At 34.7% G+C, this 61,244-nt stretch overlaps 1 protein-coding gene across 1 annotated transcript; it reads left to right on the forward strand.

Moving 5' to 3' along the window:
• Positions 1-15,119: 15,119 nt before the first annotated feature.
• On the forward strand, positions 15,120-43,721 carry LOC131928781 (uncharacterized). The gene is made up of 15 exons (XM_059284909.1): positions 15,120-18,990; positions 19,546-19,639; positions 25,264-25,312; positions 26,703-26,886; positions 27,391-27,521; positions 27,674-27,739; positions 27,972-28,076; positions 30,988-31,090; positions 35,432-35,544; positions 35,757-36,009; positions 36,172-36,341; positions 37,398-37,517; positions 38,329-38,458; positions 42,203-42,383; positions 42,710-43,721. Exons 1-15 carry the CDS (start codon positions 15,120-15,122, stop codon positions 42,945-42,947), a joined length of 5,808 nt encoding a protein of 1,935 aa, XP_059140892.1. The 3' UTR covers positions 42,948-43,721.
• Positions 43,722-61,244: the final 17,523 nt, after the last annotated feature.

Consider the following 61,244-nt stretch of genomic DNA (forward strand, 5'->3'; position numbering starts at 1 on the left):
GAAAATGCCTCAATACCTTTAATAGATGCTGATATAAATACTCATACATTTGAAAGGTACATTCCGTCCTTATCTGTCCACACATCATAGAACTATGGCAACATATCAAGCGTGACGTTGGTTTTTACTCAGGAAGTCAAATATTTACGGCCCGTTACAGTCGTTGTCCCAGTCTAACGTGTTCTGTTACATTGATATCATTGATGATGTCCTGTACACAGAGAAACTGCAGTTATGGCGGTCTTTTTTGTTACTGGTTAATTGTAGAAAGCAGTTTTCCATGGATCAGCCAGCTTATATCACGTGAGCGGGTTACATAATCTTTTGATTTGCTTCTATGCTAAAACATATCCGATTAGCTCCAGTGACCGATATTTCTATTCAAAAGCTGTCTGCGAACATATTCTTCATACTTTAATCTAGCGTTCAACTTCCTCGTCCTTTATTATGTTGCTGAAATCTTTAAAGTGGAGAGATTCTAGGTTATATTTCAAGTATAAAACGTTACTTGCTGGAAGAAAAGGTTAAATACATTAAAAAATGTGTAATTAATATTAACACAGTATTAAACACAGGTAAAAAAGTGTTAGCTTAAAAAAGAAAAGAATTATTAAAATACATGAAGTTTTCTTATTAACAAATCTTCTTTTAGTACTCGCAATAGTTACTAAATGTTAAATGATGTTAAGTAAGCTCCCCTCAAGGTTCTCGTATAATCCTTATATCAGTACATTTTCCACGAAAATTTCAGTGGAATCGTGATATAAAAATATAGTGTAAGCTGGTGGCAAAAGGTCTTATCATTCGAGGAAACAGATTAAGGCAAAACATTTTTAGAATATGCTACCTTTATGTAACAAAAGTCGATTTGTTACGACTTTCTGCGATCTAGTTCTAAAAATAAAAATGACACTTTATTATATGAGAGTTTCATCAGTGCGTTGTCGATCGGTGTGTTAGACGTGTAAACCTTTTTCATGGTATGGAGTTTTTAAATGTATGCAGCCTCCGACTTTGTCCACACTACCGACTAGAGCGTGCTGAATAAATGTCTTCATTGTACGTTGATCAGCCTCTGTGATATTGAAGCACAGCAATCCTAATAACCACCTAGATATAGGAAGCCGCAGGTTACACTACGGCTGGGACGTGCGGTCGCGGAGTCTTCTTGTCCTGCACTTCCCACTGCCTGACATTTCGTTGCGCTTTCCCGGGCCCGACACATTCTAGGCCAAAGGAGCGCTGGGCTCTATGCGATGAGTGGGGCGTCTCTCATCGCATCTCACCAGGACGAACCTGACAGCACTTTAGTCTCGTTGTCCTTTTTTGTTCCGGGTCAACAGCAGCGCAACCAACTCCCCTGTCACAGGTCAAGCCGCTCTACCATTCACGTTTTTGTATAAAGTTAATGAAAATTCTTGGTTTTGGCCTCCGCACGAGTTTGCAATTTTCAAAGTGTAGCATTGGGTATGTGCGTAGACTAGGGTAACGTAGTTCACCCGAGCCAGGTTCACTGGAAATAAATCAAAAGCATCAACCCGTCACTAGCCGTGTACTCGCGGCTATGCCTGGCTCGCCAAATGTGTGTATGTCGATCAAAATCAACAGAAACCTGCCTTTCCAAGCTTTAATAATGTGTCTGACAAAAGTCAGTGTTACCTATATGTGTATGCGTATGCTATTATGAGTGGAGTGGCTTCGAGCGTTGCCTTGCACCTTAAGACTTTACCCCGTTAGTGCTTAAGATCGACTATCCCAAAAGGAAGGAAGGACATGGCATATGGACACCTGGTACCTTGTCCCGAGAGACTGGGTGCGGCCTTGCCAGCTTGGCTTTACTGGCTTGTCAGCTCGCTTCCCTGAGAGCAAGAATGGATTCGGGCTTCGGCTAAGGGAACAGGCGGCCACCACAAGCCCGAATAGGTCCGTCTATTGCGTGCCCTTACTACTGCACAATAAAGCGTCACCCAGCTATCGACTGCTGTCCGCGAGGCTGTTGCTCCTAACCGTTCGGGAAATAAAGCCTTCGCCCCGGGGCACGCTTCCGTGGCCGCGTGGAGGCCGTAGCATCAGGCCTAAACATCAGCCGTTGGACGCGAGCTGTCCTTTTTAGTTCCCGATGCCCTTTTACACCTCAGTATTTCAGGGTTGAACAATATGGGTTCCATGACACCAGGCAGCACGGAAGCTTACAATGTAAGTCGTATGTAAGCTTACGTATGTAGCACGTATGTAAGTCACCCCAGTAAATGGTGTCACCCGGTGCGTTCCGCACCACCCTCCCCCGCCATGAGACGCATCTGATGAAACATCCAGTATTGTTATATTTAGTACAAACATGATTTGACTTACATACGTGTTAACGCAAACGACTTAACTGATTTTTAAAAAAATTATGGAAATTATCACAAGGTGTAACCATGAGGATCATTTCAGAACTGCTGAAAAGTCTGACGAAAATTTTACTCCAAGCTGAAATATTGGCAAGGAAAATAAAACATATAATCTTTTACAATAACAATCTTTTAAGTAGGCCCTACACTGAAAATAAGACAACAAATATATTTTGCTTTCTTTAAGGTTTAGGGCTGATTGATTCCGTAAATATACTTTTTCTAATTTTGCTCTTAAAAACTCTTGAGTTAATCATTTTAAAATTATTATCAGTTTTAGAATATCATTCTTTTGTTAGTAACCCATAACAACCCCACACTACATTATTGGGAAATAAACGTATTTTAAAAAGTCAAATAACAAATCGTAAATACAGTTTCAAAAAAGCAGAATGGCGATTTAAAATATATTCATTATAAATAAATAATCTAAATGTTCGTATGTATAAAAATAACTTACGAATACCTGCCCTTCTATCTTGTCCCAATGCGAACGTTTACCATTACACATACACGGGTTTTGCAGGCAGAGAAATGTAGGTCACCTAGGTTTTAAAAATTCTGTTAAGGGGAAATATTTTTTTCGTGACCTAAATAAAACGGCGCGCGACACACGATAGGGCCTGGGGAATGTGTACTATATCAATTGGCATTATGTTTCTAGTGGGCGGAACCATTCACTAAATCACGTTGGGAAAGTTTAAGTTCTACCTGGAAGAGGTTTATGTTAGACAGAGTTAACCTTGCTATTAGCTTGATCCTCATCTAATCCAGCCTTATCTAGTTCTATTTTTGTTTGTTTCCTAGCCTAAACTTTAACCTTCTCTACTTCCTATTTTGAAACGTCCTAATTTGGTAGGACATGCAGACAAGTCCTTCATCAATTTTAATTGTTATCTTACACATATAACTTAACGGGACGGCGCTAGACTGCTAACCCGATAGATCGAGTTCGAATCTGGGTTCAAGTTACAAGAACGTCCCTGAGTCCACTCAACTCACGTTAGGGAAGGTAAAGACGGCTGGGCATAGTGCTGAACACATTATCCCTTTACATGCCGAGGACAAGAAACATAGGAGCTCCATTTCATCTGCCCAAAGGATCATTAGGTCTAAAGAGGAATGTTTACTTTACACACATATACTCATAACCCTCATCATCCAGATATTGTCCCGAGTCATACCGCCTCCTTTTCTACTTATCAATCTATTATTTCATTTTAAAAAAGTAGTTTCAGCTAGATTAACTACAATCCTGTCAAGTACGACTGATGAGATCGGTACTCCGCTGACATACCACGTGTTAATATTGTGAAGGGAACGATCTCAACAGTCATACGTCAATATTCATAATTACTTTGGTTTCGAGGTTATTCACACTTATTTTTGCTGTTGTAGTGTTTCATTGTGTACATGTTGGCGTGGTACACTTGTATAAAATTGTTTGAAAAATAATTATTTGAAAAAGGTAACTTCCTAGTAAATTGAACGGATGACGTAGTATTTGTTTACTTTTTTCACAAAAAGTTGCTATGCTTACTTAAGAAAATACGGAAGCTGGAAAATGTCAACGACCTTATTGGTTTTTTTTCCGACGGGAATAAAGTTTTTTTGTTGGTATCCAGGGTCGGTCTACGACCGTACAAAATATCAGGGGATCGTTCGGCTAGTTTTTTTTTATTTATAGCTCATGTAAGGAGAATTTCACTTTTTAGCCCACAACGTGCGGGCAGAGGCTAACCGATAGTTTATCTATAAGGCCGATTCATTTACTCAGGTATGTGGAATAAATTAGTCAGATGTACAGAGCCAAAGTTCCAAAAAGTTTTTTAAAAAATAGTCAACGTTTTTTTTTAAATTAACAATGTTTATATATGGAATTCGGACAGGTCAGCTCTAAAGCCCATCCAAAGTTTTCCCGAAGATAACGCCTTGTTGTGACCCACGAGGGTATTTCTACGAACTCAGACGTTTTAAATGGTATTTCTTTTTTTTTCGTACAAAAACAGTACTATTTTTATATCAGGAAATATGGCCTCTGGTCAGTTGAAACAATGTTCCGGGGTTTTCCAGAGGGTAGCACTATTTATTTCCTGGGACTGATGTAGGTCTCCAAGAGTTTTCAAAGGGTTTTGTTTTCGATATATACCTCATATAAGGAGAATTTTACTCGTGGTAACTTTTAAGCCCTCGCCTTGCGAACAGAGGCTGACCAATAGTTTATCCATAAGGCCGATTCATTTACCCAGGTTTATGAAAAGAAATGAGCGAGATGTACAGAGCCAAAGTTTCAAACTTTCGTTTTGAAAAGAGTCATTGTTTTCCAGAAAATTAACTATATTTATATAGAGAAAATTCGGACCAGTCAGTTCTAAAGGTCTTTCAGAGTTTTCCTGAATATGTCATAGTGTTTTTAAGCCACCTCCAAGGGTCGGTCTACGGCTTATAAAGAGTTATAAAGAGGTTCATACGTTGGAATGTTTTTTTCGATATATAGCTCATATAAAGCGCCAGTCATTCGAGGTCGGTTTTGACCCCCTCATCGTGGACTTTTCGGCCAACCGGAACCGGCCCCCGTGTTCAGTTGCCCTAAATCAGGATCCTGCCAAATTTGAAGCTACCCGACAACTTTGCTTTTTGTATATAGATTTTCGTTTGTATTTAATTCTTAATGTGCCATCCTATGAAATATTGTATTAAAATTAAACGTGTCATGTGCATCATGGACAACACAAGACTGACATTTTGACATACTACTGACTCCGTGTACGGTTAAACCTATCAAATGCTACTTGATGCTATTTTGTTCTACAACAGATGTTTAGACAGCTATTAGACTAATGAAGCTATAATATAGTTCAATAACGTGTTGCATAAATGCAAAAATAAAAATTTTCCAAAAATAATAAAAACAACGTGTGTATATATAATTCGCATAACAAAATGTCAGCGTAACTAAATGACTTATATCCCCAAGCACTTGTATCATACAACATTTCATATAAACCATGGAGTCTGCAGCCCACTTCTCTATACACCTACACACAAGTTAATTAAGTGTCGTAGTCGTCTTGTAAACCTGTGTGCAGTCAACTGTGTTGGGTTTTCCCCTCTGCCCTAGTCCTAGGTCACCATCTGCTATGGTGTATTATCATTTTTATTGATTTAAAATTTAAATTATACCAACTTATTTATTGGTGAAGTAGAATTTTACTAATAGTGTTTGAAACGGGAAAGGAGGGGGGTATATGTTGGGTGTACTATATTAATTTTCTAACAATGTATATATAATTTCTTACTTAGCTGTATTCAAATTGATTTCTCTATTGTGTGTATTTCCTAATAATACGTTAAGGCAGTTATTTGTAGTCGTTCATTTAGAACGAATTAAGAAAAAGGGGAAAATAAAATAAATATAATAACCTTTATAACAACAAGCTTTTAATTGAACTAAAAATAAGAAAATTAACAAACATATATTTCAATAAAAGCTTTGATCGCCCATGAGATTTTTTATATTTGGCGACCAAAGCGTTTTTTTTTCTACAACTAATTATATGCGACGCTAAATCAACCAACCGTTTCAACTAACCCAGTACACGTCTATCTAACACAAGGACGACAGCTAAAGTGACGAACAGCCTTGAATAAGTTTAAGCCGGATGCAACATTTTCAACCAGCGACCTTAGCGACACTCCTCCATGAGGCAGGCAGTTGTCAACTAGGTACAAGTTGTATGCGCCTGTGTGCAGTCAAAGTAAGTGTGATAAAACATGCATGTATCTTACATCTAAATCTTTATTGAATAAAAGTATTCGGTGTAGGTAAACACAGCTGAACACAATTAAAATGCAATTAGGTAGAAATGTATGTCGAATAAATCATGTTTTTATTTGTAGCAATCCTTCCCCCTACTCTTTTATAAGAAATATATTAGAACGTGTAGAGGAGATCACTCCTGCGTAATTTCACTGCGCTTTGTTTTGGTTTGCACTTTTACTTTTCTGTTAAATAATTGCACCAAACGTTGTTTTTTTTAAAGTTCACTAACTAAACACAATTTTTTTATAGTTTATTTATAGTTAACCCAATTAATAGCGTCACTCCATGTACAAGCTAGACAGTAACCTAGATTTGGTTCAAGTACCGCCCCGTTTCCCTTACTGTTAGTAACAGTAGATAGGGAGACGCGGGGAAATAGGGTCAAGGTGAAACTTGGCAAAGTGTTGTATCAGAGTAAAAACTTTGTGTTTTGTTAGCTAGTATACGTTTGTGTGTGTGAAGTGGGGTTGGGTTTTTGGTGCTTTTCGATTGTTCTATGGTGCTGTACTATGAACACACTCGTAAAATGTGTGTTTAACTAATATATCTTTTATTAATAAGATTTGGTTCCCGCACCGTCTACTTGGAGAATTTAATCAACCACTGTTATATTAATAATTTCCAGCTTTGGTTTATTACATTTCAGACAGCGTACTTACATCTTTTTTTTTAAATTTTAAATAGACCTAATGGCCTAATAATATGTAACTAGGGTAAGTTACGACAACAGTGTCCCTGCTGTTTTAGGGGTGGGGACAGCGCGACGCGACGTATCACCTATACCCACGTGTCAACCCGGGCGTGGCCAGAGTGACCATAATTGCTGTGGCCCCCAGAAAGACGATCGCTGACAGCATTGTACTGGACAAGCTGTTAAATTGAACACAAAGGCATGCTCGCGGACTACAGGACGGCTGACAGTTTACGACATGATAAACTCTCCGAAACTGACCGGGGCGTGACAATAGGCCGGGAATAGCAGGAACAGGTAACCTACGGGGAAGACGAACTGACACTTTTACAGCTAAGACCTTCAGGAACATTCTTAGATTCTAGTGGTAGCGTATATATACGGACTCATCGACACAAGACCGGACCTTATAACCAGAAGCTACACGAGAGACGGGAGACTAGACTTTGGTCGTGGTACGAGTTGTAAATCCAGACCAAGATAGAAGACACCAGTACCGACTTGTTTACGGTTTACCGGACTTAGGGGCTTTGGAGGTTTGTTGGGTTTTCGTTTTAGTTTGATGTTATTTGTCAATAAAAGATCGAACCTACCATTGAGTAGAAGACAAAAGTGTTAACTTCATTGGTTACATTTGGCGCTGCGAGCAGTAAAACCCAACAAGACTAGCCGTTAACGGCATCCATTGTTCGCTGAGTCACCTGACGAGGGCACCCTAAGCCTACCTGACGAGGGCACCCTAGGCCTACCGGAGGAGCGGACAAGACCGACGGCGAGGTTGTGTTAGGACCCGTGCATGTTGGACGTGCACAAAGTTCACTGTCATCAATCGTGGTGTATCAACACAGGCATACATTGGTGACTGAACTGTACTAGTGGATTGTTTTATTTCCCCAAGATTTAGAAGTTTGAACTTTGTGTGATGACATTCTTGATCCCTGGGACCCAGAGCGAGTTTTTCAATTAATTAACGGTGCCAAATCTAGAACAATTTCGTGGAGTATTAGGACTGTAGCAGAGGTGATTGCATTATTTCTTGGAGTATTTGAACGTTAGACGTGTATTGGTTTACTTTTTCAGGAACAGGAACTTTCAACAGTTATAAGTGACATTTCAGGAGGCAAATGCAAGCAAGTAATTAGTTAATTAGTAATACCAATGTGTGTTATTGTTAGACTGATTTAGTACATAGATGTTATTTTTAGCTGCTATGTTAGATTGAAAAAATGGCATATACATATGTTATGGTTGGAGCTGGAGAATACGAAGTAGACACATTTTATGGGGACAGGGACCGCTGTTTAGATTTTTGTGAAGAAATAAAACAAGTATGGGCGTGTCGACCGATGACAAAAGAGGAGAAACTTCGACTAATACTTAGAAGTGTCGGAGAATTGGTTAGGGCTGAAATTCGATGTCATGATATACAGGTACAGAAAGATCCAGAGGCGGTACTTGAGTTGATCGCCGCGACGTTTGGGGACAATAGGTCGGGTGCACAGTTAATGCAGATATTTTGTGCATGTAAACAAAATCCCGGTGAAGGGGTGAGGGAGTTTTCACATCGGCTAAAGAAAGCATTCGATGCTGTTCAGTTAAAGCTACCGTCAGTGGATGCTACTTTATTAAGGGATCAGTTTATAGAGGGCCTAGCTAACCGTACGTTGACGCGGCAGCTTAGAGAAGATGTACATAGAAACCCTCTTCTACGATTCATTGATATACGAAACATGGCCTTGCGGTGGTATGATGACGTCATGACTACCGAGTTGATAGATTCACCGAGGCCTTCAGATAACCAGCAACATGAGACAAATGCCGATGTCCGTAGTCCTGTAGAGTCCATGTTGCCCAAGCTTTTCAATACATGGCAGTAATTAGAGCACAGGATAACACGTATAGAAGCAGGTGTAGAAAGAGTGAACGCTACTGATACGGGGGTCAATCGCCTGGAACGGCCTGTGGTGACCAGGGTACCACCGCTAGTGGGCGGAGATGGCAGACCACATTGTTTGATTTGTTCAGTACCTGGACACACCACTAGACAATGCCGACACAACTGGAGGAACCAGGGTTATGACCGGCAGGTTGATGCTCGGGTCAGGTATCAGGGCGTGTCACGATGGCAGAGGAAGCTAAACGACAGAAATGATAGGATGGCTCGCGCAGGTAGCGACCTAAAACTGAACAATCATGAAAGTAGGGATAGGTCTAGAAGTAGGAAGGAGGGAAAAGCCAGTTGGGATACTAGGGATAGGATCTCTAATCAGGTGGTGAATAGCGCCCCTCACGTTCAAGACACTATTAGAATAGTTGTAGATAAGGTAGAGTGTGTTGTGAGAAAACGTCCACTCAAGGCAGTACATTCAGGGGACAATAGAGCTTGGAATAAAAAGGCTTTACAAAAACCATGGTTAAGGGAAAAGATGAGAAGGAATACAAACCGTTCACACGGGTGGAAAATAAATGCCGGTAAAGAAAAGGGCGGTCAGGTTGAGGATGTAGTAGAACAGCTAGGTAAAATAGTTGATCTATTAGCTAACACGTTAGAAAAATTGAGGGGAGGAATGGGACAGGTCAAATACAAAATCTAACTGGTTTAAAGGGTTAAGCGGTGTTCGAAACGTCAAGGAATTTCGTCTGTGTGTGTTAGACGAGGATATGTGTGAAGGAAGGATGAAAGTAAGAGACTAATATGGTAGGAAATTGTCCAAGGTTTTCTTTATTATGTTGTATGTCATGAGATATGAAAGGATGTAATTGATAATTGTTTTTGTAGATAATTTTGATGTGATGTTTGGGCTTCGGTGTGGTCACCGAAGAAAGTGGGAGGGGGAGGATGTAACTAGGGTAAGTTACGACAACAGTGTCCCTGCTGTTTTAGGGGTGGGGACAGCGCGACGCGACGTATCACCTATACCCACGCGTCAACCCGGGCGTGGCCAGAGTGACCATAATTGCTGTGGCCCCCAGAAAGACGATCGCTGACAGCATTGTACTGGACAAGCTGTTAAATTGAACACAAAGGCATGCTCGCGGACTACAGGACGGCTGACAGTTTACGACATGATAAACTCTCCGAAACTGACCGGGGCGTGACAATAGGCCGGGAATAGCAGGAACAGGTAACCTACGGGGAAGACGAACTGACACTTTTACAGCTAAGACCTTCAGGAACATTCTTAGATTCTAGTGGTAGCGTATATATACGGACTCATCGACACAAGACCGGACCTTATAACCAGAAGCTACACGAGAGACGGGAGACTAGACTTTGGTCGTGGTACGAGTTGTAAATCCAGACCAAGATAGAAGACACCAGTACCGACTTGTTTACGGTTTACCGGACTTAGGGGCTTTGGAGGTTTGTTTGGTTTTCGTTTTAGTTTGATGTTATTTGTCAATAAAAGATCGAACCTACCATTGAGTAGAAGACAAAAGTGTTAACTTCATTGGTTACAAATATAATACACATATAACGGAATACGAACGTGGAGAAAGGTAGTATCGATATCGCTAATACTTAGGCCTACGGTATCTATTTTGTTAGTCGTGTTTTACAGCTTGTGGGCGTCTGAAGAAGAAAGTAAAAACATTTGTGAAAATAGCAGTAAATATGTACCCACTCACACTAAATTCATATTAAGTCTAACCGTTTTCTTATTTTAATTGATCTAAATACCAACGGATAGAGAGACAAAGCATTAGAGATACCGCTTTTCTCGATTTTTAGATTTAAGACTCTATTATAGTGCATTAAGAAAAAGATTATTTTCGTAGTTAAAATATTAAAGTGAAAAGTATATAGTCTTACTCAAATCGGACGTATTGTCATTATTTTTAGTTTTAAATAATTCTATTTATAACTTAATTTCAACTGTGTGTTGAGTTATCGTATACCTAATTCAATCATTAGTAGCACGTAATACAGGCCACATCGTATTAGCTCAATTTATATAATTTTAAAAAGGTTAATTTACTATCTTTGAATCTACTCATTTAGTAGTTTAACTATTAAAATTCTTTCAGAAAAAAGGTATTAAATTGGTGACATAATTCCTTTAAAACGAACGAACATGAAAATGCGGTATCGATACCACTAATAGGGTACCTAGATTGTGAGACATTTTGCAGTCTTCTACGGATAAACATAAAAAAAATGCTAGTTAGAAAGTTTAAAAAATAATAAAGATAATCCCATTAAAAACAGAGTTAGTCTCAATGTTTTACTATTTTAAGTAAATTTTTGAAAACCCACCTTTTAAACTCAATATGAGATTAACAAAAACTAATAAAAAGTTAAAATAATAATTTAATGGCGGATACGGTCAATAACCGCTGCTAATAAGGTAGGTATATATAATCATAATCGCGCCCTATCGTTTTTAAACGGTTAACAAAGATAAACGGTTAACATTTGTTATTCACGAAAGGTTTAGAGCCTGTGACGTCATATTTTATTTACTTGTGCAACTAGCTACTGTAAATGCATAAGTTGCTTCATTTTAAAATAATAGATGACGAGCAATTACTCTATATCAGGGGTCTCCAAACTACGGCCCGCTGTCCGGATGCGGCCCGCAAGGTCCTCTCATCCGGTCCGCAGAGATCTTTTTGTTACGGAAAAAAATGTTTGTTAGAAGTGGCTGAGGTAGGCCTACTTTACTCAAAAAATTTAAAACAATTTGAAAATCTGGCTTTGGGTATAAATACCTTTGCCCTCCGTGTTGCAAACATTGATGAAAATATTGTCACTCAGATAGTGGAAACTGCTAACAAGTTTCGCAATTTTTCAATTGCAATGGGTGAGTCGCTGGACAGCTGTTTCATGTTTTTGGAACAAGTACAGGGCAACAACTTGACGCAATTTCAGCAGTGCAAGCTCTTCATGGCTGAAGCAACAGCTGAGTTCCCCACATCATTTGCATGAATTATCGTCTAAGACCTAAAGCTGCAGTTTCAGTAACGGTTTTCTGACTAGGATTCATAGGCAGAAGAAGTGTGACTGCTTTAAAACCCATTTGAAGCAAATGTAACCAGTTGCCCAGATGAACTGCAGATGGAGGTCATTGAATTGCAAATGACCTCCTAAGAGACAAGTTCAAAAAATGGCGGGTGGGTTTTTGTGTTTGCCCGAGGAGAACAAACTTGGACATTGAGTGTGTTGTCGGCTGCACAGTGTTTCTTACAGACTTTTTCTCCTAGAAGGAAGGGGGTGCATTTAAAATGTGTTTATATTTCTATATAATTTTTTTTTTTTTGTTTAAGGGGGGCGGCACGGGGGACACCGCCATCTCAATGGATGCATGGAAGTAACTCTACTCTGGCCCTTGAACTGATATTAGATAGTTAATGCGGCCCTCGGGCTTAAAAGTTTGGAGACCCCTGCTCTATATCATTAAACCCCTTGTCATTTGTATGCGATCAACTAACCCCAGTGATATTTCTCAATTAACTTCCTCAAAGCAAATTTTCTACTTATAAACACTTTTACTACCATTTTGGTTGTTTCAATCAGAGTTTCTTAAATTGCACGATGTGTATGCCGTTGGTCAAATATAGAGTGTCAAATGCAATGGCGAAAACAAAATTGCAAATCAAATAGTCTCAAACTCAAGTATCATTTAGAGGCCTGGTCATATTATGTCAAATGGTTTAATGGACTCTTATAAACACGTGCCGCTACTCTCTTCTAAAAAATTAAAACCGGTATGAAAAGTCTACAAGAATACTTTAACTTCAACAATATAATAATGAACAAAAGAAATGTGTGTAAACAAAACAGAACAACATGTGTTGTGTTTTCAGGCATTATTCCATTTTGTCACGTTGTTACTTTTCGTGTGTCATTTATCAGTTATTATTAAACTACACACATGAAAGTTACAACAAAACATGATTTCACATTACCATAATGTGTGTGATGTTATTGAACACGAGTAGAAATATTAATTTCAGAAACTGTATTGCCAGTAAAAAAAAATAGTCATATTTTTGACAGGCAAAGCATTCTGTCTAAGAGATTAACATCAGAATTCTTACAGTCCTTAAAGTGTTAATACGTAGCAACTATACTATTGTTCATGTATTTTTGGGCCTATTAAGTGGGTATAACCAGCTTGAACTTTACAAGTGACAAGTTCTCCTTGCAGTTATGTGCTCATCGCTAGGCCTGTAGTTGTAGGCCAGTCGTGATACTTTTATATCCTGCTAAACACACACTCAAGCCTAATTCACGTTGTATTCATCTACTCGTGTATCTAAAAATAGAAATTGAAAACCCAGCACTTAACACATCATACGCGCACGACTGTAGATTCTTGTGTTCTTTCGTATTATTAACACTGACAAAGGTTCTGAATTAAAATACGTGTACAAAGGTAGGCTAAATATGTATTTTTAATTACGTTTATCCTATATGTATAACTACATTTTTTTCCACGCAAGTCTGGAAACTAAACCATTATTTTTTTACCAAGTTTATTTAAACCTTATTTTATTACAATGTATAAAATATACGTATGTTATGCAAACACATCACTTATACTTTATGTTGTAATGATTGCTTCGGATTTTTGTGTCGTATTTGTTGTACGGTATTTTCCGTGTTATATAGTTGTATTTGGTGTGCCGTGTTTGGATGAATTGTATTTGCTATAAAATGGTATATATCTAATATACATACACACATATATATATATATATATATATATATATATATATATATATATATATATAAATATATATATATATATATATATATATATATATATATATATACATATATATAAAGCAATATATGTGTGTGTGTGTGTCTGTGTGTCTTTTATGCATTACTACACCTCTCATCACATCACCTTGAAACCTTGGGAAATTGTTCAGAAAAATTTTGGGGAGGTTTGTGCGAAAAAAAAAAAAACAGGGCGCAACTTCTTTTTCTCTATATACGGTATATAACAATAAAAGTCGATTTTCGTTTGACAGCGTTCATCCGATTGCCATCAAACTATGGTGAGTTCATTAGAACACTCTGTGGAAAGGTTCTGTAAAAAATCATTTTTAATTTCGCAAGGGCGGCGCCACAGCAGGGTGCGATTTTTCTCCATATACGGTATATAAAAATAAACGTCGATTGCGGTTTGACACCGTTTATCCAATCGCCATCAAACTTTGGGGAGTTAATTAGAACACTTCAGTTGAGGTTTCTGTAAAAAAGAATGTTTTCAATTGCACAAGGGCGGCGCCACGGGATGGTCCGCTATTTCTATATTTTCGGTTTATAAAAATAAAAGACGATTGCAATTCGACACAGAGTGCCATAAAACTTTAGGGAGTTGATAATTACTGACGAGAACATTTATGGAGGGGAGGGGCTGTTTTCGCCACTTTGCGAATAATATATATAATATATATAATATATATATATATATATATATATATATATATATATATATATATATATATATATATATATATATATATATATATATATATATATAAACTTTGACCCTTGTTCAGAAAAACCGTGCAAAATTATGTGGCGCACAGAAAAAAAAAATGTATGGTTACATGTTAATAGCACTCATGTAGAAAATGTCAACTCAGTGTTGTACTTATAGGGAAGGGTGAAAAGCGCAACTTTATATCTTTACAGAATTTGGGGTAACGTTTTTCAGTCGTTTCAGATAAATTTATAAAGAGTCTCGTTTTAAAAATGACTATCAAGAAACTTCGTTAACAAGATATAAAACGGCTCCCTGTCATAACTCACTTGGATATAAACCATCAACATGGGGGTATTTGTTCAGGGGGCTTTTGTAGGTTGATTTTGTTGAAGTGGGAGGGGTTAAGTCCAGGGAATTCATGTTAGCCAATTTTTTTTCAGAATTCTGAGCTACGTAATTATATCTTTTACAGACAATTAGTTCCTGAAATGCTGTACACAATCAATAACATAAATTGGCAGTTGTATTGAGCTTCATGCAAAAATTATATCGTCCGTGCTCACACGATGGCGTCTAGACCAATCTTACAAAATACAAACTTGGTAAACGAAGATGGACGGAATGAATTATTGTTTGCATCTGAAAATGGAAACGACCATACCGTAGATACTCTAATTAAAAGTGGAGCAGACGTACTTCATGTAGACGAGAATGGTTGGAGTGCTTTAATGTTTGCTTCTAAAAATGGGCACGATAATATCGTAAATATGCTAATTGAAGGTGGAGCAAACATACACTGTGTTAATAATGAAGGACTCAATGCACTAATGATAGCGTCTAAAAATGGGCGATACAAAGTAGTTGATATTTTAATAAGCCTTGGAGCCGACGTACTCTTAGTAAACGGAAGTGGTTTCAACGCATTAATTTTAGCATCTGTAAATGGACACGAGAAGGTCGTAGATGTTCTAATCAAAGGTGGAGCAGATGTTGGTCATTTAGATGTAAATGGACTAAGTGCTTTAACGTACGCATCAATAAATGGACACGACAAGGTCGTAGATATCTTAATTAAAGCTGGAGCAGACGTTCGTCATGTAAAAAATGGTTTCAGTGAATTAATGATGGCATCGCAAAATGGACACGATAAGATCGTAGAGATTCTGATCACAGGTGGAGCGGACGTTAAGTATGTAGATGAAAATGGACTGAGTGCATTAATGTGCGCAGCTCTTAATGGACATGACAAGGTCGTAGATATTCTAATAAAAGGCGGAGCAGACATACATGTAGGGGTTAATGGAATGGATGCTTTAAAGCTTGCAGCAGTACATGGACACGACAAGGTCGTAGATGTTTTGATTAATGGTGGAGCAGACGTTAATAACTTTAATCTAATGAGTACATTAATGATTGCATCCCAAAATGGGAAAGACAATGTCGTAGATGTTTTAATAAAACATGGGGCAGACGTACTTCTTGTTACTGAGGATGGTTGGAGTGCATTAATGTTTGCATCTGGTAATGGACACGAGAATGTCGTTGGTATTCTAATTAAAGGTGGAGCAAAGATAGACCATGTTAACGACAAAGGACAAAGTGCGTTAGTGCTAGCATCTCTTAATGGACACGACAAGGTGGTAGATACTCTTATACAAGGTGGAGCAGACATACACCACGTCAGTGTAGATGGATGGAATGCATTAACGATTGCAGCTTCTAAAGGGCATGACAAGGTTGCGGAGATTTTATTAAATGGTGGTGCAGACGTACGCCATGTAAACAAAAAAGGTTGGAATGCTGCAATGCTTGCATCACGTAATGGACACACCAAGGTCCTAGAAAGTCTAATTAAATGTGGAGCAGACATACACCACGTCCTTAATGAAGGATTGAATGCATTAATCATAGCATCACTCAAAGGGCACAATAAGGTCGTGGATATTCTAATTAAAGCTGGAGCAGACATAGATTATGTAAACAAAAACGGGATGAATGCAGTAATGCTTGCATTATTAAATGGACACTACAAAATCGTAGATATTCTAATGCAAGGCGAAGAAGACATACACAATGTACACGAAAATGGACTGACTGAATTAATGATCGAATCACTTAATGGACACGACGAGGTTGTAGATACTCTTATACAAGGTGGAGCAGATATAAACTATGTCATATTTGATGGATGGAATGCATTAATGATTGCAGCTGCCAATGGACATGACAAGGTCGTGGACATTTTATTAAAAGGCGGTGCAGACGTACTGCATGTAAACAAAAATCGTTGGAATGCATTAATGTTTGCATCACGTAATGGACACGAAAAAGTCGTAGAACTTCTATTTAAATACAAAGCTGACACAAAACATGTTATAGAAAACGGATTGAATGCATTAATCATCGCATCACTCAATGGGCACGAACAGGTCGTGGATATACTAATTAAAAGTGGCGCAGACATAGACCATGCAAACAAGAATGGGATGACTGCACTAATGGTTGCATCACTAAATGGACACGACAAGGTCGTATATATTTTAATTAAAGGTGGAGCAGACGTTCGCCCTGCACACCCATTTGGACTGAGTGCGTTAACGCTTGCATCACACAACGGACATGACAACGTTGTAGATGTTTTAATTAAATATGGAATAGAAAACTTGCGTGACATTGAAGTTAGAATGAATGGATTAGTGCTTTCATCGCGATATGGACACCATAACGTTGTAGATTTTCTAATTGAATATGGCGCAGACGGACAGTATGTAAACACACATTTGAATGACGCTATAATGTATGCATCTGAAAACGGACACGATAAGGTCGTAGATACTCTAATCAAACACTCAGTAGGCATAATCAATGAAGATAGATGGGGGGATTCATTAATGATTGCATCTCAAAACGGACACGATAAGGTCGTAGATATTCTAATTAAAGGTGGAGCAAGTTTTCAATATAAAAACGAAGATGGATGGGATGCATTAATGGTGGCATCTCTATATGGCTATGACAAGATCGTAGATATTTTAATTACAGGTGGAGCAGAAGTATGTAATGTAAACAATGATAAATTTAGTGCATTAATGATTGCAGCTGAATATGGACACGACAAGGTGGTAGATATTCTAATACAAAATAGAGCAAATATACATCTTGTTAAAGAAGATGGGTATGATGCATTAATGATTGCATCTCAAAACGGACACGATAAGGTCGTAGATATTCTAATTAAAGGTGGAGCAAGTTTTCAATATAAAAACGAAGATGGATGGGATGCATTAATGGTGGCATCTCTATATGGCTATGACAAGATCGTAGATATTTTAATTACATGTGGAGCAGAAGTATGTAATGTAAACAATGATAAATTTAGTGCATTAATGATTGCAGCTGAATATGGACACGACAAGGTGGTAGATATTCTAATACAAAATAGAGCAAATATACATCTTGTTAAAGAAGATGGGTATGATGCATTAATGATTGCATCCCAAAATGGGCACGATAAGGTCGTACATGTTTTAATACAATGTGGGGCAACTATAAACTATGTAAATGAAGACGGGTGGAATGCATTAATGATTGCATCCCAAAGTGGATACGAAAAGGTCGTAAACCTTCTTATTAACTGTGGAGCTGGCATACACCATGCGAAAGCAGATGGATGGAATGCATTAATGATTGCATCTCGAAATGGACACGACAGTGTCGTAAATCTTTTAATTAAAGGTGGGGCATGTATTAACACTGTGAAAGAAGATGGATGGGATGCATTAATGATTGCATCTTTATTTGGACACGTCAAGATTGTAGAAAGTCTTATCAGTAGTGGAGCAGATACACGCTATGTCACAAAAGATGGATACAATGCATTATTGTTTTCCTGTACCAAGGGACACGATCAAGTCGTAGAAACTCATATTAAACGTGGAGCAGACATACATCATGTCGACAAATATGGATTGAATGCATTAATGTTTGCCTGTAACTATGGACATGACAAAGTCGTGGATATTCTAATCAAAAGTGGAGCAGACGTAAACTACATGAACAAAAATAAAATTAACGCGTTATTGGTTGCAACTGAAAATGGACACGACAAAATCGTAGATATTCTAATACATGGTGGAGTAGATATCCATGTTGAAGAAGATGATGGGTGGGATGCAAATGCATTAATGATTGCATCTAGATATGGGCACGACAAAGTGGTAGACACTCTAATTAAAAGTGGAGCAGACATAAATTATATGGACAAAGATGGATTGAATGCACTCATGTTAGCCTGTTACAATGGACACGATAAGGTCGTAGATATTCTAATACACTGTGGAGCAGATATGCTCAAAATCAATGAGAATGGTTGGGATGCGTTTATGACTGCATGTGAAACTGGACACGAGAAAACGTTAAATATTTTTCTAAACAATCTAGCTAACGATGTATCTATGGAAAGAGGCAACATGTTGTTTCTGGTTCTGCCCACTGTGTATTTAGTCGACTTATGTTTTATTGCGTTTCAAAATGCACATACACAAGTTATTGACATGCTTTCGTTGTTCTATGATAAAACAATAGATAAAAAGAAGTCAAAATCTGCTTTCCATCACATTACTTCAAAACTTAAAACAGGTATGTGTTACATATTTCTTTTTTTAAATACGTTGGCCCTGTGTGTACAAAATGATACACATAATGGTAGATTTATATATAAACCTTATAATAATGTATGTTACATAAATTCATTGTTGATGTATGTTTGTTAATCTCACCTGACATAGCTATGGTACTTGCATGCACATTTAAAACGCTTTTTTCTACTGAAGCACTTAGTTTAGTCTCAAACCGTCGGGGAGATCTACCCTTCTCAGTAATTAATTTTAAGATAACTGAAAACTAACCTACACTGACTGTGTCCTTGTAAACTATTACTGTCATATGTATTTAAGGAGATGGGTGTTTTCAGTCTATGATTTTATTAGACAAAAAATCAAGGGAACGACCATTATAATAAATTTCAAACTGATTTTTCTTATAAAGTATAAATGTGCGAGAATTTCTTTAACATCATAGAAGATTTTGAGTTAATAGGTAAATCTATATACCTAGTTTAAAGTAGATCATTCTATTTTTAAAATTAACCTTATAATGGTTGAAGGTTTAAATACTTTTTTTTTTAAATCGAAGCATTGAGCAACTGTGGACTTACAGATCAAATACTACAAGTGCAACTTAACGATAATTTCGAAACCAAGGGACATGATCTTCACAATTGTAAACAGTAAGTATTATTTCTTTTAAAAAAAATTCTTACTTATTGCCAGTGATTCTTTATATTTTATTTTATTGTGTATATTTAATTATTGTCTATGATCATTGTCATCAGCATTCATGTATATGTTCTAAGTTTCTTTGTTCTTTTTTCATGAATGGTGAAATTGGCTAATTTAAGATAACATTGAATTTGAAATAATACTAGATCTAGGGCCTATTCGAGTAAATAAAGTATCTTAAGCAGATAGGCAACAAAAAACGTCACTTTCGTGACGAGCCAAGATAGCTAAGGTGGTAGTGTAATAGGCTACCATGCCGGTGGCACGGGTTCTAGACACATGTTAATGAATTTTTTTTTTCGATGTAAATGATAAAGTTGCCTATCGGAACTGGGCGGGATACAGGGCAGGTGAAGTAGAGTTCACCTAATGCTTTGTCCTTAGCATTTGACTTGGATAGTGTAGTCAGAGTATTATGATCGCTATGTGACAGCCGCATATCAGATCGTTTAAGTGTAGTTATTGACAGATCCACTAGACAGTATGAACACAACAAAAACTACGTGGGCTCGTCAAAAACGATCTAGGGGAGTAGACACGTAGAAATGATGTGACTCATAACTAGGCGTAACTGTCAACTGTTTAATAAGTGTACAAGTATGGAAAAATGACACTTCGTCTAACCAAAATATAATAGAAACTAAGAGTAATAGTAATAAAAAAAAATCAACTTACAGCCGTCTCACAGTTAGTGAAATAAATCTCTAAACTAGATAACAAATATCACCGATGTGGCATTGGTGAGATAATACACCTAGGAAATAATAATCATTAAAAAAGTTTTAAAAAACCCACGTTTTCTGATTGAACTAAAAAGTAGAAAATAAATACTATACATCACAATAATGCAAGCGATCACTCTACTATAAGCGATGAAAAACGTGGGGCGCCGAAGTAAAAGTTATATTACTATTGATTAGATAATACTATTGACTTTTATTAGGGAGCTTGTAGAGAGTCAACAGTATAAGAAACTGTAAGAAAAATCACGGCGCCCCACGTTTTTGATAGCTTATAGTAGAGTGATCGCTTGCATTATTGTGATGTATAGTATTTATTTTCTACTTTTTAGTTCAATCAGAAAACGTGGGTTTTTTAAAACTTTTTTAATGATTATTATTTTCTACTTTTTAGTGTTTGTCTGTTTGTTTGCATGTAAATCTTGCTATCGATTTTATCTTTTCACTTTTTTTTTGGGTAAACGAAGACAACTCGTAAAAAGACAACTCGTAAAAAGACAACTCGTAAAAAACACGTTGTGTGAATACGTTACTGACTAGAACACATCGATTTGAACCCGTGTCGAGTGGGATAGCAATCGTGTGCCCAACCACTCGACCATATCGTCTCCCCCATACTGGCCACCAGTTGTTACGTTCTGGTTGTTTGTACACAAACACAGCGTGACAACTACTCAGTAAGCAAAAAGAGGGGGAGTACCGAATCTTGTTTTCATCAAATTACAGTTACTGGGTAATGTCCCTTTTTTCCCACGTTTTTTGTTACAATTATATAGCGGTCTAAAATGATCAATAAAATGTTTCCATGGATTAATTTAGTAATAAAAACAATAGAATATTCAATTGTCATCCAAAACAAAGCTTCCCTGAAAATTTCAGCGCGCTAGCTAACTGGGAAGTGCCAGAAATTTCGATCGCAAGATTGGATTGGAAAGACAAACAAACAAATAAAAAAACAAACAGAGAAAGCAAGTTAAAGAAAACGTGGGAAAATATTAGAAACACCCAATGGCGCTAAAAAAAACACCTATAATAAGGAAATCAAATGCCGCCACAAACTAAACAACTCAAAATGGCGTCACACACACACGGCACTCTCTGGGGTCAAAAGCTGCCCTGAGATTTCGTGTTCTGTAGTTTTTATACAAGAGCAAAACCAAGGGAGGTTACTTTAATGTCGTAAGACCATTGGTCGAGGATCTGCTAAGGATCGGAACAACCAATTAAAATCTCATCACACGACGTGACGGAGGAGTTCAGGTGACCGTACAACTCTCCCAAGGTCGATACTTAAACCAAGAAACTAATTTACATAAGGACAGAAAAGACCTAATTAGGTCACAAGAGCCATGCTCGGCCGAAATATGTTTTTAATTGATAAAAAATACAATCTGAGGAACACTGGACAGGTGAACTCTACTTCACCTGCCCCATGTCTTGTGAAGTCCCGATAGGCAACTATAGCATTCACAATTTTTTAAATTTGAAAAAAATGAACATTGACATGATGTGTCTCGAACCCTTACCACCCGCATGGTAACTATTAGACTATCAACTCAGCTATCTGGGACATTCAGAAATTATACAAAATTAGTGGTATAGTTTACATAGAGAGTCCGCGAAAAAAACCTAAGTTACGCGAATAGGCACTAATATTTCAAATTAAATTTTATCCCAAGTTAGCTAGTTCCATAGTTAAGCAACCAAAGATTTATATAAACCTTGGTATTTTTAAAAAACTTTTGAAAATTTAATTGCTAATTTATTTGATGTTTAGCTGGTGTGTAAAATGATTGTATAATGATCAGGGCCGGAGTTTAAAGAGTCTAAGTAATTTCACGTCATGCTATTATTGTTGGAGTATTTGCAAACTAATTACGCGCAAAGTTATTAGAACTGCAAAGGCTTCCTTAATAGTATAAAACAAATATTATATTAAATTCACTTACCCAAAAAAATACAATATCAATACAATACATTTCTTAATTTATAACAAAATATCTATGTAAACGAATACTATAATATCGGATTTTTGTTTGTTCTTAAAATAGTATAAAACATTATTTAAAAAATATTATTTTGAAAAGTTACCTCCCTTGTTTACTTTTTCACAAACAATTGTTTATATAAGAAAATACGGCATCTAGACAAATCTAACAAACCTTATGGGCTTTTTTTCCGACGGAAATAATGTTATTCTGTTACCCTCCAGGGTCAATCTACGACCTCACAAAATATTAGGGGGATCGTTCGGCAATTTATTTGTATATATCTCAAATAAGGAGAATTTCATTAGCCGTCATTCTTAAGCCCTCGTCGAGGGCTTTGGTTCTGACCAACAGTATTTTCATAAGGCACAGTCTTCTATAAAGGTACTTGCAAAAAATTAGCCACATATACAGAGGTTAAACATTAAAATGTGTTTTGAAGTTACCCTGTTATTGACATAAAATACAAAGATTCTATATATTATATAAGTTGTTTTCGTAATATAGTTCATATAAAGAGAATTTCCCTCGCGGTCACATTTTAGTCTGCAACGAGGGTTTGAGTCAAACTGACAGTTTTTCCATACTGCATAACCTTTTATCTAGTCGCATGCTAAATAGTAGCCAGATGAACAGATGATAAGTACCCTAAAATCTTTGTTGAAATTACCCCATTATTTTTAACATAAAATAAAATGATAATAGAGGGAAATACGACTTTTAGCCAATTTCTAGATGTTTCCTGGATATGGGGAGTTTTATCTGACACGTCTATGCTTTGTTCTATCATACAATATCAAGAGAGGTCGTTCTGCAAAAGTTTTTTTTCGTAATATTGCTCATGCTGACACGTTTTAGCCCCCGTCGATCGCTTTCAATGAAACCGACAGTTTTCTATTTAGCCTACCCATTTATCTAGGATCATGCAAAAATTAGCCAGATGAACAGACGATAAGTAGGCTACCTTATAATCGTTGTTAAAATTACCCTCTGTTTTTCACATAGAATACAAAAATTATACAGGGAAATACGACTGTCTAGTTTTGATCACTTTAGAAAGTTTTCCTAGATATGCGAGTTTTTTCTGACACAAAGTATCAATTGGGATCGTTCGGCAAAAGTTATTTCCTTAATGTAGCCCATATTAGTCGCCGCTCAGTCTAGGTTAGTTTTGACCCCTCTCAGTGGACTTTACGGCCAATCGTCACTAGCGCTCGTTTTCTATTGCCCTAAGGCAGGAACCTGCCAAATTTGAAGCGCCTGATCTCTTTGCTATATATATATATATATATATATATATATATATATATATATATATAATATAGATATATATATATATATATATATATATATATATATATATAAAATGTAGGTCTGAAATAGTTTAGTATGTATAAAAACTTCGTGATAGAGTCTAGATCTAGAGTCTAGGCTGACTTAAATCTAGTTTTTACGTAGCTCCAAATCTAGATCTGTATCTAAATCAAGATCTAGAATCTGCAGCTGCCTTAAGTCTAGTTTTTCGTAGCTCTAGAGCTCGATCTAGATTTCAAATTAATAAAGTAAATTTTATAAGTTTAGGCCGAGAAAATTGTATACCTTTCACAGCGTACGTCTTGATAAGTAGATTTAAATCAAATTTGAATGAAATAGTTCATTTCTTTATATTCTAAAATTGTAAGATGACGCCTTTAGTTTGTGTTATTTCCTTAGTTTAAACATGTGTCTTGTGACGTCATTGTTTATTGCGTTCTGTCACGACAATAGTAATTTTAAAAGAAAGTGATATTTCAACGCCAACGGTAGACAAAGGTACAGATTATAGTCCAAGTTGAGACCGAACTGTCAAATCCAAAGGGATCTAAACCTACCCCTCCACGCGACACCAAATCACCTTGTCTTTCATGCATCAAAATCAAACGTGTAAAACACGACAATACACTCTTTAGTTAGAAATGTGTTTCTACATTTGAATATGCCTTTTTATATTTTCCTTCTTGAAAAAAAATTATTTTATACATTTATAATATGCACCATATTATTTTCAACAAAAGTCCGTATTTCTACCTTTTTTATATATCGCTGAATATACTGACGACTTTGTAACAAAATAGAGAGAGAGAGAGAGAGAGATAGAAAGAGATAAGTTTGCATATGGGCTTTTATATATTAGGATAAAATATCATATATTTAGTTATTTAATACATTTTAAGTATATTGTTATAAAAGAAAAGGTTTTATTATGTAGACATAATCAGAACGTGATTCACACAGCACTAGGCGTAACTAGATTGAACTGGATTGGATTTATGTCTAAAATATGCGCGCGACATTGTGTTCCTTTGATCAAACCATATGTCAGTTATAGGTGTAGTAGCTTTGACTTCATCAATGTTTGAGAATGTGTTCTTTTTCTCATAGAAGTTTCAGTTAGAATTTTTTGCTATTTAATTTATAACCTCTATTCAACAAAGTACACTCATGGTATAAAATAATCTGTATATGGAAAACATTAAATTAGTGTTTTGATTATATTGCCTAATATTATCCCTAGATATGTATGGCAAGCACGTATGAAATCGCTGAAAAAATTGGCGCCTCAAAATGCTATCTTTAATATTGTATCTTATAAGTTACTTATAACCAAAAGTAAAATTATATTTACTTTGCGTATTTCAAAATATAAGCAGATTCAACAAACAATACAACATGGTGTGTTTACGCATTCACTGTTGATAGTAAGGTAAAAGAAACATGCTTACAATTATTGCATACAAACAATTACATATTCAATCTTGTTCAATAGGCGATAATTTATGTAACAGTATTTTTTTAACATTACAGGTCAATCAGTTGTTTTTTAAAAATGTCAGCTTCTGTTCTCAATAAACAGGTAATACAAATTAATTTTTTGAAAACGGTCGTTAAGATGAACGTTGTATTTGAATGTAAATCATAGCATTTTAAGTGTAAAAAAGATTATTTTCGAAATTGCATTTCGCAAACAGTTTTTATAGCTTTAAATGTAAAGTTATATGTTACTTTTTTGTATGAGGATCCAACAAAATAATTAATTTTTAATCGGCTGAGTTAAAAACATCTTCAATAGGAAACGTTTTTGCAAAATTCAACAACTTTTTTAATGGCACAAAGATTATCAGTTATTTAAAGTTATTTATTTGCTTTACAATTTTTTATCACTGCAAATAATAAAAGAAACAAACGTTATTATTGTAAACTTTATCTCTAAAGAAAAGTGTATAGCTTATTTATTGTATTAAATTTTCAATAACAATCTAGAGTAAGGAGTACTTTTTACATGCACGTATTGAACCATTGCATTATTAGTGAAGTTCCTTTTCAAACCTGACACTCTATGGGGCAAGTGTAATAGAGTTCTTATGATAATATAAACATAACTATAAACATAACTATGAACATATCAATAACCATAACATAACTATATACATAACTATAAAATCAACTATAACCATAACTATAAACCTAACTATAAACATACATGTAAACGTAACTATAAAAATATACGTAAACGCAAACGTAAACACAAACGTAAACATAAATGTAAACACAAACATAATGTAAACATAAACACAAACACAAACACAACACAAACACAAACGTAAACGCAAACGCAAACGTAAACGTAAACGTAAACGTAAACGTAAACGTAAACGTAAATGTAAACGTAAACGTAAACGTAAACGTAAACGTAAATGTAAATGTAAATGTAAACGTGAACGTGAACGTGAACGTGAACGTGAACGTGAAGGTATACGTGAACGTGAACGTGAACGTGAACGTGAACGTGAAGGTATACGTGAACGTAAACGTAAACGTAAACGTAAACGTAAACGTAAACGTAAACGTAAACGTAAACGTAAACGTAAGCGTTGGCGAGGGTGTAGACATAGACGTAGACGTACACATACACGTACACGTACACGTACACGTACACGTACACGTACACGTACACGTACACGTACACGTACACGTACACGTACACGTACACGTACACGTACACGTACACGTACACGTACACGTACACGTACACGTACACGCACACGCACACGTACACGAACACGTTAAGAACACGAACATGAACATGAACATTTAATAAAGAAACCATGAAAATGCATAATATTTTACGGTGCGATTCATTTTATTAAATGATAATTAATCGTTTTTTTTAGATAAGATTTTTTTTTCTGATACAAATATAGTTGCAAGTTTTAAAAATTAAATATTTTTTTTCCTACTTTTAGACACCAAGCTTTGAAGAACTGCTCGACTTTGTTTCTGATATAATGTCTGAGTTTACAAGCATGAGGGTCTTCGACGCTTTACATTTCTTCATCTACCAGAGATGTTTATCGACAATTAGCTCTACTCTAAACAAGGGAGATCGACTGAAGTTTTTCTCTTCTCTTTTACAACTTAACTATATTGGTAATTAACTTTAGAATTTGCAGTATTTAGAGACATGTATGTTCTAGCAATAGAAATACGTGTTTAAAGAGTTAGTTCTAACAACATATGACGTCATTTTATTGTTTTTAAGAGAACTGCTAAATGTAAAAAACTGAATGTTATGTGCACTCATAGTTTCCTATTAGATGTTACGAGCGTGGACATTTGGTTATTATTGTAAATAAATTATGTATGACCCTGGCACTGGTATCTATCCTTTTAAACTGGTCAATTAGTATCCACTTGAGTAATTAAAATCAAGCAAATGGTTACAAATTATTTATCGTATTTTCCAGTTGCATTTTTATCGTATTTACGCCAGATGTTAATTTACTTGTAATGTCATGTATTTAAAAAAAACAGCTAATTTTGTACTTTATGTTTTACTGTGTGATAAGTTCATAATCTGCGTGGCCGTTCATGAGATATGTAGATTACAGCGACATTTGACTGTTGGAAATTATTGATGGATTTTCATTTCAGACGAGACGATGAAATACTTACAAGATGAAAACTTTCTCGATACAACAGCACCAGGTTTTACAACGCCTTTAGTCCGTGATATGTTGAGTCTTTTGTGCGATGGTAGTCATTACTCTTCAGATTTCGCTATGGTAATGGTTATTTTATGTTATATTAAAGTATCATAATTGAATAAAGAAAGACCGACACGATTAGAATAAATGAAAGAAAATAATAAAAATATATTTTCAAACATGCAAATTAAGCCAGTGTATAGTTATGTAATACATGTCTATGTATTTAGCGCTTGACCGAGTTGAACATCCTAAATATATTCACTGACTTTCTTCAATCAATCCAATATGTTCAGGTAAGATCATTCTACATGTACTTTTCTCTCGTTTATAGAATTTCTTTTTGGTACATAGGCCTACATTATACACACACACACACACACACACATACACACACACACATATATATATATATATATATATATATATATATATATATATATATATATATATATATATCATAGTTGAATAGTGTATTATTGAAATATAATTAATTGAAATACTAATAACAATACATTTTGTTTTCAGAATGCAAATACCCGATTTATTACAAAAATCGTAATCCTTACTCTACACAACATAGCACGGAGGGAAGGTGCTAAAAAATATTTTACTAGTAGCAACACAACCGAAGTAAGTTCATTTTAACATATGGCTTGATATTTTTACAGTAAAATACAAAATTTAAAGTTTTAATTTTTGTTTATGTTTGGGAACTGTGATAACCAAGATTCTGTACAACCTAGAAAAAGGTAAAATCATAACAAAAATTATTAAAATGAGATAACCTGATTAGCCAGCCGTTAACTCTATGTAATTAATCCATTTGATTTACATGCGCGTTTTTGACGCTTTGATCGAATAAAAACAGCTGTATCAATTTTAAGGTTTAATATGTAATAAACAAATCAAATAATGAAAGTTGTTCTTTTCTTATTCTTAATCCTCATCACTCCCTGTGGAGTATAGGGTAACAACAAATCTCCGCCATTCCACCCTGTCCTGGGCGAGCCACTTTAGTTCATGCCAGGTCTTGCCAGTAGCCTGCACTTCTTCTTCCATCTCTCTCCTCCATGTTCCCAGTGGTCTTCCTCTCTTTCGCTTTCCAGGCGGAGTCCACTTCAGCGTCATATTGCGGAGTTTTCTCATGCGTAGGACATGGCCCAGATATCTCCATCTCCTCACTCGAACTTCTGAAACAATGTCGTTTAATCCTGTCCTTCGCCATATTGCCTTGTTCGAGACTTTGTGGTCCCACTTTATTTTGAGGATCCGTTGGAGGGATCTTTTTTTCAAATCCTTTGAGTCGGCTCTCTCGTTCTTGTTTAGTTTCCATGACTCTGCAGCATAGAGGAGTAGGCCTACAGAACGTATATTAGACTTGTAAATCCTTATTTTAGTTCACTGCTGCAGCGACGATGATTTCCAGATCTTAGCGAGTCTGTTGAAAGCTTGTGCTGCCATTGCTATTTTGGTGGCCATTTCTTTCTCCATGCTGCCATTTGCTGATATATAGCTGCCGAGGTACATACATTCGACCTCTTCTAGCTCTGCTCCATTTGCAAAGGTCTTGAGAGCACTTATGGATTTTATTTTTATTAGCTTGGTTTTTCAGGAGTTTATCTTTAGCCCAACGCTTTTAGCAACATGCTCTATTTTTGTGGTTTTTGCTTGGATTTCTTTTTGGGCATGTGAGAGTAAAGCCAAGTCATCAGCAAAGTCACAGTCCTCTAGGTGGTTGGTAAGTTCCCAAACAATTCCTCTTGGCTTATCCTCAGTGGCTCTTCTGATAATCCAGTCTATTACCACCAGAAAGATGACAGGTGAGATAACACAGCCCTGTCTGACTCCTCTTTTTACCTTGAACCATTCACTTTGCTGATTTTCATGTCGCATATAGCTCTAGTATCTTCCATAATGATGGATGGTGGATGTTATCAAATGCTTTCAAATCTATGGTAGTTGATGTAGAGAGACGAATTTCACTCCAGATACTGTTCCACTACACTGCGCAAGACAAATATTTTGTAACAAGTTATCAATATATGTTTGTCTAGTATGTTGATAGTTGATTTTATCTTAAAATTTGAATAATATGGATCTAATGATTTTTTTTTGCCTACACTGCCCTTGGTAATATTACTTTTCATGTTTTCTCTAATTCATTTTGCCAATTATAAAACTTATACTTTATGCAAATACCAAATCCTATATTACGTGTTTTTCTTAATAAGAATCAATATGCATATTTGTTGTTATTTTTTATTCTTACGAGATTGACTTTTATAAATGTTAGAAAAACACATTGTTTCCTGGGGGACGAAATACAAAGAATGGGTCGTTATTCTCCATCTTCATGTGTCATATTCAAACATTTTATGGCACAAGACGCCAGCAGTCTAACAGTTCTTGAGTGAAGATGTATGTGGTCGACGGTTGGTCTAAATATCGATGATTACATTACACAACATTGGTCTATTTTAAATAAGAATGTCATCTATGGCATGATTTTCTACAAACAAAAATCATAAATGTCATCCACTGACCTATTTATGTTCAGACAGAAGTCAAACAAAGATTTGTTCTGCCCCCACAGTGTTTTAATTTTGTAATGGATGACACAAACTACAGACAAAGCAAGATACATCAAATAAACACAAACTACTAGCATAGAGAACCTGGCTTTTGCAGATTACATAAATCTACTAGCCAGTAGTCAAAAAAATACGCAAGAAAAACGAAATAGCTATTTATTTTTTCTAATTTATTTGGACTCAAATTACTCAATAGAAAAAACAAAGTTATGAAGCAAAATACATTTTGTCAACAACCTGTTAAAATAAACAGATCACAAGTAACGGGAATAAACAATTTCATACATTTAGACAGCATTGACTATTAAGAAAGAGACTGCTCCGATGAAAGTAAAACATGTATTTCTACAGCCAAGCATGACTATGCAACCATAAAACGTGAAGATCGATTTGAATATCCTAGAAGATGGAATGAAAACTTTTTCAAAAGTAATGTCCTTTGCATCTTACTGTGAGGCAGCAAATGCTGGAAGGTAAAATAACAGCTACCAGCAGATCACTTGACTCTTTCCAAACTAAGAGCTTGGGAAGGATAAAAAGCATTCGCTAGCTTAACTTCTAAGCTATATGGAAATATAAGCAGTTTCTGAAGTAATAAAACAAAAGATGACGCTGGATGGAGTACGTCGTGCGAATAAATCCAGGTGATTTAACAGAAATTGCGCTAAACTGGACGCACTAAGGAAGTGGGGAAGGCCAAGGGAGAAGTGAAGGTACACGTGAAAAAGCAGCGGACAGAAGCAGGTCTGTGTTGGGGGACTACCAGGAAAATTTCCGGAGACCGACAAAAGTAGAGGGAGCTTTCTGATACGGCCCAATGTGTCTTGGGTACATAAAAGAAAAGATAATAATATGAAATATGTGTATCAAATATCAACTTCGATTTGTCGCTTGCTACGTTTACAATAAATGTAAAATGAATAAATATTGTTAATATTATATTTCATTAGGCTGTACTGAGCACAAAATCCATGGGCAAAAAGACTTGGTTTATATCACAGCTTCTACTTCTGCTAATCGAGGCAGGCTTTATTGCAGAAAAATGGGTATTAGGTAATTGGTTTTCATATTTTTGCACTGCATTTTATTTTCTTTCATTTAATAAATTTCAATTTACAGTTAAATCTTTTAAACTAATATTGTAAAGTATACATTTATAATATCATAACACCTTTTTTGAATAAAAAAAATTAAACTTTTCTCGCCCTACGTGCTCGAAAAATTTAGTACCACACACTTTAATTTAAAAATAGCAACTCTGTTTAAAATAATCTATCTTTCAAATTTGCTAAATCGTTTACGCTTGGCTTACTGCCTAGCTTTAAACACACACACACACACACACACACACACACACATATATATATATATATATATATATATATATATATATATATATTTAATTTATATATATATATATATATATTTGTATATATATATATATATATATATATATATATATATATATATATATATATATATATATATATATATATATATATATATATATATATACTAGGCATACTGCCTAGCTTCGCTTAGGTTTTCAAAAAAAATTGAGGAATTGAATGATAATTTAACAGGTGATTGGCTGCTATGTTAAATGCTTAGAGCCTAAAATTATACAGTGGAGTAATTTAATGCTACTGTAATATTGATGGAATATTGCAAACTTATTACTCGCACGGTAATTAGAACTGCAAGGGATTTCTTAATAGTATTAATCAAATATTATAATAAATTTCTTTAGCAATAAATCATTACATTTCAGTACAATGCAAAACTTAATTTATAACAAAATATTTATTTAAAACAATGCTATACTTTATGATTTTTGTTTTTTTTCTTGAAAAGAGTATACAGAATAATTAAACATTATTACATTAAAAATTTACCTCCCCTGTTCATAGACCAAATGACAAAATGCAAAAAATCTAGCCAGATGTAAAGAGGGTAAGTGCCCTAAAATCCGTTTTGAAATCACCCTCTGTTTTTCCATAAAATACAAAGATTATATAGGGAAATACGACTGGTCAGTTTTGACCCATTTAACGAATTTTCCCGGACATGGAGAGTTTTTTTGTGACAACCCAATGCGTTCTCCTACCACCTCACAAAATTTCAAGGGGGGTCGTCGGAGGAAATTTTTTTTCGTAATGTAGCCCATATAAGGCGCCGGTCAGTCGAGGTCAGTTTTGACCCCATCTCCGTAGACGTTTCGGCCAACCGTCACCGGCCCTCGTGTTCTATCGCCCCAAGGCACCATCGTGCAAAATTTGACGCGCCAGCGGCGCCGGGAAGTGCCCTATAGGGCACTTGACCTCTTTGCTATATATATATATATATATATATATATATATATATATATATATATATATATATATATATATATATATATATATATATATATATATAGTTTTGATTTTTAAAGTAGGCCTACATGCTATATTGACGGAGAAACCGTTTAAAAATTGAAATTTTCATTACCAATCAAATTATAAAAATAATTTAATCATGTTGCAATAATTACTATTTATCAAAGAGATTTTTTTTAATATGTAAGAGTTTCTACAATGTGAAATACAGTCCTGTTCCAAATTCCCTACACATTTGAAGGACATTTTTTTTTACAATAGAATACAACCATTATACATTTTAAATAGAGATGGAAAGTATATTATATAGTTTTTGCGCCAATAGTATGTGCACTAACTTTTCAAAATTACATACCAAGAATGGATAATGTAGCGAAATCGTATTTCATTCAGTTGGTTTAATTTATGTGCTTTAACTTACATTGTACTAAAACTAAGATTATAATAATCGCAATCAATTAATATTTACTAATAAATGATTACAATGTTTTTGAAAGCTAAAAAATACCAACAATGTTATATACGTTAGCCATATCATGGTGTCTAAAAGCGAAAATTAGGTTCAAACGTCTAGTTATCTTCCAATCATATATCCATCAAAGTGAATAACATTTATTCAATAACACTTTTGGAAATAACTAAAGCTATGACTGGTACATCTAATTATACTCTCATAATGAAGAATATTCTTACTTTACATCTAAAATATAATGTAAATAAATATAAATAATTAATTTTATGTTCAATGTTTATTTATTAAGACATTTTAAATATATATATATTTATATATATATATATATATATATATATATATATATATATATATATATATATATATATATATATATATATATATATATATATATGTATATATGATTTTAAAGACAAATGATCTTTAAAAAAATTATCTCACGAACAAAATATATATCATGATATATTATAGTCATTATGATATTATAGTCAAAAAATAATTTGCCATAAAACCATTATATATATATATATATATATATATATATATATATATATATATATATATATATATATATATATATATATATATTTGATTATATTGTGTAGAGCAGCTATGTTATCCTCCTATACATCTGTCAGGGTTGTAGGGGAACCGTGATATTCTCTTCGACAATACCATGTCATCTATCTGGTGCTCTGATGCCCTCAATAAGTCCGCAAAAGACGATCCGGTGCAGTCCCATACAACTTCTAAAATAATCAAAGTAGCATTTAGCGTTGGGCAATACGCACCAGTGGGAAACTCGTACAACCCTAATTTCACTTAACTAGACCTGTAGCAAATCTAAGAAACGCGCTGAATTATTTTTAGATGAAGCAATCGGTGTGATGTCAAAACAATAGTGAAATACATCGTACACAAGAAATGGTAAGTCAGAGTGTTTTGTGTTTAGTCACTGTTCAATGTAATATTTAGACTGATTTTCTAGCTGTGCCAGGCTGCAGAAGATACGTGCAAATTGGTTTTTTTTTCTAAGGTGCCGACAAATCAAAGCTTTTACATTATTAAATACATTTTGTTTTGATTTTCCTGGCTGGTAAAAAATTATGTGTTGATCGAATTAATTTGATAAATTGTTACATGATAAGGCAGGTACAAGGTACGGTGCGAATTTTATAAGCTTCTAACTTTGTAACAAAAATATTAAACTACCTGCTTTATTTCCTCAGATATCTGCAACACTACCTGAGACACTGATTCTGACGAAGACTAATTATATTTCAGGAAAACAATTTTCATCCGTGCTTATGCATTTCAAGGATAAAGGAATTATAAGAAGAAGAAACAAGTTTTGAGATATAAACATCTAGATCCTAAAAACATATGCACATATAGCAGTAGAATTAATAAATTGTCAAGCTAACCAAATTATCAAATAACGAAATCGACAAGCAATTTAAGTTCAAGTATAGAAAATAATTCAAGCAATCATGTAGCAAGTCTAAAAAGAGCAAACCACTGCTTCATGTGTGATGAAGGCATTATACAGATATGATTCAATGTTTAACTTGTAATTGTTGTGTACTAGTCTCATACTCAGTGGATAAAAATGGTTTGAATAATACTTATATATGCGTATTATGTCAATACATGCACGTGATAGAAATCTAAAATAAATTAGTTTATTTTTATAGCAACGTATTTTTAGTACAAAAGTATTTTCTATCGCATTGTGGTACTTATTTGGCCAACTAATGGTATAATTTTTTGTTTTGTATTAATACGCCTCTATTTTCAATCATTATGCGTTGATATAGTAAATGCTTTTGGGTTACAATAAAGTTTAATTTAAAGAAAAAAAAAACATTTTCTTCAGACTTGACGTTTTGTTTTTTAAATTATGTTTTAAAGGGGTACTAAAAACCAAATTTCCCTCTTGTAAATAAATGTTATATAATGAGTAGGCCTATATACGATACAGCAACCATGGCTGCACATACAGTGTTGTCAGTAATACATTTTGAGTATTGCTTGTTATTTTTACTGTTGTTATTAAGTAATGTACTCGTATGTTGTTCAGGTTCATTTAGTCGATAACATTATTTACCAGTAGTATAGTATCCTATTACCAGTAGTATAGTATCCTATTACAAATTTAGTTTTAGTAATAGTATGCTACAATTTCTATTGTTTTACTTTAGTAAACTTTAAGACTAGATCTGTGTATTACAAATTTCACATAATAAAAACATGTTTTAATTATCTTTAAAAAAAATGTATAGATCAGAATATATATCCCTATACGCTCCCTTCCTTTTCTAAATATTTATGATAGATCATTTAATATTTACTTTATTTAGATTCTAATTGTAATGGAAGAAACTTCTGTAAATGTTTATTGAAATTCAGTACAATTTTAAAATTTAAAAAATACATATATTTATACAGCCAACATTATTGTCGAATCAAAGTAAATAAAGCGACCATATGAATACAATTAAAACAAACATGTCGGTGTGTGTAATTTTGATGTGCGGAATTTTTCAGAAAAGTTACTTCTTGCGGTAAAAGGGGAGGATAAGGAACTATCTGAATGGCAATATTCTGAGCTGCTTCAAGGACTGAGTAAATTTACAGAGCAAGATCAATACTTGAACCAGGTTGGTTTATTATTTAGGGTATTAGCGAATACTTCACATAACATTGTGTAATATGTCAATTATTGTAGAACGTCAGAGTTATTTGTTTCTATTAACAAAATGTATATTGGTTGAACACTTTAATATGCTGTCTGAGAAAAATATACTAAGTTTTTTTTCCTTACGTCCGTGTATCTAAAACACATTGTGTGTGTTTTTTTTTAACTAAACAGATCATACCATGCCTTCCAGACCTCAAAGAGATTCTCAAACATGACGATATAGAAGAACATATTTTTACTACAAAATGTTTTAAAGACTTGAGTAGAAATCCGGAGGCGTGTAAAAAAATGATAGGAGATGAAACATTAATTAGTGATTTGTTCAATAAATCATTAAGCATGGATAACAGGAGTATTTCAGCAAATGTACATTCTATACGATGGAGAACGGGACGTGCAACAGGAAGATTACCACCCAAAGCAGGTGAGAGTTGGCGATGTATGAAAAAACAGTTTTAATTTTGATTTAGTACTGTATAAATAATACAGTTCTACTATTGATAACTAAAAACAACCTCTTGCACAAGTAAATATTACTTCTTTGGTTACATGACATTATATAATAATGTTATACTTTTATCTACAGAATTCCTAGTGTCTGACGAGTTTCCGACAGAATTTAAAATTATTCCGACACCGTTAGCACAGGGAGGTTTTGGTAGCGTCCACTTTGTCATCGATATCAACCAGCCTGATGATGTACAATTTGTTGCAAAGAAAACGTTGCGAAAACTAAGTGGCACAGACAAATGTATGGTAAATATCACAGTGTATCAAAATAAATTTGAATCAGAAAAAAAACGTTGGCCTAGTTGTAATTTCAAGAATAACATTTTAAAAGCTGTTGGCAGCTCAAGTGTTCAAAGTTAAAATAAAAAACACAAAAATTTGATTATTCAACTAGATCGCCTTTCCACGGTGGGATATCGTTACTACTTAGTATCAAACACCTAATGTATATCACACATTAATGTAAACACTGTTTATATGTGTTGCGACTGTGTGAGAGGTTTGAGCCATTTGATTCAACACCATATATATATCACTACCTTATGATGAGATTGAGATGACAACCTTATGCAATCATTGTGCCATTTCACATCCTTGGACGACCAAGTGACAACTTATATTTAAGACGAACAGATGATTCTCCTTCTTCTAATTTATTATGGTATTGGACTCAAAATCTTCATCTGCATTAACATCTCTAGAATCAATCTCCCAACTTGAGTCACCGGGTCAGCATACGCCCTTTCACCACGATGATCAAGATAAGACTAACTCACACACGCACAGCAACCAAGTTTCTACCCAAAAACGTCACTATCTTTCAATCCGTGTCATCCTTCTAACACGTTCAACATACCCTTCGCACCAGCATTCACCTTGCGCCAATCTCTAGGGACAGAGTGGTCTAGCGGTAGAGTCTCGAGTTTGAATCTAATAGGTACCTAACTCAAGTTAGGGAAAGTAAATGCGGCTGGGCATAGTGCTGACCATACTATTTCTTCATACTATCTCTTCATATGCCAAGGTCACAGAAACAAGTTAATTCTACTTCACTTGACCCATAGACCGTCATGTTTGAAAAGGAAACTTTACTTACTTTAATTTACAATCTCTAGTTAAAACATGCATCATAACAATATGTTTTTTATATTGATCATTTACAACAAAATAGGTGTTATTAAGTATATTTTACAAAAAACTTACGCTATTGCTAAAATTTTAAATGTCTATTACATAACACATTTAAATTTAATCCTGGGAGTTGTATGTACACATTTATAAGAATAAAATCTTTTTATTCAGGAAACTTTTCAAAAAGAAGCGTCGATATTAATCAGTCTCAAACAGGAGAGGATTGTACAATTTCACGGATTTCAAAAAACCGAAACTGAATTATTGTTATTTTTGGAGTTTGTCAAAATGGTAAATGCATTAATTATTGCACAATATTTTTATTTAATTAGACATGCACCTCAATAACCATTCTAAAATATACGTCAAAGTTGTATGCTAAATCTGATAATACTTACGTTATTTTTTTAAGAATTACTAAAATTAATTAAAAATGCTAATATTTTAAAATTTTTCTTGCAAGAAATATTGCAATGCTTAATTAGAAAAATTATAGAAAATAATTGAGAATGTCATAGACACTATTTAATGTATCATTTAGATCGTTGTTTTTTTTTTTTAATCAAAGCTTTTAAGTGTGTGTTTAATTTTCAGCGATTGAGTTTTTTGTGTAATCTTAACATATATACGCATATTTTATTCATATGCAATACATACACTCTATAGCAGTTAATAAAGTGACTACTATGTGTTTACAAAACTTTTAGCAACAAATACACAATTACAAGGTAAACATAAATTAAACGACACCCACTATTCTACGGGCTCACTAATCATACATGTATGTCACATAGCTTATATATAAAAAAACACAATACACAGTTTAATACTACAATTTTGCTTGTTATGTGAACATTACGTCAATGATTTTGTAAGAAATTGGAAAAAAACATATTTTTTATATAAAAATTGCAATGTTAGGTTTGATCGTAATTTTCTTTAAATTAATTACATCTAATATGCATGTTTGACAATACGCTAATTCAAACACACGACAACAATATGATCAGCAACATTCTGTTAATTGTCTTGAATAATACTTTTCAAATTATATATTTTAATATTTTAATTGAATTTGAACATAATTTAACATTTTTCCTAGGGTACACTTACTGCCTTTGTTAAACAACACACAAGACTAAATGAAGCTTTGACAAGACAGTTTACAATTCAAATTCTTGAAGGCGTTAAATACTTGCATGAAAATAAAATTGTGCATTTAGACATTAAAGGTAAGACACATACATATGAGTATTTACGCTTTGATTGTTTCTGAGTGCGACTGCATGTGCATTACTGGCATTAACGACAAAAATGTATGTGCCCTGTCATTTAAAGATCAAATATTAATATCAACAAAAAGGCCAACTTATTAATTCAGGCTCATCCTTCTTCATATGCAATAACTCTAAAATGATGTAATCATTTCAATTTAACTGGCTACAAATTAACTTTGTGTAAATTTATGCAGCTTTTTACTGTCTCGTATATTCGAAGTATAGAGAAAGTATTGTAATCTTGCACAAAAATAACTTGAAATTTTGACAGTTTTCACTGTTTTACTCCTCAGTCCTTCATCACATCCGGAGTATAGAGGACTTATTTTAATCAGGCAAAAATTATAAATACAAATATATAAACGTTTTGGCGTTTTATGCGTTATTAGAAAAATGGTTAGTGAGGATTGCAGAAATATCATTTACTTAACCCTTTGAGCCCTGGCCTCCCTGGCCTAATTTCTCCTATTTCCTGAGCTCCCAGGGCCAAACCAATTTTCACTTATCTGCTTCTAACTTTGCCTATAACTTTTGAACCGTTTGAGATAATCAGACCAAATTTGGTATCCAGACTCAGGATCAAACAACAATTCAGCAAGATTCTGAAATTCTTAATTTTTTTACAATGTATGAACAGAACAATGTATATAAAACGAACACGTAATTATTGTTTTGATAGAACATAGAAGAAACTAATTTACAATTAGTAATTGCTTTGTTATTATTGATACCTGGCCATACTAGTTCATCGCCAGAAGTCCACTTTTATGTGATAACTTTCAAAACAGTTATCACTGCCGGACCCAATGCAAAGAAAAACTTTGCATGTTTTGCACCAGTAAACAGTTTTTTTTTTCGTTTCGGCAAGTCTTTGTCTTTGGCACCACGTGCATCAGAAGTTACTTGAACAGTTTCATTGTCACTGTCAATTTCAATGTCCTTGAGTTCAGTATCAAATTCAACGTCACTATCATCATAATATAGCCCAGGAATATTATCTTCTTCATCAGAATCAATAAGTAGTTGTATTGCCTGAGATTCAGTCATTCTACTTCTTTTGTTGATATTTCGGTCTTTTGCTTCATCTTTTGCACCAACTTTATGTGATGAAGTCGACGGCTGTGGCTCAGCTTTTCGTTTCGGCGGCATTGCTACGAAATGTAAACACTTTCACTTTTCCTAAAATCTATGTTTAGAATCATAATCACGCACTAAAAATACATATGCGCAGTTTTAGTCAGTCTTCCGCTAATTATATTTAATTAGATGGTATGACGGCCGCTAGGAATATGACGCTAGATCATCGGGCCGGAAAACCGGCTTTTCGGACATATATGCCTAATGTTGAAGCCGGTTTACCGGCCTGGCGGGCTCAAAGGGTTAAGATATCGTAGATGTAAAATGTAATATAAAAGTGCATCGGTAATATATATATATATATATATATATATATATATATATATATATATATATATATATATATATATATATATATATATATATATATATATATATATATATATATATATATATATATATATATATATATATATATATACAACTGGTGTGATAACTCAAAATTATATATTTAAATTTAAAGTAAATTCCTTCGTACATTAAAATGCAGTATAAAAAAAGAACCTGAATTCCAGCTTGAAGCCTTAAACTCATTCTAATGTAATTTTTTTTTATAACTTTATGTTTTAAAATTACTGTATTTTACAATTAAAATATCCTCTAAGTATATTATTACGCAAACTAAAAAAATTCAGTTTAATAAAACGAATTATTAAAACCTAACGTCAATTGACCAGACATTCACATATAAAGTTTTGTCAGAAAGTTAAACTAGGGCACTAATACACAATGCATAGCCGTCATCTAAATGTACATCAACACTCTCAGACGATATAGACGCTAATACAACTAAATTAAACTCTAATTTAAACTCAGTCGTAACATAGATATTAATGTCAATACAAAGAAACTTTGTTGTTTGTTTATTTTTTAGCAATATAAGGTTAATTAGACTTTGTTTATACTGATTAAGATTAACTCTACATAAATCATCATTTCATCTTAACTGATATACGCCATAATTAACTTAAAGTGTCGATGTTAAAAACATTTTCAGCCTCCCTATTCTTAGTAAATCTACTTCACTATATTTATGTTTTAAAATTACTGTATTTTACAATTAAAATATCCTCTAAGTATATTATTACGCAAACTAAAAAAATTCAGTTTAATAAAACGAATTATTAAAACCTAACGTCAATTGACCAGACATTCACATATAAAGTTTTGTCAGAAAGTTAAACTAGGGCACTAATACACAATGCATAGCCGTCATCTAAATGTACATCAACACTCTCAGACGATATAGACGCTAATACAACTAAATTAAACTCTAATTTAAACTCAGTCGTAACATAGATATTAATGTCAATACAAAGAAACTTTGTTGTTTGTTTATTTTTTAGCAATATAAGGTTAATTAGACTTTGCTTATACTGATTAAGATTAACTCTACATAAATCATCATTTCATCTTAACTGATATACGCCATAATTAACTTAAAGTGTCGATGTTAAAAACATTTTCAGCCTCCCTATTCTTAGTAAATCTACTTCACTATATTTTCCAAAATGCTTTGCTTATAAATACTTATAAACATAAGTAATAGTTCTAATAAGTAAATGTTAAAAATTAAAAAAAAATACCTTCGCTTTCTGAGCAGTGTATTAACACTTTCCACTTTTCCCAAACTGTAATTACAGTTGTTAAATATTTAAATGTTTTGTCGCCATTAGATGAATAGCGCATCAAAATAACCAACCGCAATGTATAGACTTTGTGTGGGATTAAGGATATTTACCCTCAGTTTTATCCCCAACTCAAATTTTTTGCACATGAGTAAAACAAATGAACATATTATTTGGTTCAACTCGTCACAGAAAGTCGATTAATTGATAATGGCACTTTGGCCAAGATAGTAGTCGGTTTTTAAAGCGAATAATTGAAACTTACTTAACACTTTACTGATAATAGTATTTAAAGACATCTGTACATAACTGGGATACTTTTTTGCGTATAAACTATAGCCACTTTTATATTTACATCATATTGTCTAGTTGTCTTGCTAATTTTTGAAAGGATTGTAGATCTTAATAAATCGAATATTGAAAGATGAAGCGAAAAGTAAATGACGCAATCGCTATATATTTTAAAACTTTGACATATGTTTTTATTAACAGTAGCATTAGCACTAATACTAGCCTACCAATCACCAATACTATTATTTAAACGTAACTGTTTCTCACGAATTAAAAACTTAACGTAAAAGTCTTATTGGTTACCCATAATAACATAAATGTAAACATACGAAAAAACATATCTTAATATACAAGCAAATTTAACGAATAGTTTAAAACTATTTATTGTTCCGTTAAACGTAGAATTTAGTCCTAAAGGGTCGTCTTTAAATGACGTCTATATTTTATAAACCATTTTGCCGCGTTTCCTTCCATTGTAACTCTTGGTCAGAAAATATCGAGCTATCCCATTTAAAACGTTCCGAAAATAACATCACTCTGCACCATACAATATCCCATATACCCTATTCCAATTTGCGTTTTATGAAACTACGATTTATTTTTAAAGTATTTTATATGCTAGAAATACACATATTTTCACCAGGCAACAATATTCTGATGGCTGATGAAGCAAACATAAAACTAACAGACTTTGGCTTGTCGACAATACTAAACGAGGAAGAAGGAGTTGAAGCAGAAAAGGGCACAACTCGATACATGGCCCCAGAGATGATTAACTGCCCTGAAGGGAGAATATTTAAATATGAAATTAGCCTGGACATATGGTGAGAAAATAAATCTTTTAAATTGTATTGTAATTTTTGTGCATAAACGCATTGTTAATACTTATAAAAACACTTTCTTTAATTCAAGCAATAATATGTGGATATTTTTCGTTTTACAGTGTGAAATAATCAAAATCGGAATTTTTTTTTCACGATTTGAAATTAAAATAAAAATTTTAAACAATTGCATTGTATAACGTTGAGGAATACTTATTTTTAATTTGTCAACTATTAATATCATTTTACATTATTGGGTATCGGTTAAACAATTTACCTGCTTATATTTGTCACTGTTTTAACATATATTTTAACTTGAAATTTACCAGGAGTGTAGGAAGCACTGTTGTAGAGATGGTAACAGGCGTACCACCAAACTCAACTACTGCATCGGTCAATGTAATATTTAAAAGAGCGAATCTTGAGAAACCTAAATACAATCTACCAGTAGAATCATCCATTTATTTGCAACAGTTTCTAGAAAAAACATTTAGACTTGAAGCAGCAGAAAGACCGTCTGCAGAAACTTTGCTGAAGGAAGACGCGTTTGTGACTGGTTGCATATAATTCACTGTTTACATTGGGTATAACATCAGTGTAATTATAATTTTTGTTTGGATGAACTATTTTTGCCTATTTAATTACAATTTTAATTAATCTTCTATCATTTAACGAATCTGTTATGTATTCAACTGCAGTTTTCTTTTATTTAGATTTTATTTAATACAGTTTTTCCATTACAATTGCAAAACGTATAAGTTTAAATGACTGAGATAAACCTATTTTTATTAAAGACTTGTTAAAACACAGCTGTATTCACATTTCAATATATAGGCTACACTAGTATTTTTTAAACAATTAATTCCTTTATTTCTTGTCGGTTACTATAATTTTTGATTCAACGAACCTAAATATACAATAGGCCTACTATTCCAGTCGTTGTATCAATATCTTAAACATTAAAAACAAACAACTATATAGGGGTCTTCCATAAATGATGGCACACGTGTATGTGGGATGGGGGTCCGTAGTTTTGTGACGGTGTGAGATTAGGGTGCGCGGAGGTTCAGATGGTTTGGCGTCGCACCAACAGAGTTTAGACAAGATTTTGGAAAAAAAATATCGATGTTTTAAATTAAGAAATATTAAACTGCAAGTTTGAGAGGGGGGGGGGGATGATTGTAGAGTCCAAAAAACGTGACGTCATTTATGTATGACACCATAGGCATACTGTACTTGTAACATGTTCGTGGATTTTTTTTAACCAGTTAAACAACGCAAATCGGCTTATTGTGCATGATTAAACCTAGTAAAACATATTGTGTAACATTCATCTATATATATATATATATATATATATATATATATATATATATATATATATATATATATATATATATATATATAATTCTCTTCTAGGAGACGATAGGAAACACCAAGCTGTCGTTACGAGCTACTGTCGAATTCACTAATTATAAATTACTGAAAAGTAGAAAATAAAACAACTAAATAGCGGCGTATGATACGCCGCGGGTCGGCTCGTAACTATTATTTGCCTAGTGTTTATCTATATTAACGTATACTCGTTATCGATTTAACTATATTGCAACCTAGAGTTAGATGTAAGTGTATAAAGTGTTTAATCCTTTAAAAAATTATTTTAATTTCATATAAATAAACTTTATCGCCTTGTAATTCACTGTAGATTAAGTTTTCTAACGATCAAGTAAAAAATTGTTTCATATTACTGCATTAATCGTGATGATGAGTTACAATGTTTAAATAATAATATGGTTACAGAAAATAAAGCTTAGCATTATGGCCGGATGATTGATTTGTAATTTGACATATTTACTTTAAAAAATTGCTGCTGTAGCTTTTTAAAACTTTTCTGTTGTTACTGTTCGCTGTGAATTGTATTTAGCTATTGTTGTGGTCCATTTTGTTCTAGTTTTTAGTAAATTTATACCTGGACGGATTAAAGTATGAACACATTTACTATTCTTCAGAATCTGTGCTTCATTTCTGTATTTTACATCACCAGATTGCCCACGTTCTATATTTTTTTAAATATAAGTAAATGCCTTTGTAGTCTGAGGTATATGTTCAGTATGTCACATTTTATGCTATGTACAGGGGCGTAGCGAGGGGGGGGCGTGGGGTGCGGACCGCACCGGGTGACACCATTTAGGGGGTTGACACCAAGACAAAACATAGCAAAATATATAGAGAAAAATGATAATTCCACTTAATTAGGTGATTAATTCGAGTGTTAAATAGTCTTTTAAGAGGTGCAAATTGAACGTTTGAGGGTGGGGGTGCAAATCAAAAGTTTGAGGAGGGTAGGGTGCAAATCAAAAATTGAAAGTTTGTTCCCGGGAAGGGTCGCTACGCCTCTGGGGGTTGACACCATTAAGTGCCGCTACGGGTGACACCCGACCTCGCTAAACCACTGGCTATGTAAAATATAATGTGTTACTTGTATAATTAAGTGTGTAGATATTTCAATAAAAATATTTTTATTTACCTTTTGTTACCAGTTTGTGTGAGTGTTTACGTATTATGTTACCAGTTTCTGAGAGTGTTTACGTATACTGTGCCATGCTGTCAGCGCTCAAGCGTATCATTAAGACTTTTATCTATGTTGGCATAACGAGTTTTGAGTTTACTACTCCATTGCTTTTTTTATTACTTTTCTGTTATTATTTATCATGTTGTGTTTTCATTTTTTTAATGTAAACATCCAATGTGAAAAAGTACCTTGTGCACCAACTTCTTTGATGTGTAAATGCTGGTTTTATATTTAAATATTGGTTTGATGTATACTTAATAGGGTGATGTAGTGTCCTTTTCTAATGTGTTTACTTTGAGCTACTGGTATGACTTTTAAGCAATAAGTATGATATAGCTACAATAAAAATCACCCAAAAAGCCGACAATTTATTTTTTTACTTATATGCAAACTTTTCTTTATTATATTACAATGATAAGGTGATAATAATTTAGTCCTTGCATACGCAGATTTTGCCTTCTTAACCACAACTGTTGATAATTACACAAAAAATGCAGTCATTATCAATTAAATTAGCGATTGAATTGAAATCATGTCATTAGCTACAGCGTCATTTTATTACTGTATGCCACGACTAATCGCATCATGTCGTAAACTGCATCACAAACAAAATATAACGCAACTATCTTGTTCAATGTCATATGTTAATGTACGTAATATAGAGTACATGAAAATTACTATTAGAAAACTATTTTAATTAAAAGTTTTGTGCACTAATTATTGATGTTTCTAGAGGCAATTCACAAAGAGCTACAAAATTAATATTTATCTCTGGTATTTCGACTGGTAGATGTCTTTAGAGTCTACTGTGCACAAAAAAATATAAATTGATTTTATTTTTCAGTTTTTATAGTCTCTCTAATTAGCTCTTATACATAGATAAATAAACATTCTAATCTATTAGTAGGTAAGATCGAACTGTTACGTTTTGTTTTGCCGCCAAAAAAAATGTATAACACATTTTGTCAGGCGATGATACTTACCATATAATATACACACATTGCATTATTTATATAAACTCCTTTCGACAAGCAAATCGTTAAATTGTGTAAACATTTTGTCTATTACAATATGCAATAAATGTAATACAACTTTTAAATCTCATTTAATTAAGTGCCTCGAATATGTCTTCTTTAGCTATGTCTTTTATATTAAAATCTTTTTCCTGTAGTTATGTCAGAAGGATTAAAATAAGAGGGTAGGATTATTTACTCTTACAATTTAAATTTATCAGCTATATCTGCCACGCTTATGCTCATTGATTTTTGTATGAATTAAAATATTTTCTTGCTGCGTTTTCTGCCTGATCTTTTATGTTGTTACACAACGTCTATGTGACATTACGTAGCAATTTAATGACATATGCGTCGCCTAATCGGGTCCGTGATGCTCGCGGTTTTGCAGCCGAGAAGTCCCGAGTTCAATTTCCCGGGCAAATGAGGCTTAACAGCTGGAACAGTAATCATCTAGTAGATACAACTCCAAAATCAAGCAGTTGCTGCTAAGATCGGAGTCAACGACCTGTATGGCGCATACGACGTTAACACATAATACTTTGTTGTGTTGGAAGTCATTTCTTCCAACTTGACAATCAAGAACGAAGAAGAAAAAGAAGTGGCATATGTTAATACTGTGCTTTTTGTGTATTGTTATTATCTGTGTTTTCTTGGTATAGCTACGTTATGTTTTTGCATTTTGTTACTCCATTTGGTGTTTTTAGCGTGGTCGAGGCGGTTCAGCTCACGGTTGCTTAATAAAAATGTCTCGAGTTCGAACCCCAAGCAGGTGAGGCTCGCTGGCTGGGGACTTACACACACCAAAGAGAGACAACTCCAAAATCATTAATATAACCTTACTGAAGTGTAACAAGCAGGTAAAATGATTTAAGATAAGTTGATCAGTTCAGTCTCCAATACAAATAAAAAGGCCTGAGTTGTGTATATATAATTACGATAAAAGTTTGTCTATACTTGACAGTATATGCTATGTTTTCGTGTAACAAAATGACTTATCGTATCAGATAGATATTAACATGTATCACGTCTTTATTTTTGTACATGCATGGATTTAAAAAATAGAGGCCTAAATCAGCAGCCCCACTTGGCCCCCCCCCCCCCCCACTCTCTCCGAAGCAACTCCACGGCATGGATTAGTATTAACATCATGTAAAAAATTTTGTGAATAATGTTTTGCAAAGTATTTCTTTAAAGGCATTGACAAATATCAGCTTCGTCTATGAAAAGGAAATACAGACAATTCCTGTAACCAATTTATTATGCACGCGTTGCAGTGTCTGGTTACGTGCTTCAATGCAAACACGGGTGTAGTAGATATTGGAAACTTTAAGAACACATTAGCATGATAGCATATTTACATCATCATTTAAGCAATGTCTTTCTACACCATAAAGAAAGGTAAAGTTTGTTCGAAGAGATGAGCCAAGCTTTTGTCTACGAGTAATGTTCGTGTCTGTATTAAATTATTACAGAAAGAGTTTAAGAGGAAGAAATTAAGAGTTGGAATAAAATTAAAAAATGAGAGAATGAAATAAATTGAGAGAGGACGGGAGGTCATAATTTAGCATTCAAACTCCAAAACCACTTAATATGACACGCTGCCCTTTTAAATTAAATCATCAGGACATATCACGGTCCTCTTAATATACATTGTTTCTATTTTATTAATGTTGTAGCATTAGAGGGACATGTGTCTGAAATGCATGTGCTTTTGAAATTTACGTGTATAAGATAACATGGTCTAGTGGTTGAAGTTATCGCATGCATGTCTTTGGCTAAGCAAAAACAAATGCACGCGTGTTTTTGACTAAGTGAAATCAAAATGTTCCCTGGAAAATAAGTGTGCGACACAGAAGAGTGAGTAGTTGACCGCGATAAAAGATGATTGTAAGGTAATACAACTGTCTCTAAAGTTAACGATTTCTGTTATATAGAGCGAAAATATCGATGTGTCAACGAGCATTGATCTCTAAGTGCGTGTGTACCATGCACGCAATTATATGTTACTGTCAATATCGGAGCAATTCGTCAAGTTATTTTCTAGTTGAAGTTATTATTGTCATTATGTGTCGTGTTTTTTTTTTGACAATCAAACATTTTAACAGGTAGTTAGATATTGGCTCTTGACAACAACGCATCCTGTGGACAAACAATTCGTCTTTGTATTATTCTAAGACATAAGACGTTTGATCGTTTATGTTAAATAAATAGAAAGATCCCATTGCTTGGGGTAAAGAAAACAACTTTCGCGTAAATTTAACTTTCTTTGATAACCATATTGATCACGCGTGCCTAATTATTTACAGTTATGTGTTTTAGAAACAGAAACTGTATATCTAGTTTATAAGACTTCATTTAAAAGAATTCATTTTAAATTAATTAAAAATAAATATTTTCACAAGTGTTGCTAAAGTATAAAGCATACTCTTAGAAAAAGACTCACGAAAGTAGTGTATTTTGCAAGCTTTTATTTAACTATTCACTAGTTTGTCGCCTTTTTGTCATGTTTTAACTTTTGTCGCCATTTCCTTCGTCTTACTGTCATGTCGGCAGTCATAGTAGAATATTGCAATCATATTTAAGCCACTTCTGCCATGCTTATTTGTTTGTCAAAATCCTATGACAACCAAGTATTTAGAACAAATAATGGCGGGCTATAAAATATCTCCTCTATCCTAATATATAAAAGCTCATGTGCGCACTTCTCTCTCTTTCTCTCTCTCTCTCTCCCTCTCTCTCTCCTCTCTCTCTCTCTCTGTCTGTCCGCAAAATAATATGTTAGATGTTTCAAATGTATAACTACAATTTTATTTAAAGAAGAAAAAAAAAATAAAGGCGTATTCGAATGTAGAAAAACAGCTTTAATTATGCAACAGGAAAAGCTTTGGTAGTTGTGAAAAGAACGCATAAAACAGTGACGTTACTAATGTTTATACATCAACTAATGACGTCATCTGCCGTGTTTAGAATAAAAAGAAACGAACTATTTCGTTCAAATTTGATTTAGATCTACGTACGCTATGAAATGTATCCAATACAATTTTTCCGGCCTAAACGTATAAAATTTATTTTATCTATTTGGATTCCAGATCTAGAGGTTCTAGTTCTAGATTCTAGACTAGATCTAAATATACGCAAAAACTAAACGCAGACGCTAAGATCTAGATTCTATATTTAGACTCTATCTACTCTAGAATCTCTTCCAAAAATGAAATTATCTTTTAAACTATTTCAGGCCTTAATTGTTTTATAGATATCTTTGTTTGTTTAGCTATGGAACTAGCTAATTTGGGTTACAAAAATTAATTTGAAAGAATAGTCATATTCACGTTAGTTAAGTGTTTTTAGATACGTCTTTCATTCTCCGTAATTTATATGGTGCGTGAATAGCCGAGATGATAGTGTACTTAATACCACGCAGATGGTGCGCGTTCTAGACACGCCAAGTTAAACTTCATTTTTTTTATATGTGAATCTTCCGATTTTAGATTATAAAGAAAGGAACTACTTCATTAAAATTTGATTTAGATAAAGATCTATTGATCTAATCATCAAGACGTACGCTATGAAATATATACAATTTTATCGGTCAAACTAATACAAATTACTTAAAATAACGTAATGACTAGTCAGATTTTTAACTGAATCATTTAAGTCACTTAATCAGCGTGTGCCTGTGTTATGTTAAATGTGTCTTTTTTTTAGCTAATTAGTTGTTATTTTTGCTTTGTCACTAATATCGTTCAGCGTGTAGTAAAGCACATTGCGCTTTGAGCAATAACTATTTCAAAAATTATTTTTCTCAAACAAGTACATTTTAAAATATATAGGCCTATAATTCACGGGTACCGATGGCTTGTACTTTAATAAGTGCCGATGATTAGAAGTTTGACCAATGTAAATACTAGATATATACATTCAAAATTTCAAGTTCTTTAAAACAATACGTTTTGTAACTTTATTTTTGTTTTATTTCTCCACTTACGAAAATGATCGTGTTTTTTATCACTATTATTAAACGAGTTAACGAACATTCAAAATATGCTTCTTTTAAAATAATGACACATTTATATTCACATATGTATATTTTTTTTTATCAAATGCAAAATCAAGTGCATTTCTCTTTATAAGTGTACTTTAAATTATAATTTTGTAAATCATATCGCAATGTTTCGTTAACATTTATTAACGTATTAAAATTTATTTTAATTTTTTTTTCTAAGCTAAAAAAATACAAAAGCTACATTTCAACACAAGTACACAAAATGTCGACAATCAATGCCAGTGGTGTGTATGTAACGCAACCAACAGCAAAACTGAGAACTGACTCGCCATTAACAGAAAATATGGCGGACCAGGTCACTGTCGCTCTGTTATTTATTGTAAAGCCTACAATAGGTGTCGTAGGTCTGATATCCAACACATTGGGGTTGGTTGTCTTAGTAAAAGACGGCCTTCATAAATCATCGGCAATTTTCATGATGTCTTTGGCGATAGCGGACTCTTTGTGCCTGATGGGTGCTGTCTCACCAGCCAACTTACTGTTCTATACAATAGCTCAAGATCGCACCCATACGTATGCTGGATGGTGCTATTCTTATAGCATTGCTCTATTTCTTTATATCTTATGGCAGATCACGTTTTCCTGTGCCAACTTTGGATTAGTTGTATCGCTGTCTGTCCCACCCATCATCCCCATAGAGCGGTACATAGCAGTGTAGGCTACTCCCACTCACATTAAAAAAAATCATGACCAGTAAACGAGCTACAGTTATTGTCGGCGTCATCTATATATTTTGGCTGCCGTGGGTTGTCTTCTGGGCGACGTGCGCCACTTTTCACTACACGCCATCGGAAATCGGAGATAAAACACTTTCATTTTTTTGTCAGACGAATTGGGACGCACTTTTTGTCATGAATTACTAAATTATAAACTAACTGACCAGCATTCTCCCACTGGTCATTGTCTTGCTCGGTGCTCTATTGGTCAGCATCAAAATAAAGCTGACCCTTAGCATGAGGAAGAATATTTCAACCAATCAGCGATCAAGTTCTCAACGGACAACCAGGACACTGTTTACCGTCTAAGTAATTAACTCAATGGTCAACTTCGCCTACTTCATTACCTCCACGCTACTAGGCGAAGAGATGGATACAAATCCACACTTCATCACATCCACGCTGCTAGGCGAAGTGATGAGTACAAATCCACACTTCATCACATCCACGCTGCTAGGCGAAGTGATGAGTACAAATCCACACTTCATCACATCCACGCTGCTAGACGAAGTGATGGGTACAAATCCACACTTCATCACATCCACGCTGCTAGGCGAAGAGATGGGTACAAATCCACACTTCATCACATCCACGCTGCTAGGCGAAGTGATGGGTACAAATCCACACTTCATCACATCCACGCTGCTAGGCGAAGAGATGGATACAAATCCACACTTCATCACATCCACGCTGCTAGGCGAAGTGATGGGTACAAATCCACACTTCATAACCTCCACGCTGCTAGGCGAAGTGATGGGTACAAATCCACACTTCATCACCTTCACGCTGCTAGGCGAAGAGATGGATACAAATCCACACTTCATCACCTCCACGCTGCTAGGCGAAGAGATGGGTACAAATCCACACTTCATCACCTCCACGCTGCTTGGCGAAGTGATGGATACAAATCCACACTTCATCACATCCACGCTGCTAGGCGAAGTGATGGGTACAAATCCACACTTCATAACCTCCACGCTGCTAGGCGAAGTGATGGGTACAAATCCACACTTCATCACCTCCACGCTGCTAGGCGAAGTGATGGGTACAAATCCACACTTCATCACCTCCACTCTGCTAGGCGAAGAGATGGATACAAATCCACACTTCATTACCTCCACGCTGCTAGGCGAAGTGATGGGTACAAGTAGACACTTGGAAGAATTCTTGTTTCAAGCTCTTTACGCCTTACTCTATATTGGAAATACCAGCAATATCTTTGTTTACACATATTTAAATAAAAAGTATAAAACCGTGTTCTTTGATTTATTCGTATCATAAACAGAAACAAACCTAACTGAAGTGTTATTATCAGGTAAACGTATTCTAATTAATATTTTGTCAGGCTTATATATTTCAATTAATTAAAGTATAAATATCTTTTAACTCTTTATGTTTTCATATGTAACCTAACTCATGCCATTGTTTTTTGTATTCTTTACACTTGTTTTATGATATAATTTTTATAATTTCTAATGCAAAAACATGACAATGTCTCAATTTCTGGGTTTCTCGCGTATATCAGACATTCTATTATGCTATTTTGCTATTCTATAAGAAAACACCTCATATAAAGTCGATGTTAAATTATCTTTTTGGATTTTTATTTTACATTTCAGTATTGCTTTTTATTAAAAGTTAATATTTGCTGCTACTGATCTAAGACTTGGTGGTCGATAAGGAATATTGTGTAGAGTTTCTGTGACTTCGGTAAATCAAGAGATAATGTGGTACATTAGCCGGCGTCATACGTATTATCTAATTAGGTAATAATTTGTTGTCTTCAAAGTTTGAACCAAATTAAAGCATTAGAAGTGGCTCCATGTGTGCCACAATAAACAAACACTTATTTTTTTTTAAATGTAAAGCTAACAAAGTAGCTTATAAAATTAAATGTTTCTCCTGAATGTTTCGAAAATAAATTATTTCCTTTAGAATAAGTGGTATCTATATATATATATATAAGTGGTATATATATATATATATATATATATATATATATATATATATATATATATATATATATATATATATATATATATATATATATATATATACATATATATATATATATATATATATACATTGCTAAACAAATAACTATAGATAATAAACTAAAGTTACACACATTCGAGTTGTACACTTTCAGCTTTTAAATTGCTTGATGTTCACAATTAAATAAACACAACGAAAATAGACACGTGTCCGACCATGTCACTGCTCATCACGCCACACGTTTTGTACCCTCTAGTGAGTGGCAGCGTGGCTTTTAGAGTTGGTGTCGGACAAAACTAATATTCAACGAGTGAAAAGGTGACGCGGTAAGCAAGAAAGTGACGTTTTAGTGTAGGTTCGTTTTTGCCGGGAAAGAAGCTTCAATTAGTCTTGTTCTCGTCATGTTGGGGTGTAGAAGTCGTCGTCCCGTCTATTGTCCATGTAGCCGTATGTATTTTTACATAATTAAAGATGGAAATATAGCATCGTCTTTCTGTATTCTCTACTGGATTGTTCGTCCACGTTAAGCATCAACCCTGTCCAAGCGCTCTCATTATAACTGACTAGATGACACATATATACATTATTTTTAGGGCTCCTGTGAGACCTGACTACTACCATTTAAGGAATACCACTACCATGAGCATTTACATCCCAATGATACAGGCAATAATCGCTAGACACAATGCCTAATATTTTCTTATTCAATATTTATTCGACTACTATTCTCGTTTAAAACTATATTTGATATCGGTCTTACACGGAGTATCTCTTACTTTCTCCCTAGTCATAACTCCCTAGCTTGCGTACAATAACAACCTGTTCTTATCTCAAATCTTCACTCTCTTTCATCCGCGTCATCAAACATGAATTCGTTATATCTCTAGCACAGACACTCATTCGCATCAACATACCCTGATAAAACACGTATCATAACAATGATGTATTTAATATAATTTTATCATGACGCACCAACCAACCAACCAACAAACCAACCAACCAACCAACCCCCCAACCAATTAACCAACCAACCAACCAACCAACCAACCAACCAACCAACCAACCAACCAACCAACCAACCAACCAACCAACCAACCAACCAACCAACCAACCAACCCACCAACCAACCAATGATGTATGTAATATAATTTTATCATGACGCACCAACCAACCAACCAACCAACCCATCAACCAACCAACCAACCAACCAACCAACCAACCAACCAACCAACCAACCAACCAACCAAACAACCGACCAACCAAACAACCGACCAACCAATCAACCAACCAAACAAACAAACAACAAATAAACCAAGTAACCAATCAACCTACCTCTACCTACTTACCCCATCTGCCTGCCTCACTCCCCTACCACCCCTACCTTCCCTACCTTCCCCACCTACCCCAACTACCTACCCCTTACCTACCCCTTACCTACCTACCTACCTACCTACCTACCTACCTAACTATCTACTTACCTACCTACCTACCTACCTACCTACCTACCTACCTACCTACCTACCTACCTACCTACCTACCTACCTACCTACCTACCTACCTACCTACCTACCTACCTACCTACCTACCTAGCTACCTACCTACCTACCTACCTACCTACCTACCTACCTACCTACCTACCTACCTACCTACCTACCTACCTACCTACCTACCTACCTACCTACCTACCTACCTACCTACCTACCTACCTACCTACCTATCTACCTACCTACCTACCTACCTACCTACCTACCTACCTACCTACCTACCTACCTACCTACCTACCTACCTACCTATCTACCTACCTACCTACCTACCTACCTACGTACTTACCTACCTACCTACCTACCTACCTACCTACCTACCTACGTATCTACCTACCTACCGACAGACCGTCCGACCGACCGACCGACCGACTGACCGACCGACCGACCGACCGACCTACCGACCTACCTACCTACCTACCTACCTACCTACCTACCTACCTACCTACCTACCTACCTACCTACCTACCTACCTACCTACCTACCTATCTACCTACCTACCTACCTACGTACTTACCTACCTACCTACCTACCTACCTACCTACCTACGTATCTACCTACCTACCGACCGACCGACCGACCGACCGTCCGACCGACCGACCGACCGACTGACCGACCGACCGACCGACCGACCGTCCGACCGACCGACCGACCGACCGACCGACCGACCGACCGACCGACCTACCGACCTACCTACCTACCTACCTACCAACATACCTACCGACCTACCTATATATATATATATATATATATATATTACTTTTGAGGTGTTTTTTTATGTACACTCACTTCTAAAATTAGACAATACAATTAGGCGTTTTATTTGTTTGTCTCTATAAACAATGACGTAATTAATAGTGAGTAGCATTTTCAGCGTCCCATTCTCGGGCATCCCCGTAGACGGGGAGGGGAGAGGCAGAGCCCCTCAAAGAACGTCTATCCTCCCCCTAATGAATTATAATTGATATAGAAAATATACACTCTTACCTTTGTCTACCAGATACTAACCCCCGGAAAATTTAAATCAACCCCCCCCCACCCCTGGAGAAAAAACGTCTGCAAGAAACACTGGTCTCATGTGTTGATCATACAGACTCTATGTAGACCGGAGATTTATAATCTAGATACTTTACCTACTTTTGGCCGCTAAACTTCAATCAAGCAGACATTGTTTCTTTTAAGCTTTCTTTCTGCAGGGTGCTTATGAACTGTTCGCGGTGTTGGCTAAATTATCGGGCGGGTGGGGGGTACTGATAAAACATATTTTCTACTAAATTCTTTAGTTTTGGGGGGGGGGGGGGTGGTAAACGTTATTCGTGGTAGAGGGCGCCCCTCCAAGAGGAGATAACGGAAAGAAACTCTACATGTATACTATTTTTAACATTAGACAAATCAATTAGGCGATAATGCTGACGTCATTATAATTGTGTATTGTGTGTTCTTGTTAGACACAGAAAGTCAGACAGAAAAGCGGGACTATTATTATAGATATGCACATATTACGGACATATATATCATACTACATCTGTCCCATAAACCGCCAATTTAAAAAGGGATACGTTATATTACATTGCGGATTTTCCCGCTATTACGTGTCAAAAACAATAGTAAATATAATAATAGATTTAAACTGTTAATAAGTTATTTTTTCCAATTTTCTTGGATAATAATACAATATCCTAGAAGGACGTATGAAGCATTATCCGAATTGTAGTGCATTGCTGGATTAAAAAAAATGTTAGCCTATAATTACACGTGGTCTTTTCAGTTCTGTAGTTTCGTAATATTTGCTTATACCTAGTACATTTAAGCTATTGATTGTAATTTGGTGTATTTTATTCATTTATTTATTAATTTAAACGATGTGTGTAGATAACACATTTAAAAATAAAATAGATGATATGGTGGACGGTAATACGAAAGTATCAATTGCTACTGGAATACACAGTTAAAAAAAACAGAGCTCACCATCGGAAGAACAGAACGATTAGAATCTGCGCTGTAGCTTAGAAGTCAATTATTTTCTCAATTACCATACACAACTAAAACGTAAGTAGGCCTATTCTATAATAAGTTAGTTTGATTTATTGATGAGTAAATTTACAAGTGTATTGTCATGGATTGTGGTCAGGCTTAATTAAATAATTAGGAATGTGATTGTATATTTATGTAGACCAAAGTTCGACATTAACGCCATGTTGGCCACAAGGGAGAGATGTGATTACTGATGTTAAATTCTAAGTTTTGTTAAGTTCGCAGTTTTATTTCAAGCTTGTATGCAAAAGTATTCACAAATACTAGACGTTAAAACTATTCCACGTAGATATGGAATCATAGTTAATTGAAGTAGCCGAATTTGTCAGTCTATAATAATCTCACACGCACTCGTGACCTATTTTTTTGTTTTACCATGAGAGCTGCGCGTGTGATAGTGTGCTACACACTGCAAGCTTGTACACACTTGTTTTTCCCTACGCGAGCAGGACTGTGCGGTTTACATTGTCGCATGACGGTAAGCGCTGGCTCGCTAATGAAACCTGTCATTCTTGCAATACGTTTTTTTAAGGGATGAGGTGAGCGGGACAGAACACTACGTTTTAGTATATGGCGTGTAAGCTTATAACATTATGAATGTGTTAACACTATTTTATTTATTAAAACAGTGGTCGTGCATTGATATCCCTAACTTGCATTGATACCGCTTATTATAAGGCTTATTTCAAGATTTTACACAGTATATTTTATAAAGCAAGAAAGAGACTGTAGGTAGTCATGCAAAATTATAATATTATTGGGGAAGGTAAGGCTGTGTACCGAAGCTACGTATGTCTTTTGGGTATGGGTGTGTTGGGATGGTACTTTGCCATTTTTGTCGATAAAAGGTGTGGGTCTTGTTCTACTCATTAACGTGTTGAAATGTCCTGACTGACTCTAAGCTATATGCTATAATTCGTGTATGAATACACTCTGCTGGCAGACCCTGTAATCCAGGGCAGGGTGGAGGGGGAGAAGTGGAGAGTTCTAATAAATAAATTAAATAAATATACTGCATCATAGTAGTCACTTTAATACCCAAAGAAAAAGCACATAACATGCTTTTGAACAAATAAATATGGAGCCCATGAAATTTATTTTAACAGTTGCATCGGAGATCTAAAATATGCTACTTCTTGAAAAACAATAATATGGTCCCAAGTCGAGTAACTCAGGGCGGGTCAATAACGCTATTGTAGCATGCAGACGTTATTATATATATAGTTATTTTTTAACATTATATTTCTGTGCGATTTAATTTGAAAAAAAAATTAATAAATAATACCAGCGAATTATAGTTAGGCTATATAACAAATATTCTAATAAAAAGAAACCATAAAATTATTACATATGTCTCACTTCCTTTAAGTTTTAAGTCAATATTACAGGGGTGTAGAGCCGGGGGGGGGGGGGGTACATATGTCCCCGTGCGCCGACCATAGTGGCACCAAAATGCTTTGGAAAAAAGAGCTCATTTTAGCTGCAGTCAAAGTCAAGAAATTTAACGGCTACGAGCCTTTACATAAAAAAAAAATTAAAATTAATTAAAATTAAAATATTTAAATTTTTAAATTTTTAAAAATTAAAAAATTAAAACGTTAAACAATTAAAATTAAAAAATTAAAATTAAACTAATTAAATTTTTTTAAAAGTAATTAAAAATTAAACTAATTAAAAATAATTAAAAACTAATTAAAAACAAACAAATAAAAAAACTCATTGAATTTAAAAATAATGGACTTTATGTAACTAGGTCACCGTGGTGATTACGTCACAAGGCCACTCCCCTCACCTGACCTACTGACCTACTCCACCTTCACCCACCTGCTCACCCAACCGTCAACCAGCCGCTCACCTGAGTGAGGTGGGTGAGTATATATATATCTCATTGTACCTCCGCCTCCGCCTCCACCTTCCCTCTTACCCACCTTCTCACCCACCTCACCCAGGTGGCAGAGTATTTTACTATATATTCTTTGCGCCTTCGCCTCCACCTTCACCCTCATCCATGCCTCCTTCACCCTCACCCAACTCACTCAGGTAACATTGTCGCGTTATGCAGCTTATGTTACAATCACGCCACACATATATTGTTAAGCACGTGCATATACTCTCGAACAAAATTGTCTTCTGTCAAGTTTACACCGTCCTTATTTGTATCTACAAGTCTAGTCTTATTGTATCTATCTTTGCTATGAAATCTCCCCCTCCCTTACAATTAAAAAAAAAACTAACTGTATTAGTTTTTTTTCTGTTTTTTAGTCATTCACCGTACAAATACAAATTCATAGCGTAATTACATGAACATTTCAAAAACAAAAATATCAGCCTTTAAATAATTAAAAACGACAATAATGTCGTGCTGTATCCTGATCTGTCAGTAGAGAATTGTGAATCTTTATCATTTGTATTGACAGTTCTACAAAATGTACACCACTTAATAAATCTTTTTCATCTGTACACAGTTCCACAAAATGAACACAACTCATCACCAGCATAGACAGTTTCCCTTGTTATACCCGACGTGAAAATGTTCCTTCGAGCTTTATCAACACAAAAAACGTGATTCTTTTCAGCTTCTGTAACTGTAAAGAAAATTATTAGCTGAAGTTACCGTTACGACGTGGTCGAAAAATTGACCGCGACCATGCGTAAGGCGTCTGTTATCTGGTAATGATGACCCTTGCCGTTACGATTTGGTCGAAAAATTGACCGCGGCCATGCGTAAGGCTTCAGTTATCTGGTTATGATGACTCTTTCAATTCGTTTCGGTTCCTCTGGATGTGTTAATTGGCGTGTTCCTGCTGACGTGTCCTTAACGATGCGCTTTATATATCTTCACGTTAATTTGTCCTTGTAAATGTGTTATCACTCGTCCTCAGCATATTTGCAACCGTGGTTTCCGTTGCAGATTAATTGGTCGTTATGCCGCTGAATTCATTTACGCTGGGCGTCAGGGTGTGTGGCAATTCACGAAGATGACGACAGATTCTGAGAAAAATATGAGCGGGCATGTCGTCTTAAACATATGCCAGTTAAGCGTTTTTGTGCCCGTCGGACGAATAACCTTCCTCTTTGAGATGAAAAAACCCACCCAATTTCGATATGCTGGTTATTTTTCCACGACACGCTAAATAACAACAATAATTGTAACTGCATTTTTATAATCATCAACTAAAAAACTGGCATTCAAACAGAATTAGATCAGATACACTTAAAGAAAAGACATGTGTGTTGTATTGTATGTCACATATCTGTAGTGCAGGAGCATCTCTCTGCCTTTGAAAGTAGACTACATAACAGAAGCTATTCAACCTCCTATGGACACTGTAACATATTCTTCGCTGTATGGTTGTACCACATTATTACAACTTATTCATTCTTAGACATTAGTCTGCCGTGTGAGTTGTTGGGGCGGGGCGGGTTGTTGTTGTATGTGCACTGCCCTCTGGGCTTTCAGCAGACTCGCAGTTAATGACCGATTCCGTTTCAGTTATAGCACTTGATGTCTGGCAGGTGTGTCTGTTGTTGTCTGTTGGATTGATGATGTCCATGGTTCTCGTACCTATTTTTACTTATACTTCTGTCGGCAACATGTGTCATGAATGGTGAAGTAAATTATGTCTTGTTATACGTTTTGCATAGTGGACTAATCTGATGGGCCGCTATAAATGTCTGCGTCATTCATGTGTCAGTCTTTATGTCCCTAGGTTTTCTTTCTTGTAAGAAGGAGTACAAATCGCTGTGGACGGAATTCAATATTTTATCGACCAGAACAAAATGAAATAAATATTCATATGTTTTGTTTATTGATGCTGCTTCAATCCATTTTTCTTGTGTATTTTAAGTCATTAGTAAACACTTTGAAATCTTTGTCTCTCTTAGGTTGAAGTTTGTGGAATTTTTGTTGGTAAGTCTTCCACCAGGTGATAATATTGTAATAGGGTCTGTTTTAGTGTTTTTAAATATTTGGTTTCTTCGTCTGTCAGTGTGTAGCAGGCGTCGAGTCCTCTTCGACCAACCAGGGTGAGCAAGTGTTGGCTCATCCTATTGTCGGTTATGTTTTCGGGCTTGGCGATCGTTTCAAACCGTCGAATAAAGGCATCAGTGTCGTTTTTATTGTGTACATTTTTAGACATTTTATATAACATGGTTCTTGACAGATTTGTTGGTGTTGTTGTATTCTGCTCTGCTTCCGTACTTTTTTGTTGACTTCTAACCGTTTTATTTCAATTTCTTTCTCCATTTCCATTCTAGCCTTTTCTTTCTCAGGGTCTATTTTAGCCAATTCCAGTCTAGATTTTTTCTTTTATCCTAAGATCATCCTTATATTATGATAGTTTTAAATAGCATCGCAGTAATATTAGTTTAATAACATCCATGTATAATGATAGTTTTTATAGCAGCGCAGTAATATTGGTTTGATAACATCCTTGTTTAAAAGGGTTTGTATATCAATGCTGTCATATTGGTTCAGTAACATCATTGTATCATGGTATTTTTTATATCAACGCTGTCATATTGATTCAACAACATCATTGTATCATGATAGATTTTTCTTTTTCTAAATCCACTTTTGTTCTTTCTTTTTCTTTTTCTAACTCCAGTTTTTTAATTTACATTTCAATCCTAATACATTTTTCTGCTTCTATTTGAGCAAATCGTTCTTTATCAGCCGTGATAGTTTTATATTTTTCTTCAACCCATGCCTCTAGCTCAGCGCCACTTTTTTCAAGCGATTTGCCTAGCTAATAAAACTGAGCGAGGTCAGTCATAATTTGAATAATTTAAGAATGATCACACACACAAAATAATTGTACACAAAAATAGTTTAAGCGTTATACGAACAGCGATAAACGACACATATAGAAGACAACGCGATAATCACAACAATAATACAGGGCTTACGGTAACAATAGCGGTAGAG

This window comes from Physella acuta, unplaced genomic scaffold (assembly GCF_028476545.2).
Source record: "Physella acuta isolate Inbredline_101_S28 unplaced genomic scaffold, ASM2847654v3 ptg001547l, whole genome shotgun sequence".
NCBI classification, from domain to species: Eukaryota; Metazoa; Mollusca; class Gastropoda; family Physidae; genus Physella; species Physella acuta.

Excerpts from the sequence above, each read along its gene's own strand:
- LOC131928781 (XM_059284909.1), top strand. The coding sequence starts at position 15,120 with ATGCTAATTGAAGGTGGAGCAAACATACACTGTGTTAATAATGAAGGA. Across the intron at positions 25,313-26,702 it reads CTTCTGTTCTCAATAAACAG|ACACCAAGCTTTGAAGAACT; the intron begins GTAATACAAATT and ends TCCTACTTTTAG. Across the intron at positions 31,091-35,431 it reads TGCAGAAAAATGGGTATTAG|AAAAGTTACTTCTTGCGGTA; the intron begins GTAATTGGTTTT and ends GGAATTTTTCAG.